Source organism: Procambarus clarkii, chromosome 29 (genome assembly GCF_040958095.1).
Source record: "Procambarus clarkii isolate CNS0578487 chromosome 29, FALCON_Pclarkii_2.0, whole genome shotgun sequence".
NCBI classification, from domain to species: domain Eukaryota; kingdom Metazoa; phylum Arthropoda; class Malacostraca; order Decapoda; family Cambaridae; genus Procambarus; species Procambarus clarkii.
In genome coordinates this window covers 1,139,211-1,211,299 of record NC_091178.1, presented here as the reverse complement: position 1 = coordinate 1,211,299, position 72,089 = coordinate 1,139,211, and the positions used below count along the sequence as shown (strand labels likewise).

Here is a 72,089-nt window from a genome sequence, read left to right as displayed (position 1 = left end):
TAAGCCTAACATATACAAAAGCTGCCTGTTCCCAACAATGAATAATAGTTAAATTTTATAGCTTTTAAAGCAATTGTTTTATTAAGCATGTAAGAAATTGTTAATGAGTATTAACGAGTAATCATTACACTCGTGAAGCGTAGTGGTTAGTGCAGTCTGCTTCCATCCCTGTTCGTTTCTACATAATGACTTGCACTGCCAAGCCTAATACATATGCAATGTCTCGGTACCTGGAATCTTGGTCAACTAAATGGGTTGCATCCTGGGGGAGAAAATCTGTATTTAGTAGGACCTTCATAAGTCTTGAAGGCTTCCTGTCCCTGACAACGGAAACCATTTTGATTGGATATTTTGCTTCATGTTTATTATTACACCGATCCTGTGGTCCTTGGATCGATCCCAGGTGCCGGTGAGAAACAATGGGCAGAGTTTCTTTCACCCTATGCCCCTGTTACCTAGCAGTAAAATAGGTACCTGGGTGTTATTCAGCTGTCACGGGCTGCTTCCTGGGGGTGGAGGCCTGGTCGAGGACCGGGCCGCGGGGACACTAAAAAGCCCCGAAATCATCTCAAGATAACTCAAAGATAACCAAGATCCATACATGTATCAACAGAGTTGCAAGGCGAGGCAAAGGTTGTAACCCGATTGAAATTTTCCAAAGAAATTGAGTTCGTAACCCTGAAAAATTTGTAAAGAGGGATGTTCGCTACCCGAGGTTCCACTGTACTGAGAAAGTCATGAACTGTTGGTAACTGCTGACTTGGTATTTTGATGGTAACAGATAGGTCAGGTCTTGTAATCTGTGGACAAGCATTTGGTAGGATGGAGCCATTTTCAAGAAAGCCTGGTATTGGCATGCAGATTTTTAGGTATGGGTAATAGTAAAATTAGATCATGCAGTTCTACATAAGTCAGTCAAAAAATTCAAAATTCAAATTAAAATGTTTATTCAGGTAAAATACATGCATACAAGGTGTGATACAAATATTGATGCATTTATAGAGCTAGTAAATACAATGCCTAAAGCCACTTTTATGCAAAGCGTTTCGGGCAGGAAAAACACTAAAGACTTAAACTTAATACTAATTGAGATTAGAGTATAAAATGTGTTGAGAAAATATAAAAATAATAAGGGGGAATATGGCAGAAAAACAGCAAAAAATACATTTGGTCGACAAACAGCATTGTTTAAAAATAGCAGGCATGGGTTGACATTATAGGGGTAAGGTAGGTTACAGGAAGTTAATTAGGTAGTGCTTAGTTTTTATCTTAAGGGGGCATTAGGGTTACAATTTGCCCCAAAAATGCAATAAATGAAAACTCGTTCGATTTCAATCAAACTTTTTTGACAAGTTCTATATGAAAAGTGTTTCATCTGGTCCAAGTTTCAGCATCGTAGCATAAATAGGAAGGTAGAAAAAAAATATTGAAGTAGTTGTGAAAATTATGCCAAAATGGTCAAAATCGATTATCAATCAAAAGTGTCCACTGAAATCATAGCTATGACTTTGCTATCACAATAGCATATATTAAACAAATATTATAATTAGTTTAATTGGAAAAAAAATTAAGAATTTTTTTTTTTTTTGGGGGGGGGCGATTTGCATCAAACTTACACACCTGACTGTACGTAAGCCTATCTGTAAGGATGCCAATTTTGGAGAAAATTGGTCGATGTCAACCTCAGCCACAGATTTTAGAACCTTAGACTTTATTCATTTCTGGGTTTTTTTCAATTGACATAAACGTTTACAAAACTGATTCATTTTTTATTCAATTTACATGAAACTTACACAGTATATGTGGAGGGCATGTCTCTACATTGGAGAGTTTTCATTTTTCTCTAAGTTTATTTATTGATTTTATAATAGCAATAAACATGCCATATTTGCAAAAAAAAATTTGGTAACTGAACATTTGTATTAGGAAAACTAAAGATGTTTTCGAAATTCTATATGTCAAGGTCCTTTATTATATGCTAATGTGTCAGAAAAGTGTCACAGAATAATTATATCTGAAACGTGTGTTCTGAAGTGTGGACTTGAAAATGTGTAAAAAATGTTGAAAAAAAAAATCTCCCTTTGTATTTACGCTGCAGCACTGAAACTTGGGACAATTAAAGCACTTTTCATATACAATTAGTCAAATAATATTGGTTGACATTGAACAACTTTGACCTGACAACCTGATGCCCCTTTAAAGGAGGGGGCATCTATTTTTCTTCTACTATTTTTTTAATTAATGATAATTATTAAAATTAAAAATTGAGTTGACAGCATAGCATGTATTATAACACAGTAATTCATATTGTATTCCTGTTTACAGAATGCGTCACGTAGCTGCCTACCTTTTGGCCTCGCTGGGCAATAACCAGCCAACAGCAACAAACATAAAATCCATCCTTGCCAGTGTTGGTGTTGAAGCTGATGATAAACAGCTTGCAGTTCTAATTAAGAAGTTGGAAGGAAAGAATCTTAATCAAATTATTGCTGAAGGTATTTAGTGTTTATTTTTGTATTATAGCATTATTCGCATTAAATACATTCAGACTTACTCATAATTTCATGCTACTTTTCACGCATAGCATCGCAAAAAGCAAGTACACAACTGTACCACAGCATTCCAGAAAATCCTAGTCATATTTTCCCTGAATCATAGCTAGGTGTATGGTAATCCTTGAGAGTTCTTGCACAGACTCTTTCATTCCTTCACTTCAAATAGTCCATTAATTTAAATTCCTTTTTTTTGTGTGTGTGTGTATGTATGTATATATAGTTTATACATTGCCTTCATTCCTCCATGGACAGAGTTAAGAGATATTAGACTGAATACAGTGTACTGTATTAGATTATTCAGCTCACTGCCACAGCAGACATATTGCAATGTGGGCCCAAATGTGGGGGAGGGGGGGGGGGACAAAATGTCTTATCATAATTTTCATACAATGTGCAATCATTGAGTGGGACCTCACTCAAAATCCTATATACTGTATCTACCAATTTTCTTTGCAAAGTTCACAGGATCAAATTGAAGTTTGTTACTGTGAGATTTGTTTGACTAGACATTATCGGCCAATTGAAGTGGTGTACTTCTGGTATCTTTCTCCATAGATCATCTTTCATCTTTTTATTAAAAGGCAGGTCCAAGTCAAAACCCAGGGCAGAGTGTATGGGCATGTTATATTTGTGCTCGTGTTAATCTCAGTGTCTGGATTTTGGATATCATTCATGAAGATGATGTCCAGATATTTAACTTAAATGTTTATTGGGGTGCTAAATTTAACAGAATGAGGCCCTTTCAGGTATTCATTTATTTCTTTGGCCTACTTGTATGACCTTCTCAGTCTCGACTATTGTATTTGCGTCACTGCCACTCTTGCAGTCACATAAAATTGTCTTTGCCATCTATGAATGCTTGCATTAATCAACTTTTTTTTTTTTCAATTTAATTACTGTGAGGCAGCTTGGATAGGCTTATTTGACTAAAATATTTTTTTCCCCCAAATGATGACCCCAAAGGTTCCATGGATATTGAGGTGTAGAACCAGTTTTTTATAATCATAAAAGGTGGATCTAGATAATTGGAGTTAAAACTGTGTGTGTAATACTGGCCAAAGACGAGTGTTGTCAAGGTTCACATCTAACACCTCATATTGCTTGGGGATGACACAGGATGGAGTCAAAAATAAATTAGACGAATGTGACGCATCGGTGTGTCAAAAGTTTAAAAATTTGGCCTTCTTTTTGCTTGGCTGCTGGTGGGGGTGGGGCACGCCGTGCCACGATTTTGGACATTATATGTATATACTCCTGTAGGGAATTCTATTGCGAACACATTGATACCAAAATTAAAAGCCTAGGACAAGAATTGAGGTGACAAAAATTGAAATGAGTATACACTTCAGTATTACCATGCGCTCACATGGCCCACCTTGGGGTGGTCTGGCACTTGCTTGCCCAAAGCACGAAAGTGTTAAATATGCTCCATCTGATTCCATATTCAGATTATTACACCAGACTTGTCTTGTTTGAATGTATTACAACATCATGGCACATTTTATATTACTAGTACATTATTTTTGAACTCGTCCTGTTTCCTCATTAGATCCTTGCCAAAAAAATTAATAAGTTCAAACGCAAGTGATGGGTTGAACTTGGACATCGTATGTACCATTCACCTGAGCTTTAGGAGACTTGAACCATGGACCCCACGCATGTGAGGCTGAAGCTCTACCGACCAAGCTATTGACCGTGCAATACATACATGATTTGACAAAATAATTTAACTTAATTTAATAACCTTTAATTTAAAAAACTTTAGTTTTAAAAACTGGCACAAACACCTTCCAATTTTTTTTTGCATAATCAACTAGGCAAATGCTCCAACTTTGTCTAAATGCTCACAGCATAGCTTGAAAAACAAGAAAATCAAAATTAATTTTAAAACTGATTATTAAAAACTTCAGATTTTCAATTCAGAATAAAAAAAATATGAACTATTACCAGTTGTTCATTTAATGTTGTTATTCTTTCAGAATAGCATATGATCTTTATTTTCATCAAATTAGAATATAAGTTTTCAGTACAATTTACTGTAAAAAAAAAATCGATAGGACATTTGAAATATGCAGCAAATTTAGACCAAAAAAAATTATAACTCCAAATGTATGAAGTTTATGAAAAATCCATTCTGATGGGATTGTAGAACAGACAGCTGAGCACACAATGTCAAAATAGTGAGAATTGGTCAAAAACTGGAATTTTAGAAGCCACTCAAAGTTGAAACTCTAGTTTCAGAGATACTTGAAGTTATCAACAATGAATATAGGTAGTTATAATTCATTAATTTAATTGATAGAGTACCACCTCTGGCTGGAAGAAATTGTACGTCTTAAACACTGTTTGGCATTCGTACTCGAATATGTGAAAGTTGTAGGTCTGTGTTGAAATATAATGCAAAATATAGGTATTATTATTATAATTATAAGTATTTAGGGTATACTTTATTTAAGTGAAAAAGCCCTAATATGGTCCCTAATCATCAAAACATAGAGACAAGAAAATAGTTTGAACTCAGAGAAAAAATCTGCCAAAAAAATTAAGTCCCAAGTTTTGCGAGTTGTACCTGATTTATTTATTGACCAATTTCATTCCATCTTCACATAGTTAAGGAAACATATGCATTCTCCAGGATGTAAAGGTTGCAACAAAATCAGATAATAAAGAAGAAAAAACTAAGTCTTAAAAAAACTTCCCCTAACAAAAAAATATTTGTGACTGATGAAATTAACATATTAACATATTCATTATTATTTTGTTATTATATATTATTCAGCAATGATATAAAGGCACCAACTGCATATCCACTTTGTGGACACTTCTTACTACTATTCTTCTTTGAGCGTCGGACAGGTGCTTGCATCTCTTTATTATTGCATAATCCTTCAGTTCCAGTTACTAGGAGCAGTTCTCCTTATCAACAAAACGTTCTTATTTTTTAAATTCTTAAAATCAATTTCTGAAAATATTTTGATAAATTTCAAGACGTTGAGGCCAATAATTTTAGATATGTTTAATATTTTTAAGTTTTTACATAATTTGAATATTTTTCGGTACCAGGCCCCCAATATGAGCGGTAAATGTGTGGTCTAAGGGTTAATAAGGAAAGTTTCCAGAAGCGACATCTTACTGCCAAACTGAAATTTTTTACTTTCCCTGAATACTTCTGAAATTCACGAGGAATTGATCCACATTCATCCGTGATCCACACCGACATACAAATTGTAATCCACACTGCTGTGGAAATATATTCCATTCACCTGGGCTCTAGGAGACTTACTTGAACAGCGGACCCTATGCACGTGAGGCCAAAACTCTTATCAGCCGAGCTGTTTCCAGTTTAGCAGCAGGATGTTGCTTCTGGAAACTTCCTTGTTGAGAATACTGAATAGCTCGGTCGATAGAGCTTCAACCTCGCATACATGGGGTCTTCTGGAGCCCGGGTGAATGGGCAAATTTTATATAACAATTTTATACATGTATTAAAATATTTCATTCCCAAGAGTTGTGTATGATACTTATATTAAGCAGTTAAAAACAAATTCATGTCAAAGCTACATGACTGGTACTGTCAGAAAGATTTCATCAAATGATGTTTCAGTATTTTCCTGGGTGGGCAGCCAATAAGAATTAGGATAGTTGACACATGTGTAACATTTGATTTGGATGAGAGATGTTCTAGCTGATAAAATCTTAGTAAGAATCGTCAGTTTTATTAAATATTTCTAGCTGCCATATTACCTTTCCTTCAAAATCACCTACTGTACTGATATATGCAAAGGGTGAAAACGTGAAAGAGGCAGACGTTTGAGATATTATTTGTTGATTCAAAATTTTTAACATTTAACTAACTTTTTCAATTTTGGAAAATGAATCTTTCAAGATGTGAAGTAAAAAAAAAAAAACTTTTATTCCAGGAACAGCATTAATTTCATCAATGCCTTCCTGTGGTGGTGGTGGCGGCGGCGGTGGTAAGGGCACTGTAGCTGCTGCTGCACCTGCTGCCGGTGGTGGAGCCCCAGCTGCTCAAGAAAAGAAGGAAGAAAAGAAAGAAGAACCTGAGGAAGAGTCAGATGATGATATGGGCTTTGGTCTTTTTGATTAAATAAAATATTTGCCCACATAGTTTTTTTCTCTCCAAATTATCACAGTATATTTTAAGTAAATTTAATTAGTTATGCTATTTTTTCCAGCTCGTCATATTAAATACCTAATCACGTGTATTATTCACTTGCTCAGACTTATGAGTAGTTTTGTCATTTATTAACTAAAATTAATGTTTTGTCAATTTATTAAATTATAAATTACCTTTATTAATATTTATTAACGTAGACAGTAACTTGTTAATGTCTCCACATGTCTCCAACTGAAAATGTTAGCCCTATTGTAGTTTGCAATGTTGGCAACATTTTCAGCTGGGGAGGGAAGGGGTAAACAGGGACCAAAAAAACAGCTGTGACTGAGGATGGTAGAATAGGCAAGGACAAGTGTAATTGGTAATGGAAGTACTGTAGTGAGACACTATGCATGGGATTACACATGGAGGGCCCAGGAGACTGTAATTTCACAACCAGCAGTAGACTGGAGGGTCAGGAGATAGAAGTACCTCAATTGAGGGCTCTCTTGCAAGGGCGCCGAAATGATTAGAGCAGTGGACATGAAGAAATGGGTGGAGTGCCCCTCGTGGAAACTTAAGTCTATCTTCCCACCAGATGTATAACCTTCCCCAAGGAAATGCAGGTCTCTTTGCCCATGTGTGCCAGATTGATTTGTTTATTGTGCGTCCCATACTCATCCTGTGAGCGGTAGCGCAAAGAGGATTACAGATGGCACAAAAGGTCTTTCTCAAGCCTCAACGGTAATTATTACATTAACAATTAATCTATCCTTCACACCTTATAATTACAATGTCAGCTAGTTAAAGAGTGTTCTATTTCAAGAGCTATATATTAAAGGTATACATTAATGGTGGCTCTTATTGCTAATACATAATTGAGCAATAGAGATATTATATTAGTCATATGGGAGCTGCTGGTAGTCTTCATAATACACTACTTTGTTTCTTAATCTCGTATGTCATTTATCTATTATCTACTGGGAGCGAAATATGGATACAGTGCAAGGATTTCTGGTATTTTGTCCTTGTTAATAAGATAGGTTGCCTTATCATGCAACGTGAGTTTAAATTTCTCTAAATGGCTCAATTTTACTACAATCCAAGATATGGTGTTCAGTGTGTGTCCCCCTGTCTGTCCATACACTTTACACTTAATTTCATCTAGATTCCAATAAAAGCCAAACTGCCGGAGATCCCTGTAGCCAAGTCTTATTCAAGCTGTTAAGAGTATGGTATCATCCTAGCTTCAGAGCCATTGAGCTTTCTAGTCCTTTCTCCCTCGCCTGAATATCCGCACGCTGATCTGCCCGATCCAGATTTTATGGAACATGACCCTATTGAAACTCAGCACGTCTCAGTATTTACAGAGTATATAATCTGGTCTGGGAGTCGTCGTCAGACCCCGGAGGACTGGCTCGATGCCGTTGTCCTCCCTGTTCAGATTCCAGGGCCACTTGGGACATCCCTTAAGGACTCCCGCCCTTTTGCCCTCACGAGTTTTATCTGCAAACTCTTTGAACGTATGGTTAACGTTCGTCTGATGTGGTTCTTAGAACACTATCACCACCTCTCCCCTATTCAATTTGGTTTTCGTAAGTGCTGCAGCACAACAGATGTCCTGGTGAACTTGGAGGTCTATATTCGTACTGCTTTTGCTGCGAAGACCTCCGATGTTGCCGTCCTTTTGACCTGGAAAAGGCTTGACACCACTTGGCGGTATCTTATTTTGTCCCAACACAGTGAGAGTGGACTCCCCCGTTTTGGGCGGGTCCATACTCCACCTCGACCGGTGGGCCTCCTCACTCCGGGAGGGTCCTTCACCGTCAGGAGCTGGCTCCCTCAGTTGCCTGCCAGCGCTCAGAGGGGACGGACGTCGCTCCGTGTTCCTCCCTCTCCACTCTCTTATTTTAGGCTATCTGCCTTATCAAAACATGTCTAACTTATCAATAAACATTGCTACTGTCGCTGGGCACACGACCAACTACAAGCAATCACTATGAACTGGCTTATATTGTGCTTACCACAGATGGTCTAGTCGAGGGCGCTCCTTCCTCTGACGAAGCTTGGTCAGGGCGCTGCCACGGCCCACAATAATGCCTCTGGGCGGTTTAATAAACACTTCGTCGACCAGGACTTGAGACCACAACGTTCCCAGCTCGATTCCACAGCTGGTACGTCTGCACACTTCTCTTCTCTTGGAGATATATCACTAGGGGTTCCCTTCTGACGGGAGCTCAACGGAGCGCGGCTTTCCCCTGCGATGTCTGGCACTCAAGTGAGGTCACAGCCCTCCAGAAGCGAGCCTCACGCCTCCAGCAAAATGTCCATATCTCCTAACCAGTCATTTATCTGTTTTCTTCTACACTGCCCATAATCTTAAATTGTTTATCATATCCAACCAGCTATTTTACATATGTGTTATCACCTCTATATTTCTTAGACCTTCTGGTTAGGTCAGGCTTGATGAATAACTCTCAAGGAGGGAGACTCGTTTCTCCTGCAGGCTGAGATCATAACAATTGTGCCTACTAATTTTTGTTAAACTACCATTCAAGCTGTCATTGCAATCAATCTGAGCTACCTATGTGCTTTAATATACCTATAATTTTATCTCGTCTTTTATTTTTTTCTTGCTATGTAACTTATCATTTTAATAAATTTTGCAAGTATTTACCTACTTAAAATTTTCTTAGATTAAGGACCTGCCCGAAACGCTGCGCGTACTAGTGGCTTTACAAGAATGTAATTACTATGCTATGTATCCTCACAATCCCAATGTACCTTCTTGTATATATATCAATAAAATAACAATACGAGGGTGTGCCCCAAGGTAGTGTTCTGAGAACTACTCTTTTTTTTCTGGTTGCCCTAAATGGTCTTCTTTCCTCTCTTCCTTGTGGCGTCTTCTCCGCTCTCTATGTCGACGCTCTTACCCTTTGCTGTCGGGGTAATGATTCGCCTCTCCTTCAACAGCAGCTTCAAATTGCGATTGATGCCGTATTGTCTTGGGCCACCAATCATGGCTTCAGGTTCTCTACGTCTAAGACTTGTGCTATGACTTACTCGGCAGCATGTAGTTCTTCGTCCCCTCTTTGTCGCTTTATGGTCAACTGCTTGTGTACTAGGATTCCACTAAGCGTTCTGTAGTTACTATATGAGTACTGGAACACTTGATGATATATTGGACTTGTATCCAAAATTGACCATGTAATATATCAATCATACAATGTATATATATGATGTAACTATATAACCTGAGCTTGTAAAAGCACCTTCATCACCTTCAGTGATTAAGTGCTTAATTGCACACTAGTTTCTTTATCAGCTACCTCACCCTGTCAGGGTAAATGAGACAAATGTATGTGGATGCATGTGTGTGTATATATGTATGTGTATGTGTGTGTGTGTATGTATATGTATGGGTATAAAGCATATATGGAAGCTGATCAGAATTACATTTCACCTTTGTTAATGTACATTAATGACACTATGTAAAAGACACATCTAACACTTCATGTAGGGCATACGTAAATCTGTGTATCTATGTATTTACGTATGTAGGTTAGCTTAGCATTTTAAAAGCACCGAATCACCTTCTGTGGTTGAGTGTTCAATAAACCCTTGAACTGTATGTTTAACACTTCTCTAACCCTGTCCATGGAGGACAGAAGAAAATGTATATATGCTGGTTAGCATTGTAAATGTGTGGCCACGTCTGTGGTAGAAAATAATAATAATAATAAAAAAAAAAAAGCGTTTAGGGTTAATCTTTGACACTCGTTTGTCTTGGTCGGCCCATATCTCTTACCTCCGAGTTGAGTGCTCTAAGGCCCTTCTTCTCTTCTTTTTGATAGGTACAGTTTGCATGAAGGGTTTGTCCTCCCGATGACTGCACCAGTGCAGATGTTGGTGGACGCGTTTATGTTGAGGATGATCGGAGTTACCGAGGTGCTTGTTGCATTGTGCTGTAGATAGAGGAACGGTGATTAAAACAGAGGAGTGTGTTGTAGGGAGACTTGCCGCACCGTAGGGCGATATGTTGTGTTTATGGGGTCAGCTGATCCATGGTGCTGCGACGAGGTGTTTACTAGTTGTGTTTTTACGGGGGTTGAGCTTTGCTCTTTCGGCCCGCCTCTCAACTGTTTACTAACTACTTTTTTTTTTTCCCCACACCACACACACACACACCCCAGGAAGCAGCCCGTGACAGCCGACTAACTCCCAGGTACCTATTTACTGCTAGGTAACAGGGGCATTCAGGGTGAAAGAAACTTTGCCCATTTGTTTCTGCCTCGTGCGGGAATCGAACCCGCGCCACAGAATTACGAATCCTGCGCGCTATCCACCAGGCTACGAGGCCCGAGGCCCTCTGTGTTTAACTGTTGGTGGCGCCAAGTATAAATGTGGCGCGGGTCAGATGTGACCCAATTTGTTGGTCGACTGCAGATATTTAGACCTTACCCTCCTTAAGGTTTTGTCCCATACTTCTTTGGGAGTGAATAGGCGTACTCTCCTCACTTTACATTTATCTCGAGTCCTGTCTAAACTCGATTATGGTTGCCCTGCTTATTCATCTGCTTCTCATATATATATTCATATATATATATATATATATATATATATGTGTGTATATCACGAAAATAAACACGTGATTAAGAATGTGACAATGTCAGACCACGGAGGAAAAATGAAACAGGAAATTTCCTTAAGTACTTTCGTATATTAAATACATCTTCAGAAGGATCTGACATTGTGTGTGTGTGTATATATATATACACATTGTCATATATATACATTGTCATATATATATATATATATATATATATATATATATATATATATATATATATATATATATATATATATATATATATATATATATATATATATATATATATATATATATATATGTCGTACCTAGTAGCCAGAATACACTTATCGGCCTACTATGCAAGGCCCGATTTGCCTAATAAACTAAGTTTTCCTGATTTAATATATTTCCTCTAATTTTTTTCTTATGAAATGATAAAGCTACCCATTTCATTATGTATGAGGTAAAAAAAAAATTATTTGAGTCAAAATTAATGTAGATATATGACCGAACCTAACCAACCCTACCTAACCTAACCTAACCTATCTTTATAGGTTAGGTTAGGTAGCCGAAAAAGTTAGGTTAGGTTAGGTAGTCGAAAAACAATTAATTCGTGAAAACTTGGCTTATTAGGCAAATTGGGCCTTGCATAGTAGGCTGAGAAGCGCGTTCTGGCTACTAGGTACGACATATATATATATATATATATATATATATATATATATATATATATATATATATAATATAATATAATATAATATAATATAATATAATATAATATAATATAATATAATATAATATAATATAATATAATATAATATAATATAATATAATATAAATATAATTATAATATACATTATATATAAATACAAATATTATAATGAGTAAATATTAAAAAGTTACCTGTTAAAATAGTATATGTTATGGAGAAATAGTTTAGGTGGGTAGTGCTCATTGTTGTGGCTGGCCTCGCTGGGTCGGTACCGGGGTTCAAATTGGTGTGTTTTCGTTGTCTCCAGTCTGTGTTTTACCCTCTGAAGAAAGTACACAATAGGTGATTACAATGGATTGTTACTCCTAGCACTGTTATATACAGGATTGGTAAGGTAAAACAACAATATTTCCCCTGGGACACCGTTCGTGAATGGAATATTTTGGTTCCCTGAAGTTTCCATTGGGCCATCTCTATTGGCTTACGTTGTGACAGGAGGCCGGCGGCTTATCAAAGGTGTATTTGTTATTCCATAGGGTTTCTTTGACATAATTTTTAAATTCATATAAGGCATACAGCAGGCCACTTTGCACCCTTGACTGATTTTGAAAACCAATCTTAACCAAATGCACAGCAGCCAAGCCATATATGCTGTTTAAATAATTTAAAAGGAGCTTTGTTAAAATGCCTGTGCATGGCTTGGTACCATTATACTATGAAAATCAATGTAACACGTTCACAAGTCCTCTCGCTGCACATATTCTCAAGTGTACTTTGTATGTATATAAAACAGGGAAATGCAGTGCTAATCCTGACCTTACACGAGGGTTGTAACAGAGTCCGTAGGCATGACACTTGAAACGAATACAGTATCTATTTGATATTCCAAGAGTGCAACTTAACCAAAATAGAAATCCTGTGCAAATCTAAGGTTCCAAAATGTGGAATGACCTTCCCAGTCATGTCAAAGACTCTCTCTTAACTCGTTTAAGAGAGAAACTAAGGGCTATCTAATCAACTCTGTATAACCTATCTTACCTCCTAAATGTTAACTTATGTTTTGTCATTATTTAATATTAATGATTAATGACTAAACTTGTAAAACTGGAAATATCTGCTGTGTAAAAACTTAAACAATTGTATTCCTTCTGTTTATTTAGTTAAAATAATTATCTGCTGTTCTGTTGCAATTTCTGCTATTTCATTTGTAATTATTGTAAGGGCTTGGAATTCTATGAACGGCTGTTGTTATTTTTAACCTGAAATGATTTATTCCCCCGTATCTCAATAGCACCTTAATGGCCCTTAAAACAGTTTAAAAAGTTCCCTGTGCTACCTAGATCTACAATTTCCTGACTAACAGAACCCAATGTTTAATAGTCAACAAAATCAAATCCGGTCCATCAACTGTGAAGAGCTCAGTCCCCCCTGGGTACTGTGCTTGCTCCAGTACTTTTTCTCATCCTCATATTGGACATAGACAAGGACACAATCTATAGTACTCTATCATCCTTTGTAGATGACACTAGGATTTTCATGAAAGTAGACAACATAGAGGACATGGCAAACCTCCAGTCAGATGTAAATCAGGTCTTTCTATGGGCTACAGAAAATAATATGGTGTTTAACGAGGATAAGTTTCAGCTCATGCGCTACGGAAAAAGTTAAAATATAAAAACGAAAACCACATACAAAACTCAGTCAAATCATAACATGTTGGAAGACCTTCCTCTAAAGAACACAATAAAGTAGCCATCACAACTGCAAGAAAAATGACAGGTTGGATAACAAGAACCTTTCACACTAGAGATGATATACCGATGATGATACTTCTCAAGACTCTAGTGCTCTCTAGAATGGAGTATTGTTGCACAATGACAGCCCCTTTCAAAGCTGGAAAAATTAACCCGGAGAGCATGCAGAGATCCTATACTGCTAGAATCCACACTGCAAAACATCTAAACTACTGGGACTGACTAAAGATCCTAAAACTGTATTCTCTTAAGCGCAGGCAGGAGAGATTCATAATAATTTACACGTGGAAATTAGTAGAGGGACTGGTCCCAAACCTGCACACAGAAATAACATCACATGAGACCAGAAGGCATGGCAGGATGTGTAGAATACCGCCATTGAAAAGCAGAGGTGCAACAGGTACTCAGAGAGAACTCTATCAACATCAGAGGCCCGAGACTGTTCAACACACTTCCATTACACATAAGGGGCATAGCTGGCCGACCCCCTTCCCCTCACAGTGTTCAAGAGAGAACTCGATAACTACCTCCAAAGGATACCTGACCAACCAGGTTGTGATTCATACGTCAGGCTGCGAGCAGCCGCGTCCAACAGCCTGGTTGACCAGTCCAGCAAATAGGAGGCCTGGTCGGCGACCGGGCCGTGGGAACGCTAAGCCCCAGAAACATCTCAAGATAACCTCGTTATCCTGTTTAGTGTATCTTGAGGAGCTACTGAATGATCTTAGAAACCACTTTTCATATACTGTACTGTAACTTTAATGCCCATATTTTTTTTTTTAACAGACCATAATACAGTGGTACCTCGGTTTATGAATGCCCCTGTTTATGAGCTTTTCGGGTTATGAGCCCGATTTGTTCAGAAAATTTGAATCGGGATACGAACTTTACCTCGGGATACGTGTTTGTTGATACGTGTACGGCCGACCTAGCGCGTGGTGGCACGGCGATCGCGCCTCAGTTTACCAGTGCCTCACGCCCAGTGACTATCCCGCCTGAATTCTTCAAGGATTTACAGTTTCTTTTCAGATTTTTGGCTATTTGACCATAAAAATAGTTGTTATATATCTTGCCATGGGTCCCAAGAAAGCCAGTGGTAAGAAAAGGAGCAGCAACAAAAGGCAGCTGAGGATATTTCTTCAGAGGAGGATGAGGCAGTAGAGCATGTCCCTACCCAACAATTAGGAAATGGTGTAAGATGTGGGAAGAAATGCAAACTTTTATTGAAACGACTCGCCCAGAGAAAGCTGTAGTAGGTTGTTGCATTAATCTTTTCAATGACAATGTGATGCCTCACTACAGACAAGTGTTGCAAAGAAGGGAAAACAATCTTCAATGGAATGTTTCCTTGTGAGAAAATCAAACAGTGAGCCACAACTAGGACCTAGTGGTATGCAGGCACAACGTGCCAGAGAATACACTCCAGAGAAGTCTTCACTGCCTGATGTTATAATGGAAGGGGACTCCCCTTCCAAGCAGTAACACCTCTCCTACTACCCCCTCCTCACCATCTTCCATACGCCAACAGGGTAATCATCATAATGGGTAATACTTACCTATCAGCAAGGGTAAATAATAACTTGAACATACTTTTGTAGTGAAGATTTGGGTGACTTAGGTATAAAATTTACTTTAAAGTGAAGTTTTTGGGGAGTCAGGAACGGATTAATTCATTTACCATTATTTCTTATGGGGAAATTCGCTTCGGTTTACGAATTTTCGGGTTATAAACCGTCTTCAGGAACGGATTAAATTCTTAAACCGAGGAACCTCTGTACTGTATTATTTAAGATAAGACTGGGATAATCAGTGTTCACACTTTTTGTTATTGCATGTTGAGACATGTATTTGCATTTGTTATTGGTCAAGACAATCATGGACTTGCTCCCATGATCATGACTTACTATGGCCTACTTTTAAAGCATATACACAGAGGTTACTCTGATAATATTTTATGAGCTGGTGAGATTATCTTTATAATGTTGTTTATTTTAAATCGTACACTTCTCGGATGCTGCCACATGATATGAAGATTCACTTGTTTTTAAGCACAGAGATTGTTTTTGTTAAAAATTGCAGTGATAGTTATGTTTATTTGATTAATACAAAATAATAATTGTTAGTTTTCAGTTGTGGTAGTGAAACAAGTTTCAGTCATGGTGGGGAGAAAAAAATCCTTGCTGGAGGATTCTCTGGCTCGGCTGGATGCTGCTTTGGGTTCCCCGGGTGGGGGTGTTATGCGAACACCACGCACTGGCAGACGAATGTTCACGTCGAGAGGTAAGATTGTTTTGATGTATCAATTCTGTTTAGTTTTGTCATTTTAGTCTGTTGGGTGATTGGACCATGTATTGTCTAGCACTGCAGCACTCATATCTGTACTGTATTTAAATAAAAGTCTAAAATGGTATATTTCTGTTCAGTAAATGGAATTATCTCGACAGTTCTAGTGTATAAATAAATTATATATTTTGAAAATTATAATAAAATTGGCAGTACTTTGTATGAGTTGTTGAAATGCAAAGTAAGAAACAAAAGTTACAGTACTGTACTTATATTTTTAATTGGATGGCATCATTTATGATATTTTTCAAATAATTTTGCCACTTTGTGGACTATGCTTGTGACTTGTGAAGTAAGTGCTACATAATCTTCCCAGATTGGTGCCTTCTTTTGATAATTACTTGTGAAGTAGGTTAAATTTAAATTTATTCTGTCACAGATAATATTAATATTTTACCACTTGCTTACATAACTGGTTTTTCATAATTTAACATTTGAAACAGATGGAGATATATCATCCATTGTAGAAGGAACTATGGATGGTCAACCCACATCATTTTCACCAGCAGTTCCTCGTACTTCACACATTGGTTAGTTTCGGTTCTGTTTCATAGTACAGTACTGTATAGTACCACAGTTGATATCAAGCTTTGTACAGTAGAGTTGGAAGAGTCACTGTAAAAAAATAAAACATTGAATTTTATTTTATATAGCTTGGCTATTGTCTTTGAAATGTTTTCAAACTCTTAATTTTTAAAAGTTTAATTTCCCCTCTTTATCTTTTACATTTTTTCTTTGCATATTTTCCTTTTCTTCATACCTAATGCTGCTGTCACATAGGCAATTTTCAAATTTTCTTTTGTTTTCAGTTCTAAATGCAAAAAGGTGATAACCTCTTAATATTGTTGTAGGTAAACTAGTTTGCATAATTTTTCTGAAAATAAATGGGTTATGTGAATTACATTGTCATAATTAAAATATCTGTAGCATTTTGTATTGCCTCATTGCTGTGAATATTGGTAACTTTAATCATTTCTAAGCTTATTATATTTTATTTTATGTATTATATTTTTAATTAATATACCTTGTGGCATTTGTATGGATGTTGTGAGGGAATGGATTATGACAGTTGTCTTATGTTATACAACGTGAGTGCACGACGACAGTTGGATTCGCAAGAAAACTCCCGAGTGCACGGAGTGAGTGCACTAAGGTCAAGTTTTTGTTAATTCAGGACTAAGTCTTCCCTCCAAGCAATAGCCTGTTGGACCAGGCTCTCACAAGTCAAGCCTGGCCTTGGGGACTAGAACTCCCAGAACCCCATGAAGCAGGTATCAAGCATGTTGGATATCTACAGAAAGCCCATGTTAACAGAAGATGCAAAGGCCCTTGCACTACCTTTGATACCGTGTCGTTAATTGAGTGAGGAGAAGGTATGTGTCTCGCAAGTCATCTTCCAAGAAGCAAGTAAGAGACATGGAGTGTGAGGAGAGTTTCACCAACCTGTGATCAGAAGGGGAAGCCTAACCATTGCAAAGGGATTCCAGTGGAATAGCCCTCAGTCATGATGTTTCTATGATGTCATAGCCTCAGCCGGTTGAAATAGACTGATGCCATTGGTGCAGACACCATGTCTTGTCCGATTGGTTCAATTGTATACTGGTCCATGCATACCTTTGAGGAGCCGCTGGAGCCCCAGCAGTGCCCGCCAAAGTCATTCTGACACCGGAGTTTACATCAGGAGGTCGCATGTCAATTGCTCTAATCACCCACTAGCAAGATTTCATTGCTGACAGACTCCAAGATGAGAAATAACCGTCACCTGATTAATTGCATTTTACTTGATTGCCCGCAGAATCTGGTTGTGTTTTTGTAAAATTAACGGTGCTTAATGAGTAGACTTAAGGGTATTATCAAGCTGTTGTCATGTGATCAACCAAGCAGAAGCAACTAGACTGCTGGTGTTATCAGTGAAGATTGCAACCATCAGTGTACGAGAATACCTGGTTGATTACCTGGTTGATGGGGTTCTGGGAGTTCTTCTACTCCCCAAGCCCGGCCCGAGGCCAGGCTTGACTTGTGAGAGTTTGGTCCACTAGGCTTGGAGTGGACCAAACTCTTGCAGAATGATTGACCTCTTGCAGAATGACCACCACCGGTGTTGGTGCTGTTGCTTGCAATTGTAGGTTGATGCAAGAAGTATCAAAACAGTACCCTCACAGATGTATGTATTTCAGGACTAAGCATAATAGACAGCCCCAGCATGATTATAGAAGATGTAACTGCTCCCATTCATGCCACTATGTTTGGAGATACAACTATGGATGCTACTAGTGCTGCTCTCCTTGCCGATGATGACCCAGGAGTTCGAGCAACACAGGTAATTGTGTGCTGTATTTGTATTATTAATGTGCTAGGATTTAACATTTATTTAGTATCTGATTCTGATTTTAATTTACAATATGTGGGCATAAAGTCTCAATGCATACATGTATACTCAGCACATTGTGACAGAGTAATTATAAAACTTTCTGAGCTTTCTTTGGTACTTTCCTTGCCTGAGCCCCAAGACCACCCAGGTCACTGCTAGCAAGCCAGGCTCTAGTCAACTTTGAGTGCTCCATCAGCACAATTAACTTTTCAAATGGTACCCGTTTAAACTATACTAGGCTATAGTTTAAACGATCATTTTAAAAATTGGATCTTTTGGACTGTAAGGATAACCAATTATTGCTATAAAATTGTACTATAGGTATTTGTTAACTGCATGATAATGACTGCCACTAGATGTCGGCTCAAGCTGATACAATATGGTCAGGGGTGGAAGCAACACTTCATGCACCGTGTCCACCCACAATGTTCTCGGCTTTGCTAGTTATTCTTGGAAACCTTGTCTCAGCAGGGGTGGGTGGGGGAGTTCATACTTCAGTGTTCACTTCACAGAATGGTTCTGCCATTTCATGTGGCTGATTTTAGCTATCATCTTCAGCTTAGTTTCAGGGATTTCTTCCCTTGTGCTAATTATCATGAACCAATATCTCATTTTTAATAATTGAGAATTATATTATGTTAATAGGGAGCCTAGATTGTTCATTAGGAACTTGTGGAAGCAGTAGCACACAGCAGTAGGAAAGTTCTGGAATTTATGCAAAGTTTAAGCAACATAATTTACTGATGATCAGGGAATGCAACATCAACAAGTTGGGCATATATAGGCTTACTAAAACTGCAACTCCCTCCTTGTCCCAACTTATGCTGCATTGACAAGGCCAGCAACTAAGCACTTTCGCTCGTTAACGACGCAGTACAGCGTCAAAAATTTAGTAGACAAATGTTCGGTAATGATGCAGTATAGCGTCAAAAATTTAGTAGACAAATGTTTGGTAACGACGCAGTATGGCGTCAAAATTTATCAAATTTGGCCTGCTTTCGGCTTGGCTGCAGGAGGGGTATACCTCGGTTTTGGACATTATATGCATATACTCCTGTAGGGAATTCTATTGCAAACACAATGATACCAAAATGAAAGAACTAGGACGAGAATTGAGGTGACCAAACTGAAAAGAGTGTACACATTTTATTGCCCTTACGTGCCCTCGGCTACCACTCTCTCAATTTCTCTGCTTGTTGCGGATGGTACACCGGGCTTTTCGACTTTATATACCTTTAGTCCTGTAGAGAATTCTATTGTGAACACATTGATACCAAATTGAAAAACCTAGGACGAGAATTGAGATGACAAAGTTGAAAAGAGTATACCCTTTTCAGTATTACTGCGCTCTTTAATGGAATGCCAGGCGCACCTTGGGGTGGCGCGGCGCTCTCTTGCCCAAAGCGCGAAAGTGTTAAATAAAATTATCAGGAGTTCTGTCATCTATTAAAACTATCACTTCAAGACAATATAAATAGAGTTTTGAAATGGTCAAAAGGTTGGCAAATACAGTTTAATGCTGACAACTGTAAGGTTTCGAGGCTAGGTAATGATGATAGTTACAAGATACGAGCTAGGTGGTGTTGAGTTTGCGAAGTCGGATTGCGAAAGGGATCTGGGAGTTATGATTAGTAAGAATTTAAAACCAAAAAGTCAATACATAAATGTTCGTAATAAGGTAAATACGACACTGGGATTTATTAATCGAAGCATTAGTAATTAGACACCTGGTGTTGCTCTTCAGCTATATCTTGCTCTGGTTAGGCCCCATTTAGATTATACAGTTCAGTTTTGGTTGCCATACTATAGAATGGACATAAATTCACTAGAATGTGTCCGGCGTAGGATGACAAAGTTAATCCCCTAAATTAGAAACTTGTCATATGAAGAAATATTGACAAAGCTCAAATTACATTCTTTAGAAAGGCGAAGAATTAGGAGTGACATGATAGAGGTAGGTGTACAAGTGGATGAATGGACATATTAATAGGGTATTAATATTAATACCCGAAGGGATATTAATAGGGCATTAAAAGTATCAACACAAGACAGAACACGAAACAATGGGTATAAATTAGATAAGTTTAGATTTAGGAAAGACCTGGGTAAGTACTGGTTCTGTAACAGAGTTGTTGATTTGTGGAACCAATTACCGTGTAACATGGTGGAGGTGGGGTCCCTTGATAGTTTCAAGCATGGGTTGGACATATGGGTTGGTCCCAGTCGAGAGGGATTGGGTGGTGGTAAATAGGAGCTGCCTCATATAGGCCAATAGGCCTTCTGCCGTTATCTTCATTCTTATGTTCTTAATGCTTCCAGCACAGCCTCATGTTTGAATTATTTTTACATATTCCACTCACTGTTTTGCTAAATAAAAAAAAACATAATACAGTACATTATTTTTATTAATGATTAATATACAAATAATATCATTTTATTTGTGACAGTCTGGTAAATATTGTTAATGTGTCCCTCATGCTTATTAGGTGCTGTTCTCTGAATTCGTTAACATCATGGTGGCACATCCATCAGAAGCACAGGTGTGGAAAGAGCTAGAAGATTACGAGCAAGCATGCTGCCTTCAAGTGGATTCCCTGGCCAAGCTCATTCGTAAGGCTCCAATTCATCATGCCAACTTTACAAACACTCAAAAGGTTAATGTCATCCATTTTTTTAAACATTTGAAATTATATTTTCTGGGGGAAGCCCATACGGCTTCCCGGAGCTATCCATAGCTGATATGGATACCCTAACTATTTTGCATCAGTCGATGTGGGTGGAGTTCTAGGCTACCGGGGACCACGAGCCAGAATCTGGCCCCCCTCACGAGGCACGAGGAGCAATGGTCCATAGAAATGCACATGTGATTTGGAGCATTCTATATCTGCCATCGACTGGGACAGGCACTCAGAAAGGTAAGCGCCACAAAACAAACCCCTATTCTGGTTAACAACGAAAATCGTCAAACGAGTGGACAGAACTCCCCAAAAAGAAAAACGAGCAAACAAGCATGACGTCACACGAGCAGCGCCGCATGTCTGCGCAGCTCCCCCCTCCCCAGGAGGGGGAAGGGGGAGCCCCAGACCCTCGTGCCGGCGGTCCCCACCCCAGTTCCTCGGCTGATGGGATCGTGCACAGTCGTGTGGCTCCAGCTCCAGTCTTCTCTCTGTGCTGTTCATGGTTTTCAGTGCTGCTCTTACGGTGGTCATGCGAGCTGGGAGTATTATTCTCAGGTACTCGGGCTACATGTGCTTAGGGTCACCTAAGCACATGTAGCCTAAGCACCTAACCCCCCCCCCCCCCGTCCCGCTCCTGGGAAGGGCAGGGGTTTCTCAGACGGATATGCAACAGTTGTGATGACATCATGTTTGCTTCCTTGTTTTTAATTGGGGACCTCTGTTTGGTAGTTCAGCTTTCGGGTTTGCAAATTTTTGACCAGCAGTAGTTTGTTTTGAGATTCCTACCTCTAGGTGCCTGACCTGGTAGATGGCAGACAAAGACTGCTTCCAGTTACACGGGGGTGTCTTTAGGCCATTGCTCCTCGTGCCTCTCTTGAGATGGCCAGGTTCTGGCTCTGGTCCCCGGTAGGCTTAGAACTCCTTTGATTGACTGTTGCCACGGTCTAATATATACACATCAGTCTGGTATAGGTCCGGGGAGCCTCCAGGTCTCATCCAGAAAATGGCATTTCATTACATTCAACGCTGGTGTTTTGTAAGCTCTATTTTAAAAAGTATATTAATTTAAATTCAGTTACATTTTACTTTTTTAAATTAAGAACTTGTAAATTAAAGCATAGTTAATTTCCAGTTATTTACAACTACAAATATTTTTATTTAATATTTACTTTATATCAATATTGACATTGTTACTGTTTGTAAGATTATGGTTTATTATAAGTGGCATGAGGTCATTCTTACTTGATCAGTAGCAACATGAAGATGTATAGAGAAGTCTGTTTAAAAAGAAAATAAATTGGACGTAATAGGTGTAAGAACTAAACATTGTAATGTGTTCATGAACATTTGGTGAATGTTATGTCATTTTTATATTCATTCAGGTTTACCAGCAACTACTAAGTGAACGCAACACCTGGAGGCTGCTGGGGTCACTGTATAGCGAGCGTCTAGGTGAAGATGCCGAGAGTAAAGACTCGCCAATGATGGATGAGGAACCTACCACAGACTTCACAGTTGTTACTCGTCTTTATGATACTAACTGCACAGTCAGAGAGGTAATTTTTTTCTCGCTTAATGTTTGATAACATTATTTATTCATGTCCCTGTGTATCCAGTCATATTTATCTGGTTCTCTATTTATCAACATTAATGTATTTTTCTCTTGATATATTATAAAAAGTATCTCGCATGCTGAACCTAACAAAGCAATTGAATGGTTACATACAGTGTATACTGAGAATGCTGGCTTCAACTGAGAATTTTCCAGTGCCTCCATTTCCTCGTGCTGTTCTGGTGAGGGCAATCCGAAAAGATCCTCACTCCATCTGGAATAATAGAACGTGTTGCTCAGGACTAGCTTTTCATCTACAACCTTTTTTTGTATGTGATGGGGGCCCCAGAGGCTCCATGAAGCAATCATACTGATTAAGTGCCATACTATGTGTCATCAGTCGCGGAGCTCTATTGGCCTACCAGTCGCGGAGCTCTATTGGCCGGAGCTACTTTGGTGAAGTAGCTCCGGGGAGCCGTAGGGGCTCCCTCCCAGAAAACCAACGTTGAATGTAATGAAACGTCATTTTCTGGGTGAGTCCCGGAGGTTCCCCGGCAACCCTCCCTCCCTCTGGTCGGCGGTTTTCGCGAATTTTGATATCAAGCCTCGGAACTGGAGGTGTCGATCACCGGCGCGGGGGTCTGGGGCTCCCCCTTTTCCCTCCCGTGGAGGAGGAAGCTGCACAGACATGCGGCGCAGCTTGTGTGACGTCATCCTTGTTTGCTCATGTTCCCTTGGGGGAGTTCTGTCCACTTGTTTTGTTATTTTCGTTTGTTTCACCAGAATAGGGGTTTGTTTTAAGGCACTTACCTTTCTGGGTGCCTGTCCCGGATGATGGCAGATATAGAATGCTCCAAAATTACAGGTGCATTTCTATAAACCATTGCTCCTCAGGCCTCTCTGAGGGGGCCAGGTTCTGGCCGTGGTCCCCGGTAGGCTTAAAGCTCCACCCACATCGACTAATGCCAACGTCTTGGCACCACCAACGGGTGAAACGTCCTATGTCCTTTAACCCTTAAGCTGCTCCTTAAGGCTTTAACACCCCCATGTGCAAGAAAAAAAAATATAAATTTTTTTCATCTTCTAAAAATGTTCATTTGTGTTCCCTAAACACTGGGAGGGGGAGGGGGAATTGTAGACGATATATTTTGGCCGCAATAGGCCGAGGAAGACTGTCAAAATGTAAGCTTTGACACAGCAAGCTTCGGAAGCGGTCAGCTCCACCCGAGCTGTTAGGCAGGAGTTGCCACAAAGATGATATTACCTAATTATTTCAATGTGTCTGATTTTTTCTTAGTTTTTATGCAGTAATATTATTCAATAGTGTGTAGTGTGATATATTTTTATAATAAAAGGGGCGAATCATCGCTATACTCAAAAGTATGGTGTGCATATTAATGATTCATTTATTATGTTCATAAAATAATAAACAAATAATTGGCTATTATTACACTATTTACACAGGTTATATACAAGTATCTGCATGTTTTGTTCACCATAACAAACCACTAAGATGGTATGGCGAGTCAAAACACCACTGAGTGGACTGCCACACCCAGCCAGCAAACGTTATCTCCTTCCCTCCCTCAACACCTCACTCGCCAACATATTCCTCCTCCCATCATTCTGTTTTTGCTTTTATTCACTATATACAGATGTTATAAATAGGTATCTACATGGTTTGCTCAACATAACTGTACAACTAAGCTGATATGGTGAGTTCAGGCAATGAGAGACATAGCTACACACAGTCAGCTGGCAGCTGCCTCCCTCACTGGTTCAAGGCCACACACCCTAACATTTTTCCTTCAACAATACTGTTTGTGGTGTCATTACACTATATACACACACATTATATATAGGTATCTACATGTTTTATTCACCATAACTGTACAACTAAGCTGGAATGGTGCCCAAAGAACATAGTGGCCACCTTCTCCACAGCTAGACGAGTCATGTAGACGACGCCACCTCCGTCACCCAAATGGCTTCTCCCAACATAATCCCTTTGCTGTTATTACACTAATACACATGTTATATATATAAGTATCTACATTTGTGTTCACCATAGAACCACTGAGCTGGTATGGTGAATGCAGACAGTAGCACGTGGCCACACAGAATCGGATGACGACACTACATGTATCTCCCTCACTCTCACTCAGCATTACCCCTCCCACTATACAGATCACTCCTCCCACTATACAGCACAGCGTTAATTATCACAACACTCCTGCTATTATCACAATCCTGGTCATTTTTATCACAGTCAGGGTCTTTTGTCAGCCCGTCCTCCAAAAATGGGGTGGTAAATGTAAGAAGACACTTAAGTGCAATTATGTACTATTCATATCAGTTAGGAATTGTACTTATTTTCACTTAGTATTAAATCGTACTGTCAAATATATTGTGAATATTTGAGTTTACCTGAAAAACTGAATAGAAAACCACAACCTCACCTAACCGTCTTAGTTTTTGAAGATAATAATTTTATTGCTTCCTAATTACAATTAGTACTTAACTTATAGCTATATTGATATTACAGTTTTATAAAACTAATAAAACAAAACTAAAATATATCAATAAATTGTAAATTAACTCAGGATATTTTAAAATTTTGCATAAAATCTATGTTGTTTAATAAACCTGAAAAAGAAATTCCTGATATTTAAAACTTGTGTATAGCCAATTGAAGATGAAATCTTCGTCCTAAAATTCTGAGTGTCTTAACAGAAACCGAGGAGAATTAAATCGGGGGAGGGAGTTTGGTAAATGTAACAGCCCCCTAAGTGCAATTATGCACTGTTTATGACAGTAAGAAAGTGTACTTATTACACTTAGTATTAAATCGTACTGTCAATTCGGAGGATTGGTTGCTTTTGTAATACTGTCATCGCTAAATAATAACAGTTACATATTTATTTGGACTTTTTTGGTGATGCTGTGGTCACAAGCTGAACAGCAGTGCTGTTAGCTCATGCTGTGTGCACCAGCCATGGTTGCTCTCACAGTATTGTGGCTCTCACACCGGAGAATGTTGCCCACGATTTTTTTAAACATGGCATCTGTTTACAAGAACCCTGAGGAAGCTGATGCGAACCCTGTGTAGCCACGGGCCGTTTGAATCGTGGCCGGTACACTGTCATATATGTATGCCATGCTCATACACATTCTCCTGTCATTGTGTGTGTGTGTGTATATATATAATATATGTATGTATGTTATGCGCAGTTTAAGGGTTAAATAGCTTTCCAAAAGAATTACAATAAATAAAAAATATTGTCCTTTTTATCTTAGGCCCAGATTGTAATAGACTGGCTAGAGAAAAATGCAGCGGATGACTTTGAAAGCAAATATTATGATCGTGTGGAATACTTTGGAGATACTCACATAGCATGGGAAAATACCCTTAAAACTCGAAAGGTAAGATACATATACCAGTCTTAAAAATGTTTCTTGAAAACCCACAGTATTTGAGCAAAGAGGGTAAATGTAAAGCTACAGTATATATATGGAATTATTCTTGCCACAATATGTTTATAGGAAAGTCTTAATGCTGTTTGTATAACTGTCAATTTATGAAAGCTGGGCAAAGATCAGCCTTCCCTAAGAGCACTGGCTTATTTGTGTAAACTAGGCTTTAATTCAGAAGTAAAAATTATTAATTAGAGACCTGGCAAATTAAGTCATTGTTGCAAGATGCTGGCTGCCCGTCATTCTTAATTATTATGTACCATCAGTATTATTTTACCTGTGGTCTTATTATGTGTGTTAGTTTTTCACTTTGCATCTGTTTATTTTTAGAGATGAAGGTCAGATGGACCAGATCATGTTAAAAAGATTTCTACTTTAAATTTTCCAGAATGAGAGCAGTGGCATTGTGCAGCCTCTGAAAGGAGCTCGGCCATTAGTAACTTCACTGGATCCCGACTCCACCTTGCGCCAAGGGCGACCTTTGCATGACTTAGACCAGGTACATTCAGGCGAGATGTAAATGAGGTATAAGTTTGAAATACAGCTATGTGAAAATGTCAAGAAATTGGGCAATATAAATGCTAATAAAAATGAATTTTAAATTCAACTGAATCTACTTTAGTTCTATATTTTCCTTGGGTACTAAATGTGATATGTTAGGACTGTCAGGTTTTGCTGCCCCCACTGTGATGTTGAAGGCATGTCCAGTAACCATGATGTCATAGTTTGATGGAACTTTGAATAATGTGGAAAAATGATATTAAGAAATAATTTGTCTTGCACCTTCCTTTGCTAAAATGCCCAGAAATTGGTACAGTAAGGGCAAAGCAGTATCATGCATTAAGCATTTGGTATCAGATAAGAACTTTAGGGATTTTATGGTGCATCATATTTCAGGAGGATGAAATGCGTTTGCTGCGGTGTGTCTTTGCTCATGTGCGATCAGGACAAGTAGCGGCCGCAGAAGATTTGTGTGTGAAGTCTGGTCATCATTGGCGAGCAGCAACACTGGAAGGCTGGAAGTTGCATCATGACCCAAACCCAGCAGATCCATCTCAACGTCAACCTATTATTGGCAATCCCTATAGGTACACACATTTCTTGGTAGTTTTACACATGTTGACCAGAATGAAATGTTTGTGAAGTACTGTGCCATTAATTTTTGTCATTGACTTGAATTTAGAAATTTGACTTAAAAATTATCAGGTGCACATATTCAAAATTGATAAATTTTTTGTTAATAAGCTTTGGTTATGTGACTAATTAATTGCAATATTTGCAATTAGTTACAATCCATCTCCTACAATCTGGAGCTATTTACAGTTCGTTACATAGAACTGATGGAGCTGTAACATGTTCTTTTTGTACTTTCTTCCTATAATTTGGTTGTTGAGTGGTTACCTAGTTGTGTGTCAACGTTGTTGTTGTCTACAGGGGGTGTGATGTAACTCCAGACACCCACCTCCTGGCTGCTCACGCTGCCAATGGCTATTATTGCACTTTTCTGTGGGGAGCCTCTACAGCTCCCTGGAGCTTATCGGGCTAATGTGTTTCATATTAAACTGGGACATTAGCTATGGAGTTCAGACCTACCAGGGACCATGAGCTGGAACCTGGCCCCTTCAGAGAGGTTTCAGGGAGCAATAGCCCTGGAAAACTTCCCTGTGGTTGGGGTTTTCCTTATCTGCCATCAACCAGGGTTAGGAATAACAAAACAAACCCCACATGTAGACAGAGAATGCAGACGACACTACAAAAGAAGGAAAAAATTAATGAAAATGCTTAAGCAGACACGACTTTCCATACAAAGAAGGAATAATTTAAACAGGGAGATTGAAGAAATCGAACAGAGACTGAAGCATTCATATCAGATTGAAGAAAGACAACTAGAACAGAAAGCAATTCAAGAAATAAAGAAAAACAAAATATTTCTTCTTGCTAAATCAAAAGCAAAAACCACTGCTAGTATTGGACCTATTCGTCTTAGTGAATGTTCATACACTGAGGATGACAAAGAAATTAGTGAAATCCTAAAAAAGCAGTATGAGGACATGTTTAGCACTCTGGTACACAGCATGACAGTGGAAGATCCGGACAACTTCTTTATGCGTGATGTCCAAACCCCTGTAAATGTAACTGATATCAACACGAGCGTGACAGATTTTGAGAGAGAAATTGACAATATGCCTATGCACTCGGCCCCAGGTCCAGACTCATGGAATTCAATATTTATAAAGAAAAGCAAAGTGCCAGTAGCACAGGCACTCAGTATAGTGTGGAGGAAGAGCTTGGACACGGAAGATACCAGATGTGCATAAAGCAGCAGACATAGCCCCTCTACACAAGGGAGGGAGCAAAGCATTGGCAAAGCATTATAGACCAGTTGCACTAACGTCCCACATAATAAAATTATTTGAGTGTGTGATCAGGAGTCAATTTACTAGTTTCATGGAAACCACTGACCTCCACAAATTAGGCCAACATGGATTTAGAGCGGGAAGATCATGCCTCTCACAGCTACTTGACCATTACAACAAAATCACTGGGGTAATAGAAGAAAAACAAAATGCAGATGTGGTATACACGGATTTTGCAAAGGCATTTGATAAATGTGACCATGGAGTGATAGCACACAAAATGAGGTCACTGGGAATAACTGGTAAAGTAGGACGCTGGATACTCCGTTTTTTGTCGAACAGAACACAAAGAGTAACAGCACACCATATAAAATCAAGTCCAAGTGCAGTTAAAAGCTCTGTACCTCAAGGTACAGTCTTTGCACCACTGCTTTTCCTTATTCTATATCAGATATAGACTCAAATACAAGTCACAGCTTTGTATCATCCTTTGCAGATGACACAAAAATCAGAGTGAAAATTACTTCTGCTGAAGACATTGAAAAACTACAAGCAGATATTAATAAAGTTTTTGACTGGGCAGCAGAAAAGAACATGATGTTTAACACCGATAAATTCCAGGTACTCAGATACTGTAAAAATGAGAACCTTAAACATAATACAGGGTACAAAACACAATCCAATCTGTCCATAGAACGAAAACAGCATGTAAAGAATTTGGGAGTAATGATGTTTGACGACCTAACGTTTAGGGAGCATAACCAAGCAAATATTGTGTCGACCAGAAAAATGATAGAATGGATTATGAGAATTTTCAAATCCAGAGATCCCATCACAGTGGTTGTGCTCTTCAAATCACTTGTGCTGTCCCATCTTGAGTGCTGCTCAGTACTCACTTCCCCCTTCAGAGCAGGGGAGATTGCAGAAATAGGAGGAGTACAGAGAACATATACGGCATACATAGACGCGATAAAGCACCTAAATTACTGGGATCATCTCAAAGCCCTCTAAGTGTACTCACTAGAAAGACGATGAGAGAGATATCAAATAATATACACATGGAATATACTGGAAGGCCAGGTCCCAAATCTACACAGTAAAATAACAACATACTGGAGTGAACGGTATGGAAGAAAACGCAGAATAGAACCAGTGATGAGCAGGGGTGCCATAGGCACAATCAGAGAACTGTATAAACATCAGAGGTCCGCAGTTGTTCAACATCCTCCCAGCGAGCATAAGAAATATTGCCGGGACAACCGTGGACGTCTTCAAGAGAAAACTAGATAGTTTTCTCCAAGGAGTGCCACACCAACCAGGCTGTGGTGGGTATGTGGGCCTGTGGGCTGCTCCAAGCAACAGCCTTGTGGACCAAACTCACAAGTCAAGCTTGGCCTTGGGCCAGGCTTGGGGAGTAGAACAACTCCCAGAACTCCCATCAAGCAGATACATGGTAAGAAACTAAAACAAAATACCAAACAGAGAGGTAGAACTCCCTACAATCCCATGGAAATCAGCAAACTTCACACTCTACTGCCACGCTGCTCATCCACGCAGAGTGCTCTCCTTTCTTTCTTCTCCTCAGTTTGTTGTGGCCCCTTCGGTTCAGGATTGTTTCTTGAAGGCTCTTTTCCTGTTGGCATTGGCCTCTGGGGGTCGAGTCAGGGAGCTTCATGCTCTCCTCCTGCATGGGGGTTTCTGCCCTTTCGGTTGTGGCAATTGGTTTGTTCGCCTGCAGCCGTGTCCTTCTTTTCTGGTGAAGAATGAGATGGCTGCTTTCCGGACGGGTCCATGGGTTGTTGATGCTTGGTTGGTCAGGTCGGGGGTGCATCATCCTTTGTGTCCAGTTGTAGCCCTTCGTCGTTATTTGCGCACCATGGCTTCTGTGTCCGGGAACGCGCTTTGGGTTGATCCGGTTTCCCTCCTTCCCTGTTCGTGGGTGCAGGTCTCCCAGGTCGTCCACAAGGTTAAAGCTAGCCAGCCTGCGGTCTATCCCCGTGCCCATGATGTTCGTAAGTTCGCGGCTCTTGCTGCCATCTTTGGCAATATGTCCTGGGCTGACATTTAGGCTTGGGGTTTTTGGTGATCAAACAGGGTCTTGGGGTCTTGGCTGTGCGCTAACTCGTGAACGTTCCTGGGCCTAGTCGAGCCTGTGTCGCTTTGGGTCGACAGTTGCAGCCGGTTGTCTCGACTTCGGGTTGAGGAGTGAGCAGCGACCGCCTTTCGGGTAAGTCCCTTTAATTTTCCTCTGTGGGTAGTTAGCTCCGGGGAGCAGAAGGGGCTTCCCTCAGAAAACCAGCATTGAATGTAATGAAACTCCATTTTCTGGGTGAGACCCGGAGGCTCCCCGGCATCCCTCCCTCCTCCCGGTCGGCGGTTTTTCGGGTGTTTTGATGTCCAGCCTCAGAACTGAAGGGTGGATGGCCGGCGTGGGGGAGCTGTCAGTTGTGCAGACAGCGGCACGGCGACGTGTGACGTCATGCTCATTTGCTCATTTCTTTTGGGGAGTTTTATCGACTTGTTTGGCCTTTTGTAGCAATTTTCATGAGAATAGGGGTTTGTTTTGGGACGCTAACCTTTTTGGGTTCCTGACCCGGTCGATGGCAGACATAGAATGCTGCCAACCACACGGGGGTTTCTATAGGCCATTGCTTCCCATGCCTCTCTGAGGGGGCCAGGTTCTGGCTCATGGTCCCCGGTAGGCCCACAACTTCATACACATGACTGATGCCAAAGTCTGACATTAGCTTATCAGCCTGGATAGCTCCAGGGAGCCGAAGGGGCTCCCCCAGAAAAAATCCTTGTTTTGTATTGCATTTCTAATAAGAAAACCAGTGCTCTTTTCCATATTTACCATTAAAATAAAAATGTTTTGAAAAAATTAAGAAACTGCAGAATTTTTCCTCCTTTTATATATAGTACTGTGCTAGAATTTTTTCCCCACATAACTCGATACAAAATCAAAAGTGTTCCCAAGGCAGAGTATCATATACTGTATACAAAAAATAAATACAGATAATCAGTATTGTACTTAGTGTATTTTAGGTCCAAAATATGACCAGAATTATTTGTACAGTTATTTTTGTAACTATGCACAGTATTTACATACATAAATCATCATAACTGCTCATTATCTAAGCAGTGTTGTGGGTGGAGCCAGACACAATAAGGAAGCAATAGAGCAACTGCTCAAAAGTCAAGTTTCATTCCTCTCAATGCCTTATTTTTGTTGTCACAAGTGGCCAAGACCTGGCAGCCTTACCCTTCAGTATTATAGTGTGGATATACAGTATAATAAATGGGCAAGTATTATTTGTTAATATCTATGTCTTCATTTTTGCTATATTACTCTACATTTTCCTCTGGGCCAATGCCTCCATACTCAAAAATGAGGTGGTAATAATAATAATAATAATAGTTACCAGTTTATTTTATTTACTGAAATTCAGTCTGCTATATCAGTGTTTACAATTTAACAAGTTTGTCATTCTGCTTAGATACAGCATATGAGGAAGTGAATTGAGTGTGTCTGGAGAGTAATGAGCATGTATGATGATGAAATGTTATTAAATGCCATGAAGAGTTTTCTATGCAGTAAGTAGATCTTTTGTAACAATGGGATAATGAGTGACTGGCTTGATTAATGTAGAAATACTGTATACCAGGCTGTTGTGATGTCCTCCCCCCCCTGCCCCCATGGTTGTTCAGTGTATAAATGAAATGAGATATGAAAGAGGTCAAGGTTAAAGTACAGTACTAGGAAAATGGTGTGTGTGTGTGTGTATGGCAGGACGCACACAATTCACACACACACAGATGCGATTTTTGAAACAGTAGGTAAACCCACACACACGCTACTAAATGGAGTACTGTAGGTAAAATTTTATGTATATAAATGTTTCTGGTGGAAAATGAGATGTTTGAGCAATAGTTGAAAGATTGCCTTAATTAAGCACAATTATCATGCTTGTTATACTCCCTGTATACCATCATCTGTCCTGTATGTAATCATCTTCTTTCTTGTTTTCTAAAGTACTTAAGGTTATCTACCCAGTGTTTTAAAGCCCATAACTACTTTCCTGTATATTTTCCGTTCAAGCTTACCATTAGTCATCCGCTCAATATGTTCAGACCAGCAAAATGTGACTATAGATGCATATGGTTAAACAACATTGTTTCAGTAATTGTGATGAGTTCTTACCTTCCTCTTTGCACACTGAGATCATATTAATATTAAGATACGTAACCAAACACAACTTGTTATAACAATTGGTTTCTTTCTCAGAGATGTTTGGAAAGCTGTGGCATGGAGAGTTGCCAGTGACGAGCGTCTGCCAGCATATGAACGTGCTGTATATGGCGCTCTTTGTGGTCATATACAGTCAATGCTTTCAGTATGTCATGAGTGGAATGATATACTGTGGGCATATACTCGCACCATGGTGGATCAGTGGGTGGAGGAACAACTAAGATGTGCAAACACTCACCTTCGTCCACTACATCCTCTCCCCAAAGATTTCCCAGAAGAAAAGTAAGTTATTCTTTCAAAAAATGTTGTTTTAATTTTTGTATTTAGAATATGGATACTTAAAATATTAAGATTTGTACATGTAATATGTTACTGTTCTTTGCTAAGATGTTCCAGTTGTTTTGAAGTCTTTTGCAATTTTGTGTGGTGCCAGTTGTTTTGAAACGGGTGCTGTATTCACCCCCTGAGCTGGAAGGAGGTACACTAGACACTTGGGCACTTTATTTACCAATGAAGGAAACTAGAGCACTTTGGATTTTGCTTGATGATCACCAGGATATTCTGGGTAAATGGAATATGTAACCATGCACCCACCTTGACTTGTATACAACTTGGGCTGGTTTAAATTGCCTGCAGAAAACTTGAGAAGTGGCACACTTTGTTTTATGGATGACAATAGCAGTGCAAGGGTTAGTAAACTTGCACTTTGTTTTTGTTTCAGATTTTCTATGAAGGGTATGTTTGAGGCAGTGGAACGTCATCCAGAGGCCCAGAAGCAGCGGAACAAAAACCCTTATCACCTCTTGCAGAAATATCTGATTCTGGATGATGTAGAAACCCTATTACAGGAGGCTCATGTGTGGCTTAATGATGGGCTAGCGCCCCATGTTTTACGATGTCTCACCCACCTGGTGTTGTTTTTGCGGAGGATTGGTCGTATCTCGCAGCAACTTGAACCTCTTTGTACTGATATACTTGAGGCTTGTGTCAAGGTTTGTGTAGAATTGTTCTGCATTCTTCATATATTCTAAGTATACTAATAATTTATCATTCACCTTCACACAGTTCAGTACATTTAAGTTATTTACTTCTTGGCATTAAACCACCTCTGGTTTCTGCATAAAATAGTATACAGTAATCATAAAATACTCCTCGCCTCCCCTTCACCCACATACCACCCCCATAATCCCCTAAGTTTTGTTATTTCAAGAGTTTTCAGAATTACTTCAAGCTTATGATGAAATGGCATTATATAAAATTAAAAACAAAATCACAGATCATAATCTTTATTTATGCATTTCTTTTTAATAATAAATATAGGAAGCTATAGAGCGTGGGGATGTGGAACAAGTGGCATGGTATACTTCTGTGTTGCCCACATGGCTTCAGGTGGAATGGTATGCACGTTTTCTCCACAACATAACAGATGACCAATCACGCCGTCATGCTCTACAGCTTGCTGCCACTGTAGGACTTGATACACATGCCATCACTTCAGCTGTTGTCACTAATATCAGGTAAAACTGCTTAAATCCAAAAAAATAAGACAGTTTCATCTTTACTTTGTGGCTATACTATATTATTTTTCTTAAAAACCAATTGCACTGGAGCCATCATTTAGTGAATCACAATATAACAGAATCCATGGTATGTCAGAAAGAATTTACTGCTAGATCAAGGTGTACATAACAAAGCCTGTTTCAATTTGCTGCATTTTCTAATTGCCTTTCGTAGACGCCTATAGATTCTGTTCCATCTCAGAGCAGGTGCATAAACTTCTTGTTTATTGCATGGTGTCAGTTGCTCCTCATCATGCTAAAATCTTGGATTAGCTTATCTTTTATTGTTGGAGATACTGCAAAGAGTGAAAGAATATAGCACTGCACATGCTATCATTTATAAACATAATAAACACTAAATTTTAAGAAGAAATTGAAATTTTGTATTTCAGACTGTCGTCCAACACTCGGGACCCTGAGGGAGAAGTAGTGTCAGAAACTACAACAGAGGATAGAGTTAAAATCAGTGCTATTGACTGGTTGTTGTATGACCCTCAGCAGCGAGTAGAAGCACTCAGACAAGCCAATGCTCTCATGCGCTCTTTTCTTGTTTCTCGGAAAATTGGAGCCACTCGAGTTTTGTTTGCCAAGGTGAATTTTGATGGAATAACTATAGTATATATTTTGGTTTATATGTGAATGCCTCCAGTCACTGGATTTATATGTATTTTGGTTTATATGTAACAGCTGTACACATATTTGTACACTCAATATGGGGATGTGAGGTTTTCTTTTAATGTCAGTTGTGCTCCTACACCCTTGTGTAAATAATTTATAGGTTCCTTGAATTGCCTGTATGTTGTACTTTAAGCCACTTGTGTGTTTTAATTTCTTTGAAACATTAATCAATTATGCATTAATAGATACCCAGTGATTCGGTGAATGTAATAATGAGGGAGCATGAAGCCGAGACAGGATCATCTGACCTTCCTTCACATGCAGAAAATATTGTGAGAGAATACTTCTGCATTCGAACCTTCTTGGTAAGTAACTTCAATACTGTGCTAGTACTGGCAAAATGAGAACTATTTGCTTGCTATGTTCCAGGCTTTGCTTCTATTCCTCTTTAGATCTAGTAGTCCCCATCCTTACATATGTATGTACTCAATTGTCTGTCTTTCCTTTCACATAACAATTCTAGATGCATCTATTTAATATTGACTCATTATGAAATACATTCATTTATGTCCATATTGCATTTGATAGACTTTTTAGATTGCTTTGTTTAACAATTATAGCCATGGTCCTTTCAGTTGCTCACCTGGGGCCACCCAGGACATAGTGGTGTAAATACTGGGAGAAAACTCAAAATGGGAAAACTTAGATCATAAAAGAATAACCAACAATTTTATTCCAAAATAAAGGAATAAATATTCATGATGAGAGAACTGATAGCAACTCCACCTCCTTTTCTATGCAAGAGAGGATCTGAAGTGCAACAATAGAAGCAATAAATCAGAAATTCATCCATAAACTGTATGGGTAGAAGAGAATGAGGGGAACAAAAAAAACTGCTAATAGGTGTAATATACATGTCTCTGGGTCATAACAAATCAGACCGTAAACCTACTTGCGCAGCAGAGAGAAATAAAAAATTAAGTTGTCACTATTGTTTAAGATTTTAACTTTGGGAATTTAATTTCCCTCAGTACTTTATTTTTCTTTAAATATTTTCATTAAATATTCTTTCCAGGATGCTCAGGACTCGTTTACCGATTGGTTTGATCACTACCATCAGAAGAGGCCCACTGCTCCTCAGAAGCCTGCACAAGGTTCTGGGTTTTCTCAGCAAGTAGCTTATGAACAGGCTGAACAGCAGCACAAGGGCGAGATGGAACGATGGCAGCATACTTTAAAGCTCATTACAAAAGTGAGTATATAAACTTTTCAGTCTTGCAAGTTTCAACCGTAAAAAAATATTTTCTTTTGAACATGCATGATCTTACTCAAAATTCAGTATTTGAATACAGTATTGGACATAATTAGAGCAAAGTAATAATTCATAATTATATTTCAGAATAACTTTCAGATCATGAATATAGAATTTAAATATCTAGAAACTGATGAGGAATTTGAAATTATTAATATAAGTTTAGCTGTATGCAACAAAGACATGGTGTTACCTTGTTGTTAGGGATACAACATAGGGTGAGCACATGTAGCAGTGATGGCTAACACATGTATAATTTGCACTGCCATTCCCAGTGTACTGTATTAGACAACAGCTAAATCCTCCTTTCTATAGATTACACTAGACTACTTTTAGAGGTTAGATTTACCTGACATAACCCACTGGAAACTGATGTACTGAAGCACCATCCAAGCAGCTACAAATTACTGCAATATATTCCTACCACAGACAGAGCCATCACACAACTGAAACCCAAAAAGCCAAGATTGGCAAATGAAAAAACATGGACCTCCCGGATGAACTAGGCATACAACACATGGGCCCAGCAGAACTAAAAGAACACCCGCCAAGCAAAGTCGACCAGAAACCTGACGTTGAGTAACTGTAGCATGGACAGGTCTGTGCAACACACCAGCACATGCACTGAAATAGAAGACTAAAAGCAACAGAGCCCCAGATAATACCTCTGTTCACTCCCTGAACATCACCCACACAAAGGCTTCAGCGAATCTAGGAAGGGGGATGGAGCCGGTCGGCCGAGCGGACAGCACACTGGACTTGTGATCCTGTGGTCCCGGGTTCGATCCCGGGCGCCGGCGAGAAACAATGGGCAGAGTTTCTTTCACCCTATGACCCTGTTACCTAGCAGTAAAATAGGTACCTGGGTGTTAGTCAGCTGTCACGGGCTGCTTCCTGGGGGTGGAGGCCTGGTCGAGGACCGGGCCGCGGGGACACTAAAGCCCCGAAATCATCTCAAGATAATCTCAAGATAGAAGATAGGTGAGAAAATTAAAAGTAATGCAGCCAAACAGAGCCAACAAAAACCCCTCGAGCACAGCTCAATAGAAGCAAGAATAGCTGACCAGAAGATAGAAAAAGGAGAAACCACCACAGAGGCATGTTATGCAATGACATGAAATCAGCGAGCCAAGATAACACTCAAAGTGGCGCGAAGGAAAACAGAATAGTCACCTTCCCTCCAAAAGATGAGGCTATGAAGAACCAGGAAACTGGAGCTCCATCCCCCGAGCTAAACACATAAGGCTAAATAGGACACAGTCCCAGTGTATTCATCAATACAGATACGAGCCAGATGGAGCAACCCCCAAAAAGGCACCACATGAACACCTCGCCATCAGTCTGCCAGAGCCAGCTGACCTCCCAGCTCGAAGCTGCTTTAGGGTCCAACCCATTGTGGGAGGCAGAAGCAGTGAACAAAATCTGGATGAACCAGTCTCCAAATAGTAGATATTGATGCAAAAGAAAGGGAAGTGAACTGGGCACAAATTAACCAAACCACCTGCCTAGTTTCTTGCAAGTTAAGTAATAAATGAATTCTTGAAAGTGAAACCATGATTCCTGGTTCTGCAGTGCAGCCATCGCCTGGTAGGCCAATAAAAGGGGGTGACTACAAAAATAGAAGTCCAACTGCACCAGTGTTGCATACGTCTTAGCACGAGAGCCAGTCTGAGGTCTATAATCTGACACTCTTGAGAAGTGCACAAAATGATTCCAAGCCTAAAGGCAGGCCTCAAGACAGGCAAAGCCATGTCCTCCTACCTGGAATGGGACTTACAAATGTAACCAGCATTTAACTGTCCACAGGCCAGCAGATAGTCTGCGATGCAGACACCAGCTTCCACCCTTGTAGCCATTTAGCGAAGGTAGGTGGAAGTTACTTGGGATATGTAACACTCGTGCTACCCATATGTACACTGCTAATGCATCATGAAGATAACTCCAAAAAGCAAATGTGGCACAAAGGCACACTAGCAACCTTCGTCAGTGTGCCTTGCAGAAGGACCAAAGCCCGTGCACTTCCCAGAAGAGAGCTGCATCAAGAAGAGGGAGCCCGTCCTCACAAGGAAGCCAACCCTGGAGGGGCAGGAGTAATGCTAGCTGGTTACCAGGGCAGGTAACCCTGCGTACAACAGCTGGAGCAAACTTTGAACACAGGGCACATGTGGCGCTAAATAAGGAACAAATAATTAATGGCAGAATTATCTTTTAAGTGGTGTTAGCCATCCCTCAAACAAGACAAAGGGTGACCGAGCGCCCAGTAGAGCTAAGTGTCCTCAGTTGCACCAAGCTCGTGAATGAATTTGCTCATTTCCTGGGACCTCTGATTGTTTGGCTGCCATCTGGTGGCAAGTGTGTTTCTAGGTGGATATTTTTGCTGCTTGGATGATTGTTTGCATTGTTATTGCCAGAGTTACAAATATTTCCAAGTGTGTGTGTGTGTATATTTATTTTTATTTATTTTATTTATTTGCTTTTTGGTGGGATATTCTTGGTACTGTGGTGATCTTTGATTCTAAGGCAGATTCTGGTCCCTGGTAGGCCCTCATGCATCATGGAGTCCGTGTATGTTCTCAAAGGCCTGGTTGATTCCAGGTTGTAACATCGGGAGCTGCGAAGTGGCTCGCCAGCCATTTTACAACATTCATTGCTAGACTAATAGTGTACTTCATTATGTTATTTTATGCCTGAAAATTGGTTACCCTGTACTTTAAAAAAAAATCTTTAATTTGTTGTTGGTGCCCTACAGACTGCCTGTGACCATCTGTATAATGTCTTGCTGTTTCCTGAGGGTGGTTGGTTAGTTGATTCAGCTTTAGAAGACCAAGAACAAGAAATAACAGGAGTTAGTGGGGCTGAAGAGAGTGTTGAAGTCAGAGTTGACACCCCTGAACCTAACCGTGCCCATCATCTGTCAGTCCTGAGATCAATTTATATTCCACAGGTAGGAATATGTTTTCAAACAACTAAAAACTTTAAATTTCTTGTTATACTTATACTTTACAGTACCTTACAGTACAGTACAGCACTATATATGATTGCTAAGTAAATTTAAATACATGAAGACAATGCCATTCTTGAAAAAAGTCTACTAGGTGAAAGTGATGTGTGAAACTACTGTTGTGGAACTATATCTATTTAACTTCTATTACAATTTTTCAAGTGCATTGGCATGATACCATCACAACCTTGGTATGAAATTTTGTGGGGTTAGACAGTGCAGTATCTGTAAACACTGTCATTGGTGCCTGAGCCACACCAGTTCGGGTATGAAGCCTTGTTGTACATCTTGATGATCAACTCAAACCCAAGGTTGTGTCAGTTACTAAGCACAATGACTAAACACTATAATCCAGCCCATCCTCGTAAATAAAAGCCAAAGTCCATTCCATGCACCTGATGCCTAAATATGCACAGTATGCTGATACTGTACATGACTATTAATTTATATTTGATAAAATTCTTATTTTAAATAAACAGCATGTTAAAATTGATGAATGCGTCTTTGGGGTCGACTGCTGGATGGAATGGACTTGGTCTGATGATGGGTTGTATAATCTGTTTTTGGGCTCTTCTTCCTCGAGCTTACCTTTAGGGGAGAGACTTGGAAAGTGGTAGGTTTGGCATAATAATTTATCATATGACTGTTACTGAAGTCTGGTGCATGCAGTGGATCCTGTAAATTAGTGATTAGTTAAGCATTGTACAGTCATTCATAGGCTTTGTCCTAGAATGTTTAATGTGTGATAATTCCAGAGATGTATGCCATGGGTAAAGGCCTTTATGAGATTCTTACAGCTGGATGAAACGGCCTTGAAATCAAGAGTACCTTAATGAATGGGTACTATTTCCGCCAAGAAAATGCTCAGTTTCTATTGGTTTAGGCATCTACTGTTGTCGATGTTGGAATTGGAAGCCCTGTACTACTTCCCAGATTCTTCAAATGGATCAAATACTGATGATAAAATATGGGTTAGGTTTACCGGGGTTTTAAAGAAGGATGTAATGGCTTCATGACACCTGCAGTTGATGTTGATGGCCAACATTTTGAAGCCCTTTCTAATGTTAAGCTGTTATTAGGCACTCATTTCTTCTTTTACTCCTCAGTTATCTGGAACAATATTGTCAGTATAAATATTAAGCCAAAAGCAAAATGTTAGGGAGACATGATGGAAGTGTTCAAGTGGATGAATGGGCATAATAAAGTGGATATTAATAAGGTATTGAATATATCAACACAGTACTTTTACTTATGTATGGTGACGATAAACTTTTACTATAGTGTGCAGCCAACTGCATTTTTTCCATGTCTTAAATATTGCACATTCATTGTATTGCAAGATCATCTCCACTTTCAGTTCCCGCCTTTAGAAAGTGAGAATGTGTGTGAGGATTTACTACAATATTCCAGGCCTCTTCTCTAAAAAAAACCTTGAAAACCCTCATTAATCTTGGTACAATTTAAATTTTAACTGGTTAATAATTGCAGGTAACTTCATTACTACAGAACATCCTTCATTCTACACAAAACTACAAAGAAAGTCTTCAGTTAGCTGATATAATTGCTTCAGAGCAGCACCAGCTTTACAAGGTAAGAGGTCTTCGGTAAATTTGTTGGCCATACACACCCAAAATACCTTGCATGTAGTACAGCTTATTTTTCAAATTACATAAACTGGAAGAAAACTATTTTTAAAATTTAAAGCCTAATAATTTGCCATTATACTTGATACTTTAAAAATTGAGACCATTCATGTGTTTTCTGTTTTTAGTATTCTGATATGTAGGTGACCTTTGATTTGTGCAGGAGTTGGGTAAATTTTTTCAAAAGTGGTTTAAATCAAAATGACTCAAAATTAGTATTTTCTCGGGGAAACCCCTTCAGTTTCTTGGAGCTTATCCAGGCTGATATGAATATATTAGACTTTGGCATCAGTCAGAGTGAATGGAGTTCTTGGCTTACCTGGGACCACAAGCCAGAACCTGGCCCCCTCAAAGAGGCACAAGGAGCAATGGCCTATAGAAATGCACATGGGATTTGGAGCATTCTGTGTCTGCCACTGACAGGGTCAGGCACCCAGAAAGGTAAGCATCCCAAAACAAACCCCTATTCTGGTTGAAACTACTATGAAAATTCAAATGAGTGGACAGAACTCTCCAAAGAAAAGCAAGTAAACGAGCATGACGTCACCATGTTTCCGCGCCGCCGTCTGCGCAGCCTCTGAACTGGGGTGTGGGTAGCCAGCACGAGGGGTCTGGGGCTCCCCCTTTTCCCTCCCGGGGAAGGGGGAGCTGCTCAGACGATGGTGCGGAAATGTGGTGATGTCATGCTCGTTTACTTGTTTTTCTTTGGGGAGTTCTGTCCACTCATTTGAATTTTCATAGTAGTTTCAACCAGAATAGGGGTTTGTTTTGGGATGCTTACCTTTCTGGGTGCCTGGTTCGGTTAATGGCAGACATAGAATGCTCCAAATCACATTTGCATTTCAATAGGCCATTGCTTCTTGTGCCTCTCTGAGGGGGCCAGGTTCTGGCTCATGGTCCCCGGTAGGCCTAAGAGCTCCATTCACACTGACTTATGCCAAAGTCTAATATATCCATATCAGCCAGGATAAGCTCCGAGAAGCCATCGAGTCTCACCCAGAAAATGGCGATTCATTACATTCAACGATGGTTTTTTCAACAAACTATTATGTTGAAAAAAATAGGGCAGTGTTCCGTAGTCCTCTTAAGTTCATTTTTCCCACTAGAGTAAACAAAAAAATCAATTTTAACATCTATTATCATTTAGATTTCCAGCCACAAGTTCAGCACAATGAAATCCAGTATGCTTAGGATGTGTAGTGGTGCAAAAATATAACCAAATAGTTTAGAAAATGTAATAATGTTGTGTCACTGGGAGCCTGATTTCCTGATAAAAATGCAGTAGACCCAAGGAATAGTGCACAATATCCATTCTCAACATGAGTAGCTCCAAAATTCATCCACATATTTCAAAACTTTTCTAGAAAGTGGTTATCCGTGTACTGCAATACCGTAGAAATTAAGGACCTTGTACATACATAAATTATGGACCTTGTACAGGTCTGGTGCACTTAAGACTACAGGGAGCAACTCAGGGGCCCACCAAAGAAGGTCACATTAATAAAAAATCAAGCATTGTACATAAACTCTGAACACACATGATACTGCTTCAGTAACAGAGCTACTTTTAAATTTCAATTTGTGCATGTTTGCCTTTACTGGAAAAAAGCCACCCACAAATTTTATCGGTAAAAACCTTCCATTAAATATTATAATTGATTTACATTGCATATGAGTATTTTGTTCCCAAGATGCATTTGTAAAAGATTACATCTCTGCCTACTCTAGAGTGGATTGCACTTTACAATTATTATTGGTTAATTTTGAATGTCCTTGTTTTTCAGGCCTTTGGCAGTTGTGAGTTGCAGCGATTTTTAATGAAACTTCAGGAAACTTCGAGGGAACTCTTAGATCGCAACTGTGATGCTTTAGGTTACCCACTTCAGTAGGATTTCTTCCCTTATCTTATTATTTTTACAAAATTCAATGTTATGAGGTAACATTTCTATTTGCTTCTTGAACTGTATTGAAGTTTTGAATATAGTTTCATAGTTCATAATCATTGAAAAATTATTTTCTTGCTTATATACAGATTGTAAAAAAAAAAGTTAAGAATTTTTTAAATGGAACACACTGCAAGTACAAAGTTAGAAACTTTTAACTATTCTGAACATAGCTTTACTTTGGGTGAAATTGAGCAAAATACATTAAAAGATCTTGTTTTTTATCATTGTATATCATGTCTGGATAACCTTCACTAATACTTTGCCATTTCTGCCAACTCCCTGAGTAATATGTCTTCTTCAGGTATATTAATACTCATCATATTTAACTTACCGCAGTTCATAAATTTGCTAAATATCTCTCAAAGTAGCTTGTACCAGTATTGCAAAATTCGATAATGTTTTATGACCAAGAGACAACCTCGGGTGGTAAACATATGTATCGGAATACTGTACTGTTTGTGGAGTCTTGAGCTATTTTTTATGTTAAGATATTTTTAATGTGTTTATAATAAAATACTTCAATAATTTGATTATTAATATCTACCTTATTAATGAAGGTCGTTCAGTGACGACTAACACCACGTGGACATTTGTGAAACTGAATAATGCATATTAACCTACTTTTTGGTATGTGCTGCATTTTCCATGACTGTTTACATATGCAGTGTGTAATCATTCCTTATTTAGGTTTCCAAATGCCTAATGTTGGCTGTTTTATACATATAATTTTATTTTACCTGGAAATTTGTTCCCAAAAGCTATAACCTGATTTTGAAACCAGTATTTACCCAGATTTTTCCAAAAGTTAAACTTGTCTAATATATACACTGGAACCTTGGTGTACAAATTTAATTTGTTTCAAGACATGCATCCTAATCCAAATATTGGCACACAAATTTTCCCATAAATAAAAAAAAAATCCATTCCACACATCCAAAAATATTAACATTAAAATACATTTTATACAGAATACTACTCGTATTTTTCACGGCACTTTACCTTTATCGAGGACTTGTTGGCATATGGAAGACGGTGAGGTGTTAGTGTTTGGAAGGAGACTCCCCTTCCAAACACTAACATCAGGCAGTGATGACATTTCTGGTGTACTCCCTCTCCTACATTTTGTAGGCATACCAATAGAACCGGTTCATTGGTTGTACCTCGATAAGAATCTATCAAAAGCTATGCTGATGAATAAATTCACAAAGGCCGTGACGAGGATTCGAACCTGCGTCCGAGAGCATCCCAGACGCTGCCTTAATCTATGCTGATGAGTCACAGTAAAGTAGTTGAAGATACGATGACCATACCACACACCAGAAGATCGAGGCAGCAACGTTTTGGTCAATCCTGGACCATTATCACAATCAACTTGATAATGGTCCAGGATGGGCTGAAACGTCGTCTCTTCATCTTCTGGTGTGATATTTGGTCTTCCTATCTTAAAGATACTTGTTTTTACGTACTTTTAACAATTGTCCACAGCAAGATATCACAGTCATTAAAACGATTAACACAATGGCTTGCTACAGCTTTATTTGGGCAAGTTTTTTTTAGCAAAACTGCAGTTCTTCCCATACAGCATGCATTTTCCTAGCCAGATCAACTACGCACATACCATTTTCATGTTTACGAATTATGATTTTTTGTTATATATATACAAGAGTTTTTATATTCTTGTAAGGCCACTATGCATGCATAGCATTTCGGGCAGGTTGTTAATCTTAATTTTCCCCAGAATACAACCCGCCAAATCGTTTAACAACCAGGTACCCATTCACTGCTGGGTAAACAGAAGCATACAGACAAGGATTGGCGCCAAGTCAATCCTCCACAGCCAGGAAGGAACCCAGAATTTTTGCTAAGTACTACACTGTCTACAAATTTACAAGCATTGTTCAATCCTGTTTCTAAAATGGTTATATGGTAAACCACAGCGGTTCCAGAACAGCACTTCCACTTAAAAGTTCTATTTACTCAGATAATTCTATTTATTCAAACATGCCAATTTCTTTGATATAACCAAGCCACAATCCAACCTAGGATAGGCCCCCCTTCTCTTAACATTCATCTTCTTTCAACTTTCTAGTCATTCTTGTGAGGCACAATATCAAGGGCTCTGCTAAAGTCAAGATATAGAATGTTACAATTATTTCCACTAGCTCTCAATTGCTTGCAATATACTGGAAGAAAATAAGATTAAATGTTATGCATGAGAGCCCTTTGTAAAATTGTGTGAATCCCTTATATTATTGTGAATCTGTTTTTCTAGACTTAAATGACTGGCTTTTGCAATTATGGATTAAAGCAATTTTCTTACAGTTAATGTTAAACTACAGTAATTGGATATTAGTTTAGCATGTGTGATTTTTCTCTTCTACATGATTTTGGTATTCTGCTCAACTCTAATATATTAAATATATAAGACATGTGCTGAAATAAGCTCTACATTCTTTAAGAACCCTGGGAAATACTTTGCTGCAGGACTTGTTGGGCTTAAATTGTTATATTTGTTTAATAGCTTCATTTCTGATAAGCCCCAAACTAGTCAGTTTGTTCTGCTCACCACCAGTATTGATTTGTTGACTTGCAATAAATACAGAAAGTAATTACAGTACTGTATTTAAAATGCCACCCATTTTTTGGTCATTGTCAATTACCTGACTTATCTTCTTTTTCAATGGTACAATGTTGACTAAACCACACACTAGAAGGTGAAAGGACGACGACGTTTCGGTCCATCCTGGACCATTCTCAAGTCGATTGTGACTTGAGAATGGTCCAGGATGGACCGAAATGTCGTCGTCCCTTCACCTTCTAGTGTGTGGTCTGGTCAACATACTTCAGCCACGTTATTGTGACTCATCGCCTGCAATGGTACAATCTTCAACCTACTCTTTGTTCAACAGACAACCTTCAAAACATAATAAATCTTCCACGCTATTAACCACTGCACTGCGCCAAACAAATGTTGTTTTGAGAGTTGTGCATTTTTTTTTCCAAGCACATTAACCCATTCAAACAGTAAACCATCCAAGCATAGAAAACCCCTCCATATTAAGCCTCAAAACCCTACAATCATAGTAAACCAGTTGCAAAATTTGAACACTCAAGAATCAGCAGAACTTACTAAATTGCTCAAAAAAACATAAAAAACTGACCTAAGCAACAGTATTAAATAGATAGCCTAGTGCTTGAGCACTGTACACGATAAGATACTGCTATTTACAGTATTATGGTTTATGATGCACAAGAAAAAAAAAAATTAATGTTTTCAGCAATCCCTTGCAATAGTGTAAGTTTCTACTCTTGTCTGATGGACCCTTTTGGCTGAAGGTCAATCAAAACACACATTGCCTTTATCTTTCCCTAATGCCTTAAAATATAGTACTGTGTTTATAATTGTTTTCTATTGCTTTTATGGCTATTAACAAATAATTTCTTTAATATTCGGACAAAATGTACCTAATTACTGAGTTTAATGCCTAATGAAAATGTGTATTGTAATTGTAAGCAGGTTTATAATGGCAATATTTCAGTTATATAAAGATAAGAAGTATTGTTTGTGTGGGAACTAACCAGCTGGTAGCAGGTGTCATTTCCCACATGTAATGCTTGTAGAGCCTTAGCAGGTACTTAATTACATGTCAGCAAATACAATAGTACCAGTGGTAGTGTTGTACATAGTAAGCATCTCCCATGACTTACTGTGGACAAGTCTGATTAACAGGACGATATACACTGATTGAAAAATGTATTACTTTGTTACAGCTATTTTAGGTGAGTAATGAGTGCAACTTTCTACAATTTTTTGTATTATAAATCTTAATGGATTTATAAAAATCTTATAAATCTTATACTTTTGTGGTATAACAAATATTCTTCCTTTGAGCAAAAAATAGTGTTGAGGCAAGGGAGTAAGGACAATTGCAGTTGTCAAGAGGACCATTATGTTTGTCTGTTTATTACCATAAATAATCAATATTTACCCGAGGATCACAATCTCTAGTGGCTTCAACACGACCTATTGTCTGTTGGATTTTCAACTGAAATACTGTTTTGACAAAGAGGAGATTCCATGGGTTTATTACTCTATGAATGAAAAAGCATATCTTGTTGTCTGTCCTATATTGTGGCTTGGTGAGCTTGAAGCTCTTGCTCATTGTGTTAAACTGAACCTTTCAAAGAAGTGATCTAGATTAATTAATTTTAATTAGTTCAGTACTTTAATTAAAGGTATCTATATCAACCTTGTCATGTCTGGTTTATAGTGTTTTTAATCCTGTGGCCCTCGACCTTGCCTGGTATGAGAGGGCTTAGTCCAGACTAAGATCTTTTCTGGGGGGAGCCCCGTCGGCTCCTCGGAGCTTTACCAGGCTGATATGCTAATGTCAGACTTTGGTATCAGTCATGTGTATGGAGTTCTAGGGCCTACCGGGGATCACGGCCAGAACCTGGCCCCCTCAGAGAGGCAAGGGGAGCAATGGCCTATAGAAACCCCCGTGTGGTTGGAAGCATTCTATGTCTGCTATCGACCGGGTCAAGCATCCAGAAAGGTAAGCATTCCAAAACAAACCCCTATTCTGGTTAAAATTGCTACCAAAAGCCGAACTAGTGGATAGAACTCTCCAACAGAAAACAAGCAAACTAGTATGATGTCACACGTCACCGCACCGCTGTCTGCGCAGTGGTGCGGTGCGGTATCTGATCTTAGAAAGTATGCCAACAGTTTTTTAAACTTTTTTGATATATTTAAAATGTGTCCCTGGAAATTCAGCTTGTGGTCAATGAGAACGCCAAGGAATTTGCCATCTACTTTGTTACAAAAGTGGGTATTGTTTATCCCGAGATTTATTTGATTTGAGGATTTATTGCCAAACAAAATATAGAAAGTTTTGTCAATGTTGAGGGTGAGTTTGTTGGCAGTTACCCAGAGATGGACTTTATTTAGCTCAGTATTCACTGTGACATTTAGAGCAAGGGGGTCAGGACCGGAGTAAATGAAGGTCGTTTCGTCAGCAAATAGAATTGGTTTGAGGTGTTGGGAGGCATTTGGAAGGTCATTAATGTAGATGAGAGAGAGGAGAGGGCCAAGTATGCTGCCCTGAGGAACACCAATGTTGATGGGTAGGGTGGGAGAAATTGAATTATTCACAGAAACATACTGGAGCCTGTCAGTAAGGTAAGACTTAAGGTATTGCAGGGAGTGACCTCTGACTCCATAATGATGTAATTTAAGAAGAAGGTTTTGGTGGTTGATAGTGTCAAAAGCCTTACGCAGGTCTACAAATAACCCAACAGGGAATCATTTTTATCGAGAGCTGCATGTATCAAATTAATCATACTAATAAGTGCATCGTTAGTGCTTTTTTTGAGTCTGAAGCCATATTGGCAAGAACTAAATATATTGTGTTTGGCTATATAAGAGTAAAGCTGCTTGTAGAATAGTTTTTCAAATATTTTTGACAAGTTTGGCAGAATTGATATAGGTCTGTAGTTGTTAACATCAGTGAGATCACTACATTTGACTCCATATACAGTTTCAAATGTAGATATGATAGAGCCCAGTATGCTCAGGAACCTGTACACCAGTTGAGAGGCAGTTGAGAGGCGGGACCAAAAGCCAAAGCTCAACCCCTGCAAGCACAACTAGGTGAGTACACATCTATGGATCATCCAATAAAATCAGCAGACTTCTAGATGTTACTACTGCTCGGCTTAGACTCGGTTACAAGTATCTCTGGGAATTCTCATTATCTGCTGATGTAGACCTGACCAAATGTAAACTGTGTCAACAAAATTATTCGCACACCCTCCGTCACTATGTGATGGAGTGCGAAAAGATACGTGAATTCAGAGACAATTCTATAACCAATGTTCATGAGATGTGTAAATATTTCGTTCAAAATGATCTGCTACCAGAAATCTTAGCCAAATATCCCCAGTTTGCTAACTGTAGGTAGTAACTAAGTGACTGTAACCTATCCACCGCTGCCCACTGGATGGGGGGCGGTGTGCAGGACAAACATATCAATTGTGACACTAGCTCTCCACATATGTCAGTTGCTTAATTAAATTAGAAACTGTACTTGTTGTTCGATCTCGAGCCCATTGTTGATGTGACGACTTATACTGAATTTTGTAACTAGCTCATCGAGAGCTCATGAGCAAATTGAGCTCATCGAGCTCAACTTGCTTAGCTAAATGAATTGTGGGGTTCAGTCCCTGAGCCCATTTTGTGCCTCTGTAACCCTTTCCACTGCCGCCCATAAGATGGGTATGGGGTGCATAATAATTGAACTAAACTAAACTCCTAAAACGAGGCCCAACAGTTCCAACAAATTCATTACGTCGTCCACAATGACCAGACAACTACCAAACTCCAGAACTGACTGACGGTTTGAATGATGGTGATTTTGGGCTTACCCTTCTCTACGTCTGGAGGATTATTAGGGGCAACAACAGTTTATTGACCAACCAGCAAGCATACGCTAATCCAGAGAAAATCTCTGGACCATGTGATGGTTCCGCTAGACTGGAAATAGGCAAAATTACACATATTAAAAAAAAAAGCAGAAAAATCTCGGCAGAAAACTACCGTCCGATTAGTTTGATCTCGGATAAATGCAAACTTATGGAAAGAATCCTAAGGGTGGACAGTGGAAAGAATCCTAAGGGTAGAGTGTCCTAAGGGTACCCCTCGTGTACTGTGAGGTCATTTCCTTTTTAACGTGCAGCATGTTCGTGATATGCCCTACATGAAAAGTCTTGCATTTCCTCAATACTGAAGAGCATGTTCCAGTCTTACTGACCATTTGCAGAGTTCATGTAGATTGTTGTGTAAAACCTCAATATCGCTTTCGTTTCCCACTTTACCATACGTCTTGTTATCTGAAAATCCAATTACGTAGTTTGTGATTTTGCAATTATATCATAGATGTAAATTACAACAAGTGGTTGGCTCTAAAATGTAACCTAGAGCTATTGCGCTCAACATTTTTCTTGTCAGGTTACCTTCCATTTAGGACGTCCCTTTGCTTTGTTTTTTTTAATGTTTCTTTCTTTTTTTTCTTCATCTTTTCATAATGTTTCTCATTATGGTATTTTTACCGTTTATTCTACGTGTGCGCAGGTGCGTGTGGCATGATGGTGGCGGCCTCCGCCGTGGCGGGTACTGGGTGTAGCGACCACCGTGTCGACGGGGACCCGCCGCTGCCACCTGTACACTTCCTCACACACGCCGCCTTCCACCCCTTTCAAGAATTCAAGTAAGATTTACAGCTTAAATTTTTTTTTAATTTTCTCTTTTGCTTAAGAAAATAACTGGAGCAATGCTAAATGATGACAATGAATTATTTAATAATCAGCACCCTACATAACAATAGCCAAGTTCCGCCTTGCATCTCAAGCTTCACAGACATTCCCATTTTCTCCTGTGGAGAAATATTGTACAAAAAAACTAATTCTTAAATTGTTAACAAATATCATTATCATAATTTGACTTTTCCGAAGCAATATGGTATTGCTTTATCCTTCTCTTCACGCAGGGATATGACTTGTTTAGAATGCAAATCAGCTGCTGCAGCTTTGGACACTTTGATGGCTGAAGGAGGAACTGTAGAAGAGCTCGAAAATCTGGCCATTACTGAATGCATTAACTTCAACATGTTTCCAAGTGATGTTTGCTCTAGCATGGTCAAGTTGTGTGGGGTAAGTTTAGGCTGTGACAGATGCACTCTTAACGGGGCAAGGGAGGTAAGGGGGTAAGGCAGGCATAATGAGGGAACACATTACGGACGTGTATGCTACGAGTGGTGGGGCGATAATTAGGCAACACGTCCTTTCAAAATAATTTCGGTTTTCGCTCGTATTCGCGCTACGGCCAAAAACTGACGTAATTTGAAATGAAATCGGCTCACGAAAGTGATGTGCTGTCCCGTTTTCTGTTTGGGTCCTCCAGCTTAGTCTGTTAGGTTAGGAGAGGAAACTTTCAATTAACGTTTTTCATGACGTTTTGAAACTTTATGAGAATTTCCTGCCCACCTAACCTACCAGAGGACCCTTAACTTCCTGTTTTGGAAAAAAAAAATCCGAAATTAATTTTTCATTGTTTTCATTTTCAAATTACGTCAGTTTTCAGCCATACGGACAAACGGCCAAATTCAGACGTAATTTGTAAGAGGACAGGTTTATTACAAACCTACCACGATGCTCTACTCTAGGGCGGCCTCATAACTTACAAACATACCACACAGCTAGGACCCTCCAGGCGGGGCGGGTCAAGGTCAGGCCCACAGGGAAAGTAATTCCACAAATTAACCTGTTCAGAGTATGATGTCAGCCTCCTCCACACTGGACTCAATGAATAAACCGTATCGATTCTTTACAAATCAACCTTCACAGTAGCTCCTTTTACGCATAATAAAACCCTTGGCACTGCGTATTGACATTTAATTTAATGAGATACCCGCTCACAAACAAGATACTCAGGCAGGCCCAAAACCTCTGAAGGAAGTACACTTGAAAATGTCCTTCACCCCCCCCCCACCCATCATAAAACATTAAATTACCCACAGCAAGAGTTATCTCAGCCAATACACGAGCAGTCACACGCGTCCTGGCCACGAGACACTATGGAACCGACTGAACACCTCGTTCACACAACAGTAACACTAGCACAATATACCCATTCCCATCCCCTACCTTCTTACCCTTGACTTACTAAACCATTTGGTTATAAGAGCTCTAATATCAAAATCGTGCCAGATAAAAATTATTGGACGAAACAGTTAGATTTCACTCACCCTGTAGTCATTTATAGATTAAAAATTTCATATTTACACTGGATGAAACTTTTTAACTACAACTCAAAACGAGAGAATCTGGACTGAAATGTATAGTTCAATCTCGTGAAATTATGGTTCCAATATTTTATCATGCGTAACCTACAGAAAATCATGCGCCTGACAGATCTTCTGTATCTTGCTATTATCCCTTGTCCTCTATTAGTGTGACTTACCAGATTACCATTTATTATTGATCTGCCTCTGCCACAGCTGAGAAAAATCAGATGGTGCAGAGTCCTTTACAGAATCACTCAGATCACATTAATCAACGTCCAGCATCGAAAGAAATGCTCAGTTTTGTTGAGTATTTTGTCATGAGCCTGTTAATGTTAGGTACTCTAAAAAAAAATTATATTCAAGTTAATACTTAGTTGTGTCCACTGGTAGCTTCGGGCAGCACCAGCCGGGTCATGTGCACACTCTTCACTCCCGCCAGAAGAATAACACTAATATCCAGCTAATGTAATAACAGACAATCATTAATTATGTGTTTTCTTAAATACAAAATGTTAAAGTGAACATCCTCTAAAAATAGGCTGCAGGTACAATGTAAATGGTACATTGTACAAAATCCAATATCATGCATAGCATTTAGGGGCACTTCTTATAGCTTAAAAATCGAGGTATCCGTAAAGATTGTTTAGCGATTTAGAAACTTACAAAAAATTGTAAAATTTAACGAGGTTTTTAAAACATGTGGAGATACACACAGAAATCACAATAGCGTGATATATCGAGTGAACAAATCCACGCCTGGGATCATCCCGGACGTAGGTTCGAACCCTCAACTGGCCCATGTGGATTTGTTCATGTGGAAATATTGTAGGTAATATGTAAGTATGTACTGCTGTTCAAATTTGATAATTTATAAGAACTAGGGAAAAGTGGTGATTAGAAATGATAACGGAGGGATATTTTGAGCACAAGCTGAATAGCTGTCAGCTGTCATATGTTAGGAAGATGAGATTTATGAATTTAGTTTGTAACAAAGAGAAAAAATAAATGTTGAGCAATTATTACAATTTTAAATATTATAATTATTATTTTTAATATCACACTACTCAGCCTTTGGTACAAAGTGCAAATCCCAATACAATAACCCCATTATAATTAAGAGTTTTCATGCACGTGCAGGCAGAAGTGCTCTACGTGCTCAACAATACTGAGTACAACTACGACACCGTATGTGGCTGGCTGCTTGGTGGCCACTGCAAGAACACAGAGCTTGAGCCCTGGACTATAGAGATACCTGGAGGGAAGCCTGAGCCATATCACCCAGAACCTGAGCAGGTCAGTGCTGTAGCCTCACCAAGTGTAAGGAGCGAGTTCTGAAACATTCTTTTTTTTTTTTTGCTCCTGTGTTAGGAACTAGCTATATATAACTAGGTCATAACTGTTAGTGAATCATAACATCCTGCTTCACATACTGTACATATATTTTATCCCTTAATTGTTACTTCCTCTTAAATGATATTCCGAGTCACCTTTTGACTGATGAAATGTTGCTACACGATTGGTTATGCTTTATAGCTATTTATCCAGATATGACATATGCCTGTAATTGATTTTCTTGTAACCGGTTGTAAAAATATTGATATACAGTATTGTTAGTTGAATAAGCTTGTAGTTTGAAAGAGAAAGTAATTAAAAAGTGATTGACATGAAAACCTGCAAATTCAACCACATCAAATATCATACAAGAATCAAGGAAACTGCAGAAAGCCTATTGGGTCATACGTGGCCGTACCATCAAATTCATTCCAATATACTAAATTCATGTCCTTGTCTGCCCTTTTCAGCCCACTCCTAATGTACTGAGGATCCTGCATCTGACTGACACCCACGTCGACCTCCTGTATGATGAAGGCAGCGCTGCATACTGTGACCATCCACTGTGTTGTCGGCACGCGTTTGGCGACCCTGGTCCAGGCGAGGCTGCGGCCGGACACTGGGGCACACTGGCCAACTGTGATATTCCGCTACGCACGCTGGAAGACATGATTGCTCAAGCTGCTCTCACCAACCCAGATCTTGTGTAACAATTTAACTGTTTACAAATGTTATGGTTATAGCTATAATTAACGGATCGGTTCCCATAGTCAGGAACAGGAGTCTTGTTAGGCTTACCGCAGTCCCCCCCCCCCTGGGTCAACTACTGACCCTCTCCAGAAAGCAACCCACAACAGTTGCCTGACTCCCGCTTGTTACGTGAACAGAGGCATGGGGCATTAGTGAAGCCAAGAGTTAATTTGGACGCCTTGTAAAATCAGACTGAATATACCTGGATGAACTGGATAGCCATGCCAAGATAGCTTAGAATTCTAAGCCTTTTGACTATTAAACCTGAAAGTTAGTTCTGAACAGACCTCCAGCCATATAAGTCTCCTCCCTATCGAGACGATTTCCCCGTCATAAGTTAGACCCATCAGGGTAGAACGGTTGGTCCAGATCCAGAAACGCACAACAAACTTATGTGCAGGTACAAAAACAGAATTCATTTTATAGCATCAACTCAGAGTTCTGGTTGGCAGCTTCACTCAATGTATTTATAAAAATGAAGCTATATAGGTTTAGTGTGTTGGTGCTGCCACCTGGTGGCGGTCGTTTGGTAGTTTATCTAGAGCGTTAAATAGCGGTCCTGTACCGTACCAAGTAACATGTGGACATGTTTTGAATTGTTTTTAGAATCAACCTTCTGAATGTCATTCTGGGTTGACATTGATTTATGAGCCAGTGGGGTCTCTTGCTTTAGGTAGCAACTGCACACTGTGCCTCAGATCTACTTGTTGTGTTAAGCTGTAGATTTATATTTATTTAATCTATCGTTAGTAGTATAATTTGTTTACAAGAATTCTGCTATTTTAAGACTTTTTGTCATACTGGTCCCCACTCGTAAGTCCTTCCCTACGAGGAGCTAACACTGCTGCCGATCACTTTCATTACTTCATCTGTATGACTGCTAAAACAAATCTTTGAATTCTGGTTTTGTAATTTTATAGAAGCTCTTTATCAAATTACTTTTACTTACCAGAGATTTGGTAATGGGTTTTAAGCCTATCAACTTCAGGAGAGTTATTAGGGCCTCACAAGTGCTTGCTTGACCAACCAGCAAGAATTATTTAACCCTACACATTGTCCCGAGATAACGTATCCACTTACAGCATACACACTGAGGAGCGAGGTACGTACAAACATACACGAACCTGTCCCCAGGAGCCCACATCAGAAGGATATCATCTGTGGTATATGCTAGATTGACCAACTTAAGAACTGCCTTTAGAAACTTTTGTAAAGAATCGTTCAGGACTTTGTATACCACTTATGTCAGACCAATCCCGGAGTATGCAGCTCCAGCCTGGAGTCCATACCTTGTTAAATACAAGACAAAGTTAGAGGAGATTCAGAGGTATGCCACCAGACAAGTCACAGAACTGAGAGGTATGAGTTACGAGGAAAGGCTACGAGAATTAAACCTCATGTCACTGGAAGACTGAAGACTTAGGGGAGGCATGATAACCACATAAACAATTTTGCGAGGAATTGACAGGATGGACAAAGACAAACTATTTAGCACGGGTGGAACACGAACAAGTAGACAGGTGGAAACTGAGTACCCAAATGCGTCACATTAGAAAGAACGTTTCAGTGTCAGAGTAGTTAACAAATGGAATGCATTAGGAAGTGATGTGGTGGAGGCTGACTCCATACACAGTTTCAAATGTAGATATGATAGAGCCCAGTAGGCTCAGGAATCTGTACACCAGTTGATTGACGGTTGAGAGGCGGGACCAAAGAGCCAAAGCTCAACCCCCGCAAGCACAACTAGGTGAGTACACACACGCGCGCGCGCGCACACACATCTGGGGAACCGGTGGTTGTGTGGACAACACGCTGGACACGTAATCCTGTGCCCCGAGTTCGATTCCCGGCGCCGGCGAGAAACAAAAATGGACATAGTTTCTTTCACACTTATGTCTCTGTTACCTAGCAGTAAATAGGTACCTTGGAATTAGACAGCTAGCTGTTACGGGCTGCTTCCAGGGTGCGTGTGTGTGTGAAAAAAAAATTAGTAGTTAGTAACAGTTGATTGATTGACAGTTGAGAGGTGGGCCAAAAGAGCAGAGCTCAACCACCGCAAACACAACTAGGTGAATACAGATCCAGAAATGCACAACAGACATATGCATGTGCAAAAACAGCATTCACTTTATAGCATGCTTATAGATTGAAATGTAGATATGATTGAACCCAGTAGGCTAGAAGTAAAGTACAACACTTGATTGACAACTGAGAGGCGGGACCAAAGAGCCAAAGCTCAACCCCCCGCAAGCACAACTAAGTGAGTACAACTAGGTGAGTGCACACACACACACACACACACACACACACACACACACACACACACACACACACACACACACACACACACACACACACACACACACACACACACACACACAACAAAAACAAAAATAAGGCAAGAAAGAGAAGGGTGGGCAGACTGCATATTTTTGGATTGTCAGAAAGCCTTTGATACAGTGCCACACAAGAGGCTAGTGAAAAAAATGGAGATGCAGGCTGGAGTGAAAGGGAAGGTACTCCGTTGGATACAGGAGTACCTAAGTAACAGGAGACAACGAGTCAGTGTGAGGGGTGAGGTCTCAGATTGGCGAGACGTTACGAGTGGAGTACCGCAGGGGTCAGTCCTTGGACCTATACTGTTTCTGATATATGTAAATGATCTTCCAGAGGGTATAGAATCGTTTCTCTCAATGTTTGCCGATGATGCAAAAATTATGAGGAGGATTGAAACTGAGGACGATAGTAGGAGGCTACAAGATGACCTAGACAGACTGAGTGAATGGTCCAACAAATGGCTGTTGAAGTTCAACCCGAGTAAATGCAAAGTAATGAAACTAGGCAGTGGAAATAGGAGGCCAAACACAGGATACAGAATAGGAGATGAAGTACTTAATGAAACGAACAGAGAGAAAGATCTAGGAGTTGATATCACACCAAACCTGTCTCCTGAAGCCCACATAAAAAGAATAACGTCTGCGGCATATGCGAGGCTGGCTAACATCAGAACAGCGTTCAGGAACCTGTGTAAGGAATCATTCAGAATCTTGTACACCACATATGTAAGACCAATCCTGGAGTATGCGGCCCCAGCATGGAGCCCGTACCTTGTCAAGCACAAGACGAAGCTGGAAAAAGTCCAAAGGTATGCCACTAGACTAGTCCCAGAACTAAGAGGCATGAGTTACGAGAAAAGGCTACGGGAAATGCACCTTACGACACTGGAAGACAGAAGAGTGAAGGGAGACATGATCACAACCTACAAAATCCTCAGAGGAATCGACCGGGTAAACAAGGATAAACTATTCAACACTGGTGGGACGCGAACAAGGGGACACAGGTGGAAACTGAGTACCCACATGAGCCACAGAGACGTTAGAAGGAACTTTTTCAGTGTCAAGAGTAGTTAACGGATGGAATGCATTAGGCAGTGATGTGGTGGAGGCTGACTCCATACACAGTTTTAAATGTAGATATGATGGAGCCCAGTAGGCTCAGGAATCTGTACACCAGTTGATTGACAGTTGAGAGGCGGGACCAAAGAGCCAAAGCTCAACCCCCGCAAGCACAAATAGGTGAGTACACACACACATTCATCTGAAGGAGGGGAGAATAATGAATTTAGGGATATACCCATAACATGCGAAGTAATTAGGAAGGGCATTGACAAACTAAGACTCAAAAGCCCCAGCTGTGGAGGACATTCAATCCAAAGTCTTCAAGGAACTGGCAGAAGAACTATGCCTACCGCTGAAATTACTTTTCACAAAATCTCTGGACCAAGGGGTAGTCCCTCTAGATTGGAAATATACAAATGTCACTTTCCAAAAAAGGCAGAAAGAGCTCAGCAGAAAACTACCGTCAGATCAGCTTGACATCACACATCTGCAACCTCACGGAGAGAATCCTAAGGGAGGGAATCATTCATCTTTCAGTGAACAATCTTGTATATACTACACAACATGGGGTTGTTAAATATAGATCCTGCCTTTCAAACTTGCTCACATTTTTGTAAACGGTAACCAGCTACTCAGAATTGCCTACACCACAATTGCTTACGGAAATATCAGTAGGAATACTTAGAACTATGTTCAGGACTAAAGCATACTTTCAGTGTATATACACCGAGAAATGGGGTACAGTTTTCGGTATGTACACATCCCTGTTGCAGCATAGGAATATCACATACTGTTTATAAACTGCAAAGAGTGCACCCTACTGTCTCTCTCTCTGGCTAGCAGAGTGAGACACTCAACTAGTAAGACCTTATTACAAAAATTATACCGGTCTTCAGTGGTAGCGGCATCTCTTCACATTTTTTATTTTAATATTCTGCTACTTGTGGACAGGACACTTAAATACCTTCAATAACCTATATATCTGGTTTAGTGAGGCTTCTTCCATTCACTGCCATTAACAAGTTATATAACAACTGGCTAGATTCAAGATATTGCTGCTGAAATCATTGCGGGAACAATATTACGACTTCGAAATAACCTATACACCTAGCTTACCAGAACCATATAAACCATGTCATGTAACCATGTACGAAGGCTTCAAAGTTGCCATCTTGGGCCGGTGGTATTTCATTAGTTCACACTGATTATCCAATGTTACTCTGGCTACTGAAGCCTATTCCTCAACTGGATGAAATCTCAAAATCATTAAATGTTATTTTTATGAATTTTTAAGTAACTTGACCCCCAGCTTGCTTACCGTTAACCCATATTCCTTGTGTTCAACTTACTAACACAACATCCATCATTTAGATATGTAACTGGCGACCTCCCAGCCCATGATGTGTGGGCCCAGGACCATGCCAGTAACTTGGCTGCCATAAATACCACCAACAACATTCTCAAGCAATATTTTCCCGACACACCTGTCATCAGTGCTCTTGGCAACCATGCGTCAGCACCTGTTAACAGGTGAGGAAGAAGACTTGAGTTTAAAGTCTCTTTAAATATTTAAGAGTGAATGAGCACTGTGGATATATGAAACTTTAGAAACGAATTCCTATTGCATTTTTCTGTGATTATGACCTAACACGAACATTTTTTTCACAACAATTGTTACCAAACATTACTTAGTTAAGTACCCATGGACGTGGCAGGAATATCATATTGAATTGTAGGACGCCATATTGAATTGTCATATTGAACATGATATTGTAATATTGAACATGATATTGTCATAATGAACGTGGACGTCATATTGAATTGTCCTGGTTTATAAAAAGGTATAAGAGATGAATAAAATCCAATGTCATTGCTAGTCTTCGGAATCATTGCATTTGTTCCATCTAAACTAATGTTATTAATTTATATATTATTAAACAGTGTGATTTTTGCTACAAGTACAGAAAGATTGTTTTATCGAGTATTACCTTGCGTACACTGGCAGCTTCGTAATACCAGCAGCGTACAGTGATGGTTGGAGCATGAGTTGGTTGTACGACGGTGTGGCCGACATGTGGGCACACTGGCTGCCAGAGGAGGTCTTGGCTGACGTACGACGAGGAGGATTCTTCTCCTACTCCCCGCTGCCTGGTCTTCGTGTTGTATCCATCAATATGAACTTCTGCAATACATTAAATTGGTTAGTTTTGTAAGCTTAATACAAATAAAAAACTATTTCTAAACAGGGCTTCCATAGTGTGTGTGTGTGTGTGTGTGTGTGTGTGTGTGTGTGTGTGTGTGTGTGTGTGTGTGTGTGTGTGTGTGTGTGTGCGTGTGTATAATCCGTTTCGAGTGAGAGCTTGGTACAGAGAGTAAGAGGTGTACAAGGAGCGAACATCACGGCCTGGGACAATATGTATAGAGCGTGAGGCCGACACTGGTGACAACTCTGCTCCTCAGGTGGCTGCTGCTGGACAACGAAGACCCGGTGCAGGAGCTCCAGTGGCTCCTGGAGACCCTGGCTGCAGCAGAAGCGTCTGGGGAGGTGGTTCATCTCCTTGGTCACATCCCACCTGGGAATAGTGACTGCGATCATACATGGAGTCACGTCTTCAATCAAATTATTGTCAGGTAATTAAACACTACAGGTACTGTAGTCTTATTACTTCAGTAATGCTCACTTCTGTGCTGTATAGCCTTCCTCTGCTGTATTACTTGTGATTTTTAAATACATTATCATCATGGAAATTTCATATTACTTAGGCTACGGGAACTAAACCTCACGTCCCTGGAAGACAGAACAGTTACGGGAGACATGATTACCACCTACAAAATTCTGAGAGACAGGGTAGACAAAGACAAACTATTTAGCATGGGTGGAACACGAACATGGGGACACAGGTGGAAACTTGGTACCCAAATAAGCCACAGAGACATTTAAAATAACTTTTTTAGTGTCAGGGTAGTTAACAAATGGAATGCATTAGCCAGTGATGTGGTGGAGGCTGACTCCATAGTTTCAAATGTAGATATGTAAGAGCCCAATAGACTGTACACCAATTGATTGCCAACTGAGAGGCGCGACCATAGAGCCAACACTCAACCCCCGTAAGCTCAACTAGGTGAGTTTATTAGATATATATTCTGAACAATGACACATCTAGGAATTTAATTTGAGGAGAGAGGGAATAAATTAGTTGTAGTTTCTATAAAGTATTATAAAGGCAGATATTTAATTGTTGTTTTGCAATTTCTTAAAAAAATGCCAAATCTTGCTAAAAGCAAAATAATGACTGCAGACTTTTGTAAGTACTCGCACATTAACATGCTCTAAACTATTTTCAAGTGTGTGATCTCATCGGGAGGAGATGCTCAGCTGTCCTCGCCTCTTGCGTCTCACACTCTAAAAGTTTATTTCATTAAAAACAGAAAAATACATTAATTACCTAGACACTTTTCAATTAAATAACAAACAATAGGATACTATAATGCTAACTGGCAAACAGATTTATACATGAAACTTGTATATTTAAACCAAAATACAATATTAAATTGTTCCTATATTCTCATTTAAAAAGTTCTTTCTCTTTACTGATAATTTGTAGCAATTGTTCTAGAAAACAAGAGTTGGATTTCTGCACATTTTATACGTGAAGATGAACAACACTGTTGAACTTAATACATCTTATTCAGATGTAACAAAAGGTCTGACTGTCCCCTTTGTTATGTCTTCTGTGTCTTCTGGTGACATTGATACAGTCAAGAGTATTCGAGTAGTTCGCTTTCTTCTATCTTGCTATTTGAAACATACTGTGCATACTATAATTTAAAACATACTGTGCATACTATAATATGAAACATACTGTGCATACTATAATATGAAACATACTGTGCATACTATAATTTAAAACATACTGTGCATACTATAATATGAAACATACTGTGCATACTATAATATGAAACATACTGTGCATACTATAATATGAAACATACTGTGCATACTATAATATGAGACATACTGTGCATACTATAATATGAAACATACTGTGCATACTATAATTTAAAACATACTGTGCATACTATAATATGAAACATACTGTGCATACTATAATATGAAACATACTGTGCATACTATAATATGAAACATACTGTGCATACTATAATATGAGACATACTGTGCATACTATAATATGAAACATACTGTGCATACTATAATATGAGACATACTGTGCATACTATAATATGAAACATACTGTGCATACTATAATTTAAAACATACTGTGCATACTATAATATGAAACATACTGTGCATACTATAATATGAAACATACTGTGCATACTATAATATGAGACATACTGTGCATACTATAATATGAAACATACTGTGCATACTATAATATGAGACATACTGTGCATACTATAATATGAAACATACTGTGCATACTATAATTTAAAACATACTGTGCATACTATAATATGAAACATACTGTGCATACTATAATATGAAACATACTGTGCATACTATAATATGAAACATACTGTGCATACTATAATATGAAACATACTGTGCATACTATAATATGAAACATACTGTGCATACTATAATATGAAACATACTGTGCATACTATAATATGAGACATACTGTGCATACTATAATATGAAACATACTGTGCATACTATAATATGAAACATACTGTGCATACTATAATATGAAACATACTGTGCATACTATAATATGAAACATACTGTGCATACTATAATATGAAACATACTGTGCATACTATAATATGAGACATACTGTGCATACTATAATTTGAAACATAAATGTAAAGCAATATTGACAGGTACGAGTCAACAATTCGAGCAATGTTCCTTGGACACACGCACAACGATATGTTGCAGGTATATTATGACCCAGATGACGACACCCGCCCGGCAATTGCAGCATTCGTCACTCCCGCAGGTACACAACAATTATAATGATCTCAATTTCAGTTCTAAATTTATCCAGAACAATATATTTTTAAGACAGAATAAATGAGTCAGTAAATTTACCAATCTTTCGCCGACTTAGGTTTTTTTTTATGGGAGTAAAGATATGGAGATTCCCAAGTAAAGGAAAAGTTATAGCAAAGCCCTGTCTATCCCGCACTCTTTTCAACACAAAGACTTACACGCTCCCCCAACATGGAGGATACATCACATATGCGGATGACGTTACTCAATTTACCTGCCATACAGGACAGTCACATACAAGGCAGTAACAGAATTTATAAACAGCTTTGAGAAGCATTGGAAAATAAGTTCCAACAAACAAAAAATCAATATAATACACATACTGTTAAAATAAATCGAGCCCATTATTCGTGACAACAGGCCAATCCAACAAACGAATGTAGGCAGAATACTGAAACTTAAGATTAATAGAACAGGAATAAAAATTCACATAAATAGATGATAAACAGAGCAAACGCAGCTTTAGACAAACTGTGAAAATTCCGAATATTTTGCACAAGGCTCTACAATAGACGCATCTAGAATATCCTCAAGCATATGCCTACATACCCTAAAGAAAACTAATATGCACAATCTACAGGCAGTGCAAAGCAAGACGTTAAGAAGGTGCAAAACACTGTCCACTATTATGATCAGACAATCCAGGGGCCAGGGGCCAGAGCTCCCGTGAATCCCTGAACATACAACCACTGAAAATCAGACTACAACAGCAAGCCACCAGGGTGTGGAACACGATCAAAATGTTAAAAGACCCATTACTAGGAAGGTTACTCCAAGAAAAGACGCCCCATTCCCACAGTTGGTGGCCCAACTGTGGCCACCAACTGGCCCTCGAAACAGCCAACCTCCCTCAATACATAATCCCAAGAGGAAACGCGGATCACAAAACCCCAAAGACAAAAAACAGAAGATGACCCTGCAAACAGAATAGCAAAACATGTACACAAACATTAGAATGTGTATAAATGAATGCTACACACCATTCATCTATGAACATCTATACATGTTGAAATATATGTGAGAAACCTTAACAAACACTCCCAACTTTCTGGCAAAAGAGAGCAAGCTTAGTTTAACTGCCACACACCGTACCAACAAGTAGGACAGCCCGCCTCCTACCATCTCACACTTCATTCCACATTTCAACAACTTTTCCTTTTCCTGTACCTCTTCATTATCTTCACTAAAAACTCTCCAAAATTCTTCCCCCCTCCCCTCCCCTCCCTCGCCCGCTCATCAGGGAAAGACGTGGAAATAATTTTGTCAAAATGAGATCCCACAGATGGAACGTGTAGTATTATGTATTGTTTTGCTAGCTAATACCAGCTATTTATTGTTTACTGCAAGCGTCAACTGCAATGACTTACTCTGCCTTTATATACTATAATCAATATGGTGGCAAATAACATTGTTTGCAGGAGCCACGGGCGGTAGTAGTAACCCGTCGTACAAGGTCTTCATGGTGGACGCCGGTCACAACGACGCCACTTGGGTACGTACAGACGCCGCCTCACCACAAGTCAGTTTAGTTTCGTCACCATTTATTATATAGCCTCTGTCTATTTTGAGTAGAGAAAACTGATCTTTCATCTGTGTTGATCTTTAAACTTATTATATAATAATTAAGGATTTCTGAGATATTTAGCTTAGAATACTATATGAATACTCTGTGAATACTATATTTTGTGTATATTTTGTGAATACTATAGCAGTCCCCGTGGCGCAGTGGTCAGACACTTGCCCCGCCCATCGCGAGCGATTTGGCCTGGGTTCGTATCCTGGCCGGGGAAGGCTTGACTGGGCGCCAGTCCTTAACTGTACGCCTCTATTTTGCTGAATAGAGGCGTACAGTTAAGTATTTTGTTGAACTGAACTGAAATCCTTGAAGATGTTAAATATCAAGTCTCTGCACACACATACTCTCAAGTGTTCTCCACATCTATAAAGAACACTTGAGAGTATGTATGTGCAGATATGGAGTTAGCTCTGACGTAATTCCATATCTATAAGTCCACTACGGGCTCACCATAGCCCGTGCTACTTGCAACTTATTGTTCCGAGTATCTGAATCTAAAACAGCAACAACAATCATATCTACAAAACTCTGAATTGCAATGTCAATCCTGACCTTAAGCGTTTCCTAGAAGGCTGTAATAGAACTAACACTCACCACACAAGAAACAAATACCTCTTTGATATCCCTAGAGTGAGACTCAACCACAGCAGAAGTGCAATCCAAATCATGAGTCCCAAATTTTTTAATGACCTCCCAAATGTAATTAAAAGCTGAACATCTCCCAACCAGTTTAAAAGAGAGACTAAGAAATACTTACTTAATATCACGTAATTATTATCTTATAATCAATACCATGTAACTAATTTCACTCACATTTTCCCTTGTAATAAGTTAGTTTGTGATACTCTTATCATAATTTTGTATTTTCTAAGTACCTTACCTTGAGGTGCTTCCGGGGCTTAGTGTCCCCGCGGCCCGGTCGTCGACCAGGCCTCCTGGCCTGGTCGACGTATTATGTACTATCTATCGTATCGTATTATGTACTATTATGTATGTATTATGTACTGTAAGTATTATGTACTTTCTACATTTATTGTCATCTAATTTCTTGCATTTCTTTGTTAATGTTTTTACTCATACCCTTTATGTTCCTGGTTAATGTTTAGTGTTGACCCAATAACCTTAAATTACTATATTACTCTATGTTCTGTTACGTTCCAGAGAAAACGTTATGTGAAAGAGTCCAGTTGTTCTTCTAAACTACACCTTGTATTTCCATTCTATTATTAATAATGTAAATAAACTACTGTACTGTTGCTAGAACTATTGACTCCATATTGTAATAGTCTATGCCTGTCATCCTTAAGTATCACCTTTTTTTTCATTCATTTGTTATTTTCCATAAACGTTCTCATTTTGTTAACTTACTTCTCCTTTAGTATTAAGTGCTTTATCCCCTCACACCTTTAGTTAAATTTGTTGTCTATTTATTTTATGTTTTTGCCCGAAACGTTTTGCGTAAGAGTGGCTTCATAGATTGTGTAACTCCTGTCCCTACAATTGTACATTACTATTATGTTCTTTGTACACACACATTCTTTTGGATAAACATTGAATTAAAAAAAATGTGTCCCCAACGAGTCTTCTCTCACACGTCTTGAAAGTGGTCAAAGAGGTACAGCAGAGCAACGTGTCCTCAGACCAGGTCCACTCCAACCAGCAGTCGACCCCAAAGACGCATTCATCAATTATAAAATGCTGTTCATTCAAAATAGGAATTTTCTCAAATATAAGTTAATATTATTATATATTAGCATATTGTGCATATTGAATATATATTATATATTCCGGAAGTGCTCAGACGTCATCAGTTGTGAGTTTTTATTTATTTATTTATTTATTTATTTATATACAAGAAGGTACATTGGGTTTGTGAGAATACATAGCATGGTATTTACAATCTTGTAAAGCCACTAGTACACGCAGCGTTTCGGGCAGGTCCTTAATCTAACAGATAATTTTAAGTAGGTAAATTCAAGTGTCGCGTCAGACTAGAAATAAAAATGAATTTTGGAGAATTGATCTTTGAATTACCATCAACAGTGAAAAGAAACGTAAGAAAGATCGAGAAAATTCGTGTTAGAATTATTAATCTTACTTTTTCGGTCATATATATATATATATATATATATATATATATATATATATATATATATATATATATATATATATATATATATATATGTCGTACCTAATAGCCAGAACGCACTTCTCAGCCTACTATTCAAGGCCCGATTTGCCTAATAAGCCAAGTTTTCATGAATTAATGTTTTTTCGTCTACCTAACCTACCTAACCTAACCTAACCTAGCTTTTTTTGGCTACCTAACCTAACCTTACCTGTAAATATAGGTTAGGTTAGGTTAGGTAGGGTTGGTTAGGTTCTGTCATATATCTACGCTAATTTTAACTCCAATAAAAAAAATTGAACTCATACATAGAGAAAAGGGTTGCTTTATCATTTCAGAAGAAAAAAATTATAGTAAACATATTAATTCAGGAAAACTTGGCTTATTAGGCAAATCGGGCCTTGAATAGTAGGCTGAGAAGTGAGTTCTGGCTACTAGGTACGACATATATATATATATATATATATATATATATATATATATATATATATATATATATATATATATTATACTTTAATTTGCAGGGAAGAAACTTAAAATCGAATATTTTAAGAATTGCGCACAGTGGTAACCCAGAGGTGAGAGAAGTGCTCCCTCCAGGGGCATTATGAGCGCAGATGAAACAAAATTTTCTCACACACTGGACTAACCCATTTTGTCACTACTGTAGTAACATATTTTGATTTAGTCGGCTGGCAGGAAAAATATCATGCCTGAATTACTCAGAAAGAACAACAACAATGGATTTTTCCAACAAATTATTAAAATAATAACACATGATCCAAATGTTGGCGTGATGTTCCAGAGCGTTGTGGACGTGGAGACGTACAGCATGAACATGACGGAGGCTAATGAGGAGGGCGGTGCTCCAGATTTCCAACTGAGGTTTGTTATAGCTCTTCAAGTTCAAGTACGTTTATTGAAACAATATAATACATCTCAAAGGGATAGAGTAGCCTACTCTATATTCCTCCCTCCCTGTTAGAGCTCTTAGCATGCGTGGGTGTGATATGTTGTCAGTTCACTGCCCCGTTAACTGTACCGTGTGTTGAACTGTTTTGTTGTATCCCCAGTTAGTGTACCGTGTGTCCCGTGTGTAGAATCAGTGTGTCAGTGTACCGTGTATCCCCGTTAACTGTATCGTGTGTTGAACTGTTTTGTTGTATCCCCAGTCAGTGTAAGGCATTACAAGTTATATTTTCGACACCGAGTGATACTTATGTGTTTGTGAAACTCTCTTGACAGATACTCAGCTCAAGACTCCTATGGTGTTACTTCCCTGACTCCAGCGAGCCTTGACCAGCTTGTGCTAGACTTAGCTACTGATGAAACACTTTTCCAAAAATATGAATGGTAAGATATAATATATTTTCATATTTATCATTTGTATTATAGTAAATTATAGTGAATCTTGTGTGATGTGCTGTACTGCCTCTATCTTACCCGAAATACTTCTCATTTTATCTCAATTAGAATCATTTCTTAATATTTGGACAGAAAATAATGACTTTTTCTGAGCAAAGGTCACCGGCCGGGTCGGTGTCTGAGGCAATACCCTCCACCGGAGACTGCCAACTCCAGCCTCGGCCAGCGATACATTCCAGCTCCCGACACGTCCAGGAACTTTCCAAAATTCTCACGTTAGACCATAATAGGAAGACGGCAAACGCTGGAGAATTTTCAATCTACCCTTTAATGACCATCAAAAGCACGTTCGTCTACTCTCAAACATCGGTTCTTGAAGTCAAAATGTATGCCAAAAATCGCTGGGTTACTCTTAACACGTTATTTAAATGGCCACTACCGCCATCTGTTAGGCAGCAGACTCATATTACAGGAAGAATTAGCTGCAGGAAATATCTACCTTCCAGCAGGCTCCTCATCTGCCAGTATGTTACATCTCGGTACTGCGGTACGCCGTCTTTCCTCAACACCCAGAAAATCGAATATTTTCAAATTTACTGCTAGGTGGAGAGGCATCAAGTGAAAGATACCGTGTCCAAGCATCTTTGTCCTGCCGAGGATATCAAACCCGGGACCTCTGAAGTTGTGACCCGAATGCGTTGAATTGGCATCAGCACCTTCACAATTGCTTTAACAAATGTTTAATCTATTCCAGTACTTTACCACTTACTCCATGTGCTGGTAATTTCCTTGTCATGATTGATGCGTAGCCGAGCGAATATCACGAAAAACCTTAGGGTCACGAAAAATTTAAAACAAAAGCTGTGTTTTCTAGTTAGATCTTGAGTTGAGAGGCGAGGGGGGGGTCTGGCAGCGGCTTGGCTGACAGGTGTCGGGGGTCCAAAGATTTTGATAGACTCATGGATACAAATTTACTGCTAGGTAGAGAGGCATCAAATAAAAGAAACCGTGTCCAAGCATCTCTGTCCTGCCGAGGATATCAAACCCGGGACCTCTAAGTTGTGACCCGAATGCGTTGAATTGGCATCAGCACCTTCACATGCAAGCGAAATCACAATAATGCTAACCATGTTATTATACTTTCAATTATTTATTTAAAGTCTTTGTTATAAATCAAATGAAAACTTCCAGGAATACACACAATACTTGGGCAGAGATACCAGATGACTGGAGCTGTGACAAGGACTGCCTCAAGGCAACTGTGTGCAGGCTGGTCACCGGCGACTCTTCCAACCATGATCCGTGCCTCCGCATTGAAGCCATTATTGATGCAGCTCACACTTCATCATAACCAAGTCCAGATTGTCTTCCCATCAAGATTTCTCAGACTAAATTTTTATAAAGGCTATTTTCTCGTATGGTATTTTTATGGTTATGTTAAAACCTTAAAAGAAGTGTGATTCTTGGTGTACTAATTATTGAGCAGTTACGAGTCTGAATTTATAATCTGGTTATGTTTCAAGAAGCTTTTATTAGCATAATTAGCTACAATAAAGTTCCTGTTCCGTGTGGGTTATTTTTTATCTTCACCACAAGACTACATTCTAAGTTTAACTCTCTTTTCCACTTTCTTAGCCGATTTACCAGATATCGGCTAAGACAGACATAGTCGATATCTGGTTCCCGTTATACCAGATATCTCGGCACACACACATGATCTAACCCTGTATTTCTTTAACAACTACGCGCATCCTCTGGAAAAGTTATCAGTCCATCAGGGATCACTTAAATTATGACAAACACAGAAGAACACAGATCTTAGTGTCATTTGCACATTTGATATGGGATGTGTTATGACCCCTGACTTCTGGGTATGGTTCCTCTGCTTTTGCAGTTGTTAAATAGATATAAATGCGGCCTTGCCAACTACAATCGTCTAGGGTAAAAATGAGACAACCGCTTAACAAGCAAAGCAATATACTTTAAGTAAGGGTAACAAAGGAAAATACAAACAATTAAATGAAACACAGGTAGCTAGGAATCACCAGAATTATTATAACAAACATATAATGAGGTATATTATATTATAGCACATATAAGTGCTCCTATGAGCACTTATCACTTGATTCAATCTTACATGAATAGATGGGTATGCAAATAATGGTCTTGCCAGGCAAGTAGCTATTTAAACTGAACTAAACAGGCACTTTTGACTTAACTCATGATACAGGTCAGCATCAGACAACCTCCCACATGCCACTGACTCGGCTAGACGCCTTCCTCGGTGGCGTCTACATATTACCGACTTATTATTATTAGCCACATCTTTATTGACAAAATTTAATTACAATTTTGCCTAATCTGAGGATTTCAATTAAGTCTTATTAAAGTGAGGATAATGTTGGTATTCACTGTCACGCAGGACAGAGGGTCACGTACAAAACAATAGGTCTAAACTGTAGGCTGAAGCACATACTGTATGTATCATGGTTACAATCAATGTTTTAATGTATGAATATGTAAAATCAACTTTCTATTGTGTACTGCGACACAAGGGCAGGGATGGGTTCATAAGAGATGCAGCTTAAAAATAATATTAAATTGTTTTTCATTCTTTAAAATGGACAAGCAAATTTTTGGATAAATTGTTAGGATGTCGTCCAGTACACCAGATTCAATGAAATACTTACACAGTTGGTGGTACAATAGGCAAGGATGTCTAAAAAAATTTACGGTTTCACATTCAACAATATAGTGTTCTAGTGAATGCAATAAAGGTTTATCACAGAGTTTACAATCTGAATATTCTGGTAGTGGCTCAGCCTCACTAACCTGCCAGATGTGTCTATAGCCAAGGCGAATTCGCGTAATGACTACATCACATTGCCTGGTCCGGTTACTGTGCTGACCATACAAAATACCTATTATTTCAAAAGTTGTCATAGCTTTTAATACTGCAGCTTTCAGGTCTCTGGGCATTTCTTAATTCTTCTAATCTGAATTAATTTCTTTAATTTGTATGTTTCTAATAATTGCATTAGATAGTTCAGTCATAATCAATGTTTTCTTTCCTGCAAGCCTCATTGGTCAATCGATCTACAACGTCATGTTTTCCAACTCCAACATGGGATGGGATCCACACAAATTTTATACAATAGTTATTATCATTGGCAAACATTACATTCCATTTAATATTACAGGCTACTTCAGACATACATTGTGATGGGTTATTTATGGACTGTAGAGCACTTTTAGACACAGAATATCACTCCACCACCATTGACCTTAAGGTACTCGGTGACTAGATAAATACCCAATAGCTCAGTCTGTCGTGCTTGCCCAGTTGTTCAATCTCTGTGTACTAGACATGATCATTTCATTGCCTTTATATATTACACATGCACAACCTGTGCATGTGTAGTATCACTGGCAAAAATATCTGGCAAAAAATATCACTGGCAAAACTGACAGCGTTATAAACCTGTTGAATGACAATGCTATCTCGCTTTAGAAACATTTTAAAGCGCAGGCAAAAGCAATCATCCTTGGTCAAGTTTCTTGTAAGTAAGTAAGTAATTATCAAAAGAAGGCACCAAACCGGGAAGGCTATGTAGCACCATCAAATACGCAAAATAATCAGAGGGCGCTAAATATCACCAAGGATGCCAATACGAGAACAAAAACGCATAAGGCGAACGATATCAAAAGTATCCGAGTCACCAAGAATTCTATCGAGGGACAGGTGACCGCGAGGGGCGGTCGGAAAGCAAGGCACACGCTCGTCCTGGAAGTCAGGACATTCAAGAAGGACATGCACGACCGTAAGAGGGACAATGCAACTAGGACAATAAGGAGCAGGGCGGCGCTCCATCAAGTGACCATGGGTTAAGCAAGTATGGCCAATACGCAACCTCGCCAGAGCTGTTTCCCACCTCCGGTTACGGTGGAAGGAGGACGGCCACGAGGAAACACAACATTTAAGAGTACGTAGCTTGTTACCAGTAACAGACAACCAAGAAGCCTGCCAACGGGTAAGGACTGAGGAATGGATAACCGGGTAAAAGTCGGAATACGGAATGCCTTTACGAGAGATGGGACAAGAGCGGACAGCTTCCTTGGCGGCAGCATCCGCTTGCGGGGGTTGAGCTCTGGCTCTTTGGTCCCCCTCTCAACTGTCAATCAACTGGTGTACAGATTTCTGAGCCTATTGGGCTCTATCATATCTGCATTTGAAACTGTGTATGGAGTTAGCCTCCACCACATCACTGCCTAATGCATTCCATCTATTAACTACTCTGACACTGAAAAAGTTCTTTCTAACATCCCAGTGGCTCATTTGGGTACTAAGTTTCCACCTGTGTCCCCTTGTTCGCCTACCACCCGTGTTAAACAGTTTATCTTTATGTACCTTATTGCTCTGAGAATTTTGTAGGTAGTGATCATGTCTCCCCTTACTCTTCTGTCTTCCAGTGTCATGAGGTGCATTTCTCGCAGCCTGTCCTCGTAACTCATGCCTCTTAGTCCTGGGACTAGCCTATTGGCATACCATTAAACTTTTTCAAGCTTCGTCCTGTGCTTGACAAGGTGTGTGTGTGTGTGTGTACGTGTATAACACACACGTACTTATGTGGTACGTATGTACTACATAATTGTAAGGCGTTTGCTGAATTAGAAAAGTCGGCTAGCAGTCCACCCTTAACGACACAATTAACTCATTACATAAAAAAATACGTGGCTGTGCAACAGTGTGTGGGAATTGGGGAACTGGTGTGCATTTAGACGACTGGTGAGGACCAACAATGACGTAGAAGGATGGCACCAGCGTCTGAATCAAAGGGCAGTGAG

At 39.2% G+C, this 72,089-nt stretch overlaps 3 protein-coding genes across 5 annotated transcripts in view; all 3 read left to right on the top strand.

Moving 5' to 3' along the window:
* Positions 1–6,679, top strand: part of LOC123764942 (large ribosomal subunit protein P2) — a 7,866-nt gene extending 1,187 nt beyond the window's left edge. The window contains exons 2-3 of the mRNA XM_045753167.2: positions 2,326–2,495; positions 6,476–6,679. Of these exons, the coding sequence (XP_045609123.1) occupies positions 2,327–2,495; positions 6,476–6,663 (357 nt within the window). The 5' untranslated portion in view covers position 2,326 and the 3' untranslated portion in view covers positions 6,664–6,679. The remainder of the gene's footprint in view (positions 1–2,325; positions 2,496–6,475) is intronic.
* A 5,521-nt stretch (positions 6,680–12,200) lies between these two features.
* Positions 12,201–43,360, top strand: Nup107 (nuclear pore complex protein Nup107). 3 transcript variants are annotated; one of them, XM_045753165.2, is made up of 18 exons: positions 12,201–12,320; positions 15,856–16,012; positions 16,519–16,605; positions 18,253–18,395; positions 20,933–21,100; positions 22,507–22,680; positions 25,974–26,099; positions 26,539–26,649; positions 27,048–27,238; positions 32,793–33,038; positions 33,478–33,748; positions 34,077–34,273; positions 34,708–34,906; positions 35,179–35,298; positions 36,009–36,185; positions 38,995–39,189; positions 40,735–40,836; positions 42,674–43,360. In XM_045753165.2, exons 2-18 carry the CDS (start codon positions 15,889–15,891, stop codon positions 42,776–42,778), a joined length of 2,736 nt encoding a protein of 911 aa, XP_045609121.1. In that variant the 5' UTR covers positions 12,201–12,320; positions 15,856–15,888; the 3' UTR covers positions 42,779–43,360. The 3 variants fall into 3 exon arrangements, with proteins under 3 accessions (XP_045609121.1, XP_045609122.1, XP_045609120.1); XM_045753166.2 differs by having other exon boundaries at positions 12,208–12,320; positions 15,863–16,012; XM_045753164.2 differs by having other exon boundaries at positions 12,234–12,372.
* A 3,098-nt stretch (positions 43,361–46,458) lies between these two features.
* On the top strand, positions 46,459–68,813 carry LOC123764939 (sphingomyelin phosphodiesterase). The gene is made up of 13 exons (XM_045753163.2): positions 46,459–46,615; positions 49,968–50,103; positions 50,383–50,545; positions 52,816–52,971; positions 53,481–53,716; positions 58,530–58,688; positions 59,164–59,358; positions 59,619–59,789; positions 62,004–62,122; positions 63,594–63,667; positions 66,685–66,764; positions 67,125–67,232; positions 68,436–68,813. The coding sequence occupies exons 1-13, from the start codon at positions 46,588–46,590 to the stop codon at positions 68,593–68,595; spliced, it is 1,785 nt and encodes a 594-aa protein (XP_045609119.1). The 5' UTR covers positions 46,459–46,587; the 3' UTR covers positions 68,596–68,813.
* The last annotated feature ends 3,276 nt before the right edge of the window (positions 68,814–72,089 follow it).

Bases quoted from the DNA above. Each gene is read 5' to 3' on its own strand.
- LOC123764939 (XM_045753163.2), top strand. From the start codon at position 46,588: ATGTATTACTTTGTTACAGCTATTTTAG. The intron at 53,717-58,529 runs GTAACAATTTAA...TCCATCATTTAG, and splicing joins CTCACCAACCCAGATCTTGT to ATATGTAACTGGCGACCTCC. The intron at 58,689-59,163 runs GTGAGGAAGAAG...GTACACTGGCAG, and splicing joins GCGTCAGCACCTGTTAACAG to CTTCGTAATACCAGCAGCGT.
- Nup107 (XM_045753165.2), top strand. From the start codon at position 15,889: ATGGTGGGGAGAAAAAAATCCTTGCTGGAGGATTCTCTGGCTCGGCTG. The intron at 22,681-25,973 runs GTAATTTTTTTC...TTTTTATCTTAG, and splicing joins CTAACTGCACAGTCAGAGAG to GCCCAGATTGTAATAGACTG. The intron at 26,650-27,047 runs GTACATTCAGGC...ATCATATTTCAG, and splicing joins CTTTGCATGACTTAGACCAG to GAGGATGAAATGCGTTTGCT.